Here is a 67,397-nt window from a genome sequence, read left to right as displayed (position 1 = left end):
CAGTAAGCTACTTGTACTCAGGCTCTATTCGCTTATCTTATAATCTGTCTTTTTCAGCTTGGTTTTTTAGCCGGAACAACGTTTTTTTTCTCACAACAAATCAGTCAGAACAGTGTTTCGGCTTGTTTTTTCAGCGAAGCGAACGGAGCCTCGGTTTATATCAAATCCTGCCCATATCCTTGGCTAATTATTTATTATATATTTATTTTATTTTAAAGGACATATTGGGTAAGAAGCTTCGGCCCATACCAAATGGGTACGAGAATGGGTACCCTAACATATTGGGTAAGTGTTAATTCAGGGACTCATACAAATGGGTACGAGAATGTCCGAAGAGTGCTTCAACTTGGGTGTTAGGGTACTTGCAAACAACGAAGCAGACAGGCTTCAGAATACAAATAATAAGATCGTGACAAACCATTATATGGACTTACGATTCTATGTGAGTATGTTTTTACTATTGTATCGTGATGAATAATGTATGTTATTTATGTCTTGCTTTTTTTTACTTTAGACATTGTTGGTCTCCAATACTTTGAAGACTGAAGAAAGGGAAAAACAGGTCGGCGGAACATGTGTACGTTGGCCTTGTATGCAATATGATTCCTCGCGCTCACTAGTAGAGAAACGACCTTTGATCCAGCTCGAAATTTGGCTTTAGTCCCGGTATTTTTTACGCCCGGGACTAGAGAGACCTTTAGTCCCGGCTTGTATTTCCAACCGGGACTAAATGTCCCTGCCCAACGGCTACTGCGGCAGGCTTTTGCTGCAGGGGAACTTTAGTCCCCGTTGGAGCTACCAACCGGGACTAAAGGTTAACTTTTACTCCCGGTTGGTCCCTCCAACAGGGAGTAAAAGTCTAGTCCTGGCTGGAGGCTCCGTCTAGGACTAGAAAGGGACCTTTAGTCCCGGTTTCTCTCCAACCGGGACTAAAGGTCCCCTCCTATATAGCCCTTCTTCCTCCCCAAGCCCGAGCCACTTCGAGCTCAGTGTTCTTGCTTCATCGCCGACCTCTCTTCCTCCTCATAGTCGGTCATCACAAGATTTCTTTGATTCCTCCATCGATTCTTCGGTTCTAAAGGTTACCAACTTTATACTCTCATGTTTCATCAGTAGTATATCTCATTTTGTGGACTAGATATATGTGGTTTTTTATGGTGGATTTTTTTATTTGTAAGCCATTTAAGCTCAAAATCACTTTAAAGTTTGCATATTTGGATGAAGTAAGGTTAAAGTAGTTATTCAAAACTAGTATTCAACTTTCATTTCTAGCATGCATAGCACACTTCATGGTTTAGAGATATAGAGAATTTTAGAGTTTTTTTATTTTATTTGTTTATAAAATGAGAAATTTATATTATATTAAAAATGAGTATAGAGAGTAGATGGCAACTGCTTTCGGGTCATCGGCCTCTCATCGGGTTCCAAAGCGACTGAGGCTGGACCTCTCTCTCATTGCATGCGGCAAGTGTGAAGAGAAGATTGTGATGGAGTACCGGGTGAGGAAGGAGTGTCCCAACAAGGGTTGTATCTTCTACAAGTGTTCGGATCGCAATGTGAGTTATTTTGTCGCATTTGATGAGTATGATTAATTTATACTTATTTTTATGATGATTGTGATTAAAATTCTAATTTTTTGTTTTAATTTCAGTGGGATGACACTGGATGTTCAGGCTGAAATTGGGAGAAAGAGTATGTTGAACACGTGCAAAACTCTCTTGCACAGGCGGCTACGACGGCTGATGAGACAGTGATCCCGCAGAAGAAGCCCATAGATGTTGAACAAACGCATGATCTGTCTGTTTTAGTTAGAATTGGTCGTGAAATCCTTATGCTGATGAAGTGCATTTTAGCTTTAGTTTTTTAGTGGTAGTTGGGATTATCTACATTGTAACGAGACTTTCATAAATTAATACCTTGTGTGGTGGCATGCATGTCGTATAATTAACTAATTATGTAGGTTTTAATATGGTATGTATGTCATGTAATGCAGATGAGCCGGTATTGGATGTACAATGCTGATCGCCGCTCCCAAGAGTTCATTGACGGCGTGCATTCTTTCTTACGTGTGGCTGAGGCAAACAAACGCGATGGTTTCATGTGTCGCCCATGTGCCATATGTAAGAATTTGAAGGAATATGCTAGCTCAAGGAGTCTTCATTCACACTTGTTGAAGTCGGGTTTCATGCCAAACTATATTTGTTGGACGAAGCACGAAAAAACTGGGGTTATAATGGAAGAAGGTGAAGAAGAACAATGGGACGATGATGACATTATTGTTGAATATGGTGCCTTCAATGATACTGCAATGGGGGAAGATGAAGAAGAGGTAGTGGCAGAAGATGAGCCCGCTGATGATCTTGGTCAGGTCATTCGTGACGCACAAAGAGAATGCGAAAGTGAAAAGGAGAAGATCAAGTTCGAGCGCATATTCCAAAAGCAGCTGCGCTTCCACAGAGTTGCCAAATCAAGTTGACGTAATGCTACGTTTCCCCATGGATGACATCACTGCACCGTTTATATCATGTGAGCTACATATTTCAAAAGAGAATGCCACAATCATGGTGGCTCTCGGTGTTTTTTTTCCTCCAGATCCTACCAAGACACCAAGAATCTATGGGGCAATAATACCACCGGGATATATTAGCGTCTCAGTGGATAGAGTTAACAAAGGTTTTAGTGATCTGGCTCTTGACATTCCAGAAGGTGATGGGGAGAAGACTCTAGGAGAAGCAGAGAAGACATTCATACTATGGCGTAAGCGCTACATCATTATTCCCGGGGTCTCTAGTCCACCGCCGCTTCCTCAACTGCCAGACAATAGGTGCGGACAAAAGTGAACGAAACAATTTTTTTACTAATTTTCTATTGACATGCATGATTAATAATAACAATATTTCTTATATCTAATTATTCTTTTTTTGTACTCACAGCAGGGCCTCCGCCAACCTAAGTCCAATTATTCAATCTCCAGATCATCATAGTGCTCCGGGTAATGATTATGCAACGCCGCCACCGCCACCACCTCCAAGGAGGTCTCCAACGCCTCCAAGGAGGTCTCCAATGCCTCCAAGGAGGTCTCCACCGCCGCCACCTTCAAGGAGGTCTCCAACGGCTGCCCCGCCTCCCTTGATGATCAAAAAGCAGCCAGCTCCTAAGAGGTCCGCCCTGCAAACGAAGTCGTTGGCCCACCAGCCAACAAAGATGAAAGCCTCCTCTAATCTAGTTATTTCCAAAAAAACTGTCTTACGAGAAAAGTAAAAAGGAATTAAAGGATGCAGTACAAAAATATGTGAAAAGTTTCTTCGAAAAAGTAAGAAAGCAACAAGAAGCGAGAGAGAACCCGGAGAAACCGTACTACCTAGCTCCAGATCTTCTAAGAAAGAAGGTGGACCAGAAAAAGCGGGAATCTCAAAAGACCCGACCAAAATCGGACAATGACCGCTCTCTCACCAAGTCATTTGAGGCGACGCAGAAAAAGACTAGAACAGGGAAAGGTGTTGCACAACTCGGACAACAATCGCAACAATCAGTCTCCCCTCTTGTCATTCGTAATGAATATGGTTCAAACTTAGACTTACTGGACGTCGATTTTGAGGAAATGGTTCGCTTTTACGAGGATACAGGTTTGGACCTTGCCCAAGTGCTCGCTGAAGGACCATCTGCTCTGAAAGTGGATCCTTGAAAGAAATTTAAACATGGAAAGAGTCTATACAACCCTGAGGCCTTAGGTGAATTGGGTACGCAAATGTACCTGCTAAACAAGTGGTACATGGCGGCGTGTGAACGGGGAGAGAACTTTATTTCTGTCAGAGTTAAAAACCAACATTACTTCCGTGGCGATGACGTTATATATGTCGAGTTTTTAGAATTACACCAACTATGCCACCTGGACTCTCTCGACAAAAGTCTCATTAGCTGCTATTGTCTGTAAGTGTGATTATTTTCTACTATTAAAATGTATATATAAAGCTACATGTATATATATAAATTATATATCCTCACACTATATTTTTATATATGCATATATGAGATGACAGAACTCAGAAAGAGAAAGGATAATGATGTTGGTTTCATTGATCCAAATGTCGTATTCAAACACTCTGATCCCCCGCCTCAATGGAAAGCTGAACTCGAGAAAAATCTCATGAGGTTTTTAGTGAACCAACAAAACAAAGACATACTCTTCCCCTACAACTTCAAGTGAGTGTTAAATAATTAATGTCGATCATATGGACATTTGTTCAATTATTTGCTTACTAGCTAAGCTATCTCCCATATATATATATATATATATATATATATATATATATATATATATGTTGACTCTAGTTAATGTCGATCATATTTGTGTATAATAACATATGCAGTAATCACTGGATATTGATGGTCATCGATATGGCCAATAGTCGGTTGAGCATCTTAGACTCGTTAAGAAAAGAGCAAACAGAGTACCAAGACATGATAGATATTATCCAAGGGTAATTTAGTCTCTCTAGCAACTATATATACCCCGATCTCTTAACTGTAACAATTATTAAAGGCCAAATTAATTTTTTATTTTATTGGACGTAGTGTTTGGAAAAGTTTTATTGAGGAACACCACATGAAACATTGCAAGCGCCACTGGATGTAATCGCACACAAAGTAAGTACTAGCTACATTTATATATATATATATAATTCAATTAACACCATGCATGCTTTCAATTCACCGGATCTTTTTTCTCGTAAAAGTGGGTTTTGAGGCAAGAACGGGGAAACAACTATTGCGGATACTATATTTGCGAATTCATCATGGCGTACTAAAAAAGAACTCCTGAAGAGAACCTCAAAGTACGTTATATAAATATATTCATATATTCACAATTTCTTTTATTGCTCATATATATAAGTAATCACGTGACCAACACACACACATATATATATATATATATTAATACTTTTCCTTTAACTTTTATTGAAGACTCTATGGTTGAAGGAAAAAGTCATACAACGTGACCAACTGAAAGCAATTCAAGAGATCATAGCGGGATTTCTTAATGACCAGGTCCTAAACCCCGTCGGCGAGTTCTACAATGACGTGAACGAAATATGGAAGCTAAACCAGATGGAGTGACTTTGTTATCCCAAGGATATGATAGAATATAAAATGCAAGATTTATTTGTAATATATATATATATATATATATATATATATATTATATGTACATAAAATAACGTACAATATATGTATATGCATGTAATATATATGTTAGTTTCATACTTTAGTTTGTACAAAATGTTCGAACATTATAAACGTGTAGAATACGTATATTATTAGCAGCGTAGAATGCGTATTCAAAAACCTATTCGAAAACCAAAACGATTCATCAATTGAAAATAGAAAAAAAAGAAAACCATACCGGGACTAAAGGGCCGGCCTACGTGGTCAGGCCGGGAGGCCTCTTTAGACCGGGACTAAAGAAGGGGCCCTTTAGTCCCGGATTCGTGCTCTCGATTCTAAAACCGGAACTAAAGGAGGTTGAGAATCGGGAGTACAGCCCGTTTCTGTACTAGTGGCTGTAGATTTGTAAGGCTTCTATCCTTTGATTTATTTGACATGCTTTAATGCTACTATTGTAATATATCGTAATCCCAACTGTTTTGCATGTCTTTATCCCATGGAAGCAACATATATGCTTTATGTGCTCGACCAAGAGGTTTTAAGTATGACTATACTTGATACCACACCACCTCCGGAACGGATGAAAGACGATATACCATTCAAAGAGGTATGTAAAAACAATTATGCAAATGGAAAATGACTATAGGATTGGTATGATCGCTCAAGGCTCCGGATGGAAAGGGAAAGGTATTTTTTTTATTGGAAAACTATAATTTTAGATGGTATTCCAATTGATATAGATACGGAAGTCCCTTTGAACCACCCCGTAGAATGATATAATAACTATATTATTTAAATTATAATATAATGAATAGCTAACAATCCATTTCTATTACAGAAGTTTGTCCGGCTTCCGTGCTCTACAACTAATGGTGGCCTGAAATAATGGGCAACTCACACGGATCAACACGGTGAGCGGAAACAATATTTCTGATCATATATACTTTTTGATTTATTATAATTCATTTATATAATCCTACTTATTATACTTTCTGTTTTTATATTTGACTATGCACAGGATGGTCAAAGAATACGAAATGTCTTCATGATCAAACTATTGGCATACAAAGAAAATTCAAGACAAATTTTAATTCCTAAAGAAGTGCAAGATTATCTTAAGCGTATCGTAGGCATGAAGTGATACAATAGGTTCTTACATTATGAACAATATGAAGTTGATGTTTCAGTTTCGCATTCAATTTTGGAGTTATATTTTAATTATCTATAAGACTTATGTAATATTGATGTTCTAAACATTATGATTACAGTATCTATTTTAGGTAACAGTATAACACACAGTCATACATATGTTATTGTGGTATATATGTTCCCGTTGCAATGCACAGGCATTTACCTAGTATATTAGGAAAAAAAATATCTTTTTTAAGATGTAACACAATTCTATAAGGTGGCATATAGATTTCGGTCTTCAACTATTATGAAAGTTCAGTTCTGATACTATTAGCTGTCGTTAAAATCGCTCTATTCAAATGCCACGAGAGATGAAACCAAGATAGAATTGTTGTGGATTATGTTTTGTTCGGATTTGATATAGTTAGTAAGTGTGCAGTGTCCATCTTAGATTTATTTTGGCATGGCTCCCTATTAGAAGTCTATTTCAACATGCAAACCATCTACATCATCCCCCACTAACTACCTGCATATCCAACGGACTTCCAGCCTCTTAATTGTTTGTAAGCTATCCACATGTACCATCTTTACTCAATTTCATTTCAAATTCTTTGTATTCTTTGTATTCAGCAATGCGCCGGGTATCTTCCAGTTACAAAGAAAATAAAAACAGAGATATACGTTCTGAAACCCCTGACCACACAGCGCACAATCTTTAGGCATGCATCTTGGAGCAGAAAATACAGTCAAATTATATTCCAACATCGATGGACCTGCAACAGTACGACCCATGGATCTTACCTGGGAAGCACCGGGGTAAGCAGCGGCTTACCGGAGAAGAAGGCTTCAAGGTTCCCGATGGTGGCGTCACGAAGGTCCGACCTGGACTCCTTCGTGAAAGCCGCGCAATGATGCGTCAGCACCACATTGTCCATGGAGAAGAGCTCCGCAGGCACCTTGGGTTCCTTCTCGAAGACATCGAGGCCAGCTCCGGCGATCCTCCCCTCTGCCAGCGCGCTGACAAGCTCCGCCTCGTCGATGTTCAGCCCCCGGCCGATGTTTATGACAATCCCGTCCTTCCCGAGCGCGTCGAGGACGTCCCTGTTCACGACGTGGTGCGTCTCCTTGCTCAGCACGCACGCCACGACGAGCACGTCGGATTCGGACGCGAGGTCGTGGACGGTGGTGAAGTATCTGTAGGAGACGGATTCCTTGGGTTTTCTGGAGTTGTAGTGGATGACGCAGCCGAAAGCTTCGAGCCTCTTTGCCATCAGGGAACCAATGTTCCCCAATCCGATGATGCCGACACGCTTGCCGCCCAACTGAAGACATCAATAAAAAGCAGAAATTTTGAGATTTTGCAATGGTGTAGATGCAGAAAGTCTTGAAATTTTGCGGCTTTTTCGCTCTAATCAGATACGAAAAACAAGAGATGAAATGATATCAATGAAGAAGTCAAGTGAGAAGGAGGAACGGGAGTACGGGACCGATCGACCTTGGTGCCGAGGGGATAGTCCCCCTGGAGCGGCCAGAGCCCGCGGCGGACGAACCGCTCGGCGGCGGAGACGCGGCGCAGCACGTCGACGAGCATGCCGACGGCGTGGTCAGCGACGTCGGTGGAGTAGACGGTGCCGGAGTTGGCGACGGCGACGCCGCGGCGCGCGCACTCGTCGAGGTCGATGTGGTCCAGCCCCGCGCCCGTGCTGAAGACGAAGCGGAGCGACGGGACGGCGTCGAGGAACGCGGCGTCCACGGAAACGGAGTCGCCTCCCGCAGTGACCAACGCGCGGGGCGGGTCCGGGTCGGCGGCCGCGGCGGCCAGGAAGCCGTGGAGGGGCTCGCCCGACGTGAAGAAGTCGAGGACATGGTACCGCTCGCGCAGCTCGGCGTGGAAGCGCAGTTCCCGGACGCGGAACATGAGGAGGGTCGGGAGCACCGGGGGCTCGGAGGATGTCATGGCAGCCTGGGAATGGGCCGTGATCCGCTCCAAGCCCCACTCCAATCCTGTGTGATTAGGTTGTAAGCCCGATCCTGTTCGAACTTATAATAATATAAGATATCGCCCGATCCAGTTCGATCCTTTAATTCACACTGTCCCAACCCACTCCTGATCCTTTTTACAAATGGAATTTAACCATTTGACTGTAATCCAGTTCAGATAACTGACAGACAATCAATAAGTTACACCCAGTTGATCATAGTACTGGCGAGTTGCTTGGTTTAACCATTTGAAGTGATTGTGCAACCTAAACACCTGCAAATGAATCGAATATACGTATGTGAGGGGAGAATATATATTTTCAACAATCTTACAGTACAAGGATTTCAACACCCCTTTCCAGTTCCCTCAGCTACAATAACAGACCAGTACACGTTTAATATCTATCTTGTGCAAAATTGTCATGCAAATAAACTATAGTCAGCACCATCAAATTAATTGCTGATAACTTAGAAGATGCAGCCACTTCTGAAACGAGTTCACTTATTTACAGCCGGTATAGTTTCTACACTAACTAGTAGTAACAGAACAAAGGCCATTAAAGAGATTTGGTAATAAGAATGGGCTAAAACCAGTGTCTATTATAGTGCAAAGAAACTTGAGCTGGAATCCACTTAGTAATATATTAATGCAGTGGCTGATCAGACCATATTCTAATACCAAAAGAATATGCAGTGAAGCATGGCTGATTCAAACAAGTCAATTTCATATTCAGTGGCTAATCAACACATGAGCAAATCACTAGTATTCAGAATATGCAATGAGACACTGTACAGCTGCTGATCAATTTTAGAATATGCAGTGGAACACACTGTACATCATTCAGACATCCAAACATTTGCATCCCAACTATGGCTACTGCCTAGTGACCGTGGTTGAACAGCCCTAATACAATAGAAAACCAAGCACAAGGACTGCTACCTTTGGGGATCACATTCCGCAGAACTCAGCTAATTTCCAACAGAACCACCTGAATCACTGTACAGCTGCTGACGCACACCATATTCTACCATCAGCATGTTCGGTTGGCTGGTTCGTATCGTTGCTGGTTCGTGAAGAAGTACTGCTGGCTGGTTTGTGTGAGAGAAAAATATTGTTCTGGCTGGAAATTTACGATCGTTTACGACAAGCCACAGCCAAATGAACATGCTATCTTTTTCTAGGAACATTCCTAGTGAAGCAGCAGCTAGTGTACGTTTTGATATCAGAACATCCCTAGTGAACCAACAGCTAGGGAACTAACCTGTCAATCATCTTTTTCTTCATCTGATTCAAACATACGTTGTCCTGTCATTGGTTGACCTGCATTGAACATGAGGAGGGTCGGGAGCACCGGGGGCTCAGAGGATGTCATGGCAATGGCAGACAGAGATGCGGAGGCCTCAGTGCAGTGGTGGAGCTGGATTTTTTGCGTAGGGTATGCCGAAACAAAATTTTTATGTGCAAATTGATAAAATCCATTTAGCAATTCAGTAGAGTATCATAGAAATTGTCTCACAATTCGGTAAACAACTACTAAATAGCATAATAAGTCCTAAATTATGTACCATACAAATAGTTCAAATAACACATTAATAGTTTGGAATATGCATGATAATTGTTGAGAGACATTCTGTGTATACGTGTACACCTAGGCCATGGGCACGACAACTGCCAGGACCGTGGGCGCGGTCACCGCCCGTTCCCACGACGCGCACGCCGTGCGCTAGATGAGATCGGTTGCCCATTGTGCGCCTGTTGTAACTCATATATATTCATTGAGATCAATATGAATGGGTGTTGGCTCCCAATTCTCCTCTCTACATGGTATCAGTCAGTGCGGGTTGATCCTTCTCCGCTCGACACCCAACCTCTCGCTCCGCTGCCCAACTCCGCCGCTCGCCACGGTCACCACCCTCCTCCCCGCCATGGATGACATGGCGGAAAATCCTCTTTTCAACGTCAGCCCTGCTGCTTCTTCTGTAGTCTCCTCTCCCGAGTCGTCCGTTGATGGCGAGGTTCCTCCCGCCACTGCCGTAAACTCCCCACCTGCTGCCGTTCTCTAGACAGTCAACATCAAATCCCACGTGCCTGTCGTTCTTGCGCTCGCTGAGCCCAATTATGATGAATGGCGCTGCTTCATGGATGCCTTCCTCGGGAAATTCGGCCTCACCCCCCACGTCTCCTCGCCGCCAACCGTTCTCCAGCATTGTGACCCCGACGTGCCCATCGTGGATCAATGCATCTTGAGCCGGATCTACATCTCCATCGCCAAAGATGTGCGCGACATCGTGCGCACGCCCAAGGCCACGGCGTACGAGATCTGGACCGCCATCCACGACCAGTTCCGCGACAACGAACTCCATCGTGCCGTGTACCTGGAGGCCGAGTTCTGCAATTTGGTCCAGGGCGACATGGAGATCACCCAGTACACCGGGCGTCTCAAGCAACTCGCTGATGCACTCCGTGATGTCAGCCAGCCGGTTCGTGAGATGAGCCAAGTGCAGAACATGCTACGCGGTCTCAGCTCCAGGTATCGCCATGCCATCCCCGCGATCACGACGAAGCAGCCTCCCGATACCTTCCTCTCAGCACGCTCATACCTTCTCCTGGAGGAGCACTATGATAAGGAACACGCCAAGACGGCGGCCCAGCAAGCCCTGCTCGCCGCTGGTGCCCCTCGCCTGCCCACCTCTGCCCTGGTAGACGGTGGTTCCATCTCTGGCTCCAGCTCCACGCCCTCCACCCCCATGTCCATGGCGGTTTCTAGCAACTCGTCCTCCCGCAACGACAACCGTCGTGGTCGTGGCCGCGGACGTGGGTGCGGCGGCGCTCCTCACGGCAGTTCCAGATCGCCGGGTCACAACCCGTGGACGGCATGGTCTAGGCCTGGCCCATGCCTTTCCGGGCGCCAGGCGCCGACGTTCTTGGTCCTCGTCCCGGCACCGTGCCTCATCAAGCCTACTTCGCCGGTGCCGCGCCATCGTACACCGTCGCCCAGCCTCCTTCGCCGCAACCGCCGCTGGACCCGTGGAACCACCAAATTCTTCTCACCGCGCTAAACGCGCCGCACACCTCGCCGACTGGACCCCAAGCGGCCGAATAGTTCCTCGACACTGGCGCCTCTTTACACATGGCCTCCAACGCCGGTAAATTCTCCAATCCTCAGCTTGTTCTTCATTCCATGCCCATCACAGTCGGCAATGGCACCACCATGTCAGTAACTCATCATGCTTCTACCTCTATTCCCACCACCAAATCGCCTCTTCTTCTTAACAACGTTCTGGTGTCCCCTTCGTTAGTTAAGAATCTTATTTCTGTTCGCGCACTCACCTGTGACAATAATGTCTCCATTGAGTTTGACCCTTTTGGTTTTTCTGTCAAGGATCTTCCAACTCGATCGGTGATCCTCTGATGTAATAGCCACGGCAAGCTGTACCCCCTGGTCCCTGCCACGCCTGAGGTTCTGACCGCCACCGTCCCCAGCATCGACCTCTGGCATCTGCGTTTAGGTCACCTAGGGCGACATGTACTTCGTCAGTCGCTTCCCCACCTCGAGTTCACCTCTACCAAACAGTCGCCTGCTCTTTGTGAAGCTTGTCAGCTTGGCAAACATGTTAGATTGCCATTTACTTCTTCTAGTTCAATTTCTTATGTACCCTTTTAGCTAGTGCACGCTGACATCTGGACATCCCCTGTACATAGCTTTTCTGGATTCAAATACTATCTCGTTCTCATTGATGATTATACCCATTATGTTTGGACCTTCCCATTACGCGCCAAATCTGAAGCTCTTTCGTGCATCTTAGCATTCCATGCTTACGTTTGTACTCAGTTCCAGCTTCCTTTGATTGCTCTTCAAACTGATAATGGCAAGGAGTTTGACAATCACGCATTGCGTCGCTTTCTCAGTGCCCATGGCACCGTGTTCCGCCTGTCATGCCCCTATACCTCACCACAAAACGGGAAGGCTGAGCGCATTCTACGGACTGTCAACGACTGCGTTCGCAGCCTGCTCATCCATGCCGGCATGCCCATCATCTACTGGGTTGAGGCGTTGGCCATGGCAACCCATCTTGTTAATAGCTGGCCATGTCAATCCAGCGGCGCGGTCAGACCGCGACCACGCCACATAAGCTCAGCACTCGTTCCACACCATGCACCTTCCTCGGCTACCTAGCGGACCACCACGGTTATCGTTGTCTAGACCTTCACACTCGCCGTGTGATCACGTCTTGCCATGTTGTTTTCGACGAGACCCAATTCCCTTTTCTTACTGAGCAATCGCTACCAGCGCCGACAACAGCAGGATCCGCTATAGTGTCAGACGACACTGTTCTTCTACCGACAACGCCCGCTCGCGCGGTGCCCCCGCCACCGCTGAGTCCTGCTGCTCCCAGTGTCCACACTTCCACCCCTCCCATTTCATCTTCATCACCATCATCAAGTAATCCAACTCCTCCCTCGCATACAGTCCATGAGCCGCCACCGCGCTCTCCAGCTGTCGCGACTGCCGCGCCTGCTGGTGCACATCCTATGATCACACGCGTCCGCGCCGGCATCCACAAACCAAATCCTCGGTACGCGCTGGCGTCCAGCACCTCTGCCATATCCCCTATTCCCAGCTCGACACGCACTGCCCTCAAAGATCCCCATTGGCGCGATGCCATGGCACTGGAGTTTGACGTGCTCCAACGCAATCGCACCTGTCGTCTTGTTGACAGACCGCTGGGCACCAACGTCGTTTCTAGGAAATGGGTCTTCAAACACAAGCTCAATCCCGACGGATCCTTGGAACGCTACAAGGCTCGGTGGGTGGTCCATGGATTCACCCAATGGACCGGCATCGACTTCGGCAAAACGTTTACTCAGGTGGTCAAGCCAGCGACCATCCGCACTATGCTCACCATTGTTGCGTCGCGACGCTGGGCGACTAAGCAACTGGATGTGTCGCCTTCTTACACGGACATCTCCAGGAGCGTGTCTTCTGTCAACAACTGATCGGCTTCGTCGACCCATCCCAGCCGAACGTCGTATGCCTCCTCGACAAGTCCTTGTATGGTCTCCGTCGAGCACCGCGCGCCTAGTTCAACCGCTTCGCCGACTTCGTCGTCAAGCTCGGCTTCTGCACCACGCGTTTCGACTCGTCGCTCTTCGTTCTACAGCGGGGGCACGACATCGCCTACCTCCTGCTGTACGTGGACGACATCGTCCTCACCGATTCCAGCCCCGTCCTCCTCCAGAACATCATCGAACGCCTACGGGCTAAGTTCGCAGGGAAGGACATGGGTGAGCTCCGCTCCTTCCTCGACATCGACGTCAAGCGAACACCGTCCGAGTTCTTTCTCTCCCAGGAACGCTACGCCGAGAACATCTGAAAGCTCTAGTTTGGTTTTGGTGAATTGATGAAACCCTAAGTGCTAACCTAGTTTATCAAGTGATCATGAGATAGGTAGCACACTTCAAGTGGAGAAGCTAATGAAGATCATAGCATGACAATGGTGATGGCATGACGATGATCAAGGGCTTAAACTCGAAAAGAAGAAAGAGAAAAACAAAAGCTCAAGGCAAAGGTATAACTTGTAGGAGCTATTTTGTTTTAATGATCAAGACATTTAGAGAGTGTGATCACATTTAAGATAGATAGCCGTACTATTAAGATGAGTGAAACTCGTATCGGAATGCGATTATCAAGGTGCCACTAGATGCTCTAACTCATTGCATATGCATTTAGGATCTAGTAGAGAACTAACACCCTTGAAAGTGTTTGTGAAAATATGCTAACTCATGTGCATAAGGTGATACACTTGGTGGTTAGCACATTTGAGCAAGGGTGAAGAATACAGAGGAGATGCCAGCGTCGATCAAGTGACCGGACGCTGGATCTGAATGCACCGGACGTTGACTGCCTACGTCCGGTCGCGCTGACTTGGCGGTACAGAAGCTAGGGTTTACCACCAGACGCTGGGCTGTGTCCGGTCGAGGAAAAATGGATTTGGACCCTTACTGTACTCGACCGGACGCTGAGGCTCCAGCGTCCGGTCAGTTTAGTCGGAGCGCCCGGTCAGCACTTAGCCGTTGTAATCTGACGGTTCAGTTTTGACTCAGAGTGACACGTGGCATAAATCAGTGGACCGGACGCTGAGTCCAGGCTCCGGTCAGTTGGACCAAAGCGTCCGGTCGGCCCGTGTTATGCCCAGTGAAGGGGTATAACGGCTCTATTTCGTGGGGGCTTCTATTTAAGCCCCATGGCCAGCTATGGCTCACATCTTTGGCCATTTTCATTGACATAGCAACCTTGTGAGCCTAGCCAAAGTCCTCCCACTCATCTCCATCATTGATTCATCATCATAGTGAGATTGAGAGTGATCCAAGTGGATTGCTTGAGTGATTGCATCTAGAGGCACTTGGTGTTCGTGTTTTGCTGCGGATTTCGCTTGTTACTCTTAGTGGTTGCCACCACCTAGACGGCTTGGAGCAGCGAGGATCGTTGAGCGGAGGTGGTGATTGTCTCCGGCTCCGATCGTGGTGATTGTGAGGGGTTCTTGACCTTTCCCCGACGAAGCGCCAAAAGGTACTTTAGTGGATTGCTCGTGGCTTGTGTGATCCTTATCTTATGTTGGTTGTGCGGCACCCTATTGAGGGTTTGGCGTGTGAAGCCAATTAGCGCGTGAACCTCCAAGTGAGTGAATCGCCACAACGAGAACTAGCTTGCCGGCAAGCAAGCGAACCTCGATAAAAATCATTGTGTTCATCTTTGATTCCGAGGTGATTGGTCTTTATGGTTATTCATCCTTGTGATTGATTGGTTCATTCATCTTCACGGCGGTATAATCTTCTTGATCACTCTCTTTACATTATCGCAAACTTATTGACAAGCTCTTTAGTGTAGCTAGTTGTGAGAGCTTGCTTGCTTGTTTAGTGTGGCTCTTTAGTTAGCCTTTGAGAGCACACTAACATAGAGTAGTATCATAGCTATTGTGTGAATAGATACTATCTAAACTAGAATTGTGGTAGGTGGCTTGCTTTTTTAGTAGGCTAGTGCAACATTTGCTTCGCCTCATAATTGTCTAACAGTTTTGTTAAGTGTTGTTGTAGAAATTTTTATTAGGCTATTTGCCCCCTCTAGCCATTAGGACCTTTCAAGTTGTATCGGAGCCGAGGTCACCGTGATTTGAGGCTTAACAACCTTCGGTGTAAAAATGACTCAAATCAACAACACAAAGAAGCCACCCCAATTTGATGGCACAAATTATCCTTATTGGAAGTCAAAGATGACCACACATATCAATTCAATCCATAGAAAGGTGTGGAAGATGGTACAAACCAAAATTAAGATTGGTGATCCGGAGAATCCCACCGCGGCCGAAGAAGTACTTCTCCAAAACAATGACATTGCTCTAAGTGCTATTCATGATGCAATTGATGAGAAAACATTTGAGTAAATCAAGAATATTGAGATGGCTTATAAGGCTTGGAAGAAGTTGGAAGAATCATTTAAGGGCACTCAAGCCATGAAGGGTGCAAAGACTTACATTCTCAAGGAGAAGTTTGCAAGCTTCAAGATGAAGAAAGATGAGAGTGTGCCAGAGATGTTTCATAGGCTTCAAGTGCTTGTCAATGATCTCAAAGCACTTGGAGAAGAGGTGAAGGACAAGGACTTCTCCCACAAGTTCTTGAGATGCTTGCCTTTAAGATTTGGTACATTGGTCACCATTCTAGTGAGAAAGCAGTTTGGACACCATGACACCAAACCAAGTATTGGGAGATATAATGACCGATGATATTTATAGAGATGATGATGAGAAGGAAGAAAAGAAGGAGAAAAAAATGAGAAGAAGGATGAGAAGAAAAAGAACGTGGCATTCAAAGCCACATCATCTAAGGGCAAAGCAAAGCAAGAAACATCAAATGAAGAAGATGAATCATGGGATGATGATGATGATGAGAAGATGGCTTTAATTGTCAAGAGATTTGGCAAGTTCATGGTAAAGAAGAGCTACCGTGCTAGAAGAAAGAAGTCTTCATCCAAGAACAAAGAAGAGTCAAGAAGGTGCTTAAAGTGTGGAAGCAAAGATCATCTTGTTGCTCAATGCCCATACAATAATGACAATAATGATGACAAAAAGAAGAATACGAAGAAGGACAAGAAGGAAAAGAAAGAAAAGAAGGACAAGATGGCATTCAAGAAGAAGGGTGGTTCATATGTAGTCACTTAGGATAGTGATGCTTCCTTAAGTGATGATGATGATGATAGTGATGATCACAAGACCACCAAGAAGAAGGTTCTTGCAAGCATTGCCATCAATGAGAAGACTTCTCTCTTCGGATCTTCATCATGCTTCATGGCTAAGGCCACTAAGGTACAATCTTGTAATGATGAAAGTGATGAAGAACATGTTGATGATAATGAACATAAAAATAAAAATGATAGTGATAGTGATAATGATGAACCCACTAAAGATGAATTATTTGACATGCTAGAAGATGCTAGAGAACACTTTGACATCAAGAGAATGGAATGTAAAAACTTGCGTAAGAAACTAAAATACCTTAAGCAATCCTTTGATGAGCTCAATGCATCTCATGAGAGGCTAGAGGAAGCCAATGAAAAGCTTGGCAAAGCTCACAAAAAGCTTAAAAATGCTCATTCCTCTTTGCTTAATGAATAAGATAAAAAGAAGTATGTTGAAACTTGTGATGTAGGTGTAACTTGTGATTTAATTGATACATCACTATCTATGCCTATCATTGTTGCTACTACTAACCCTTCTTGTAGCACTTCCACTTCTACCTCATCTAGTAGTGATGGTCTCACTTGTGATGCCTCAATAGTGGTTGAGAATGAGAACTTCAAGAAGGAGGTTAATAAGCTCACTCACACCTTAGCTAAAGAGCTTCTCTCTATAAAGAGGGATTAGGCTATACCCCCAAGAAAGACAAAGCGACATTTGCTCCTCACAAGACTAGTTTTGTGAAAAACAATGGTCGGTTTTACACTAGTTGCAAACAAGTGGGTCACAAAGAATAAGAATACAAAAACAAGAGCAAAAATGTTAATGTATCCTTCATTAAGCTTGATTCATGCTACATGCTTACTATGGGTACAAATGGTGTAAAGGCTAAGTTCATTGGTAAACCATGGATGGGCTCAAAGAAGAAAGCCATTTGGGTACCAAAGAGCTTAGTGACTAACCTTCAAGGACCCAAGCAAGTTTGCGTACCTAAAAAGAATTGATCTTGTTTTATAGGTCAATTACAAATCCGGAGGAAGGCATTGGGTTCTTGATAGTGGGTGCACTCAACACATGACCGGTGATGCAAGAATGTTCAACTCAATCAACACCAATGGCAATGATAGTTATGATAGTATCACATTTGGTGATAATGGCAAAGGCAATGTCAAAGGGCTTGGTAAGATTGCAATATCCAAGACATGAGCATATCCAATGTGTTGCTAGTAGAAAGCTTGAACTTTAATTTGCTATCCGTGGCACAATTGTGTAATCTCGGATTCAAATGCATATTTAGGGTAGATGATGTAGAGATTATAAGTGTAGATGGCTCTAACTTGATCTTCAAAGGCTTTAGATATGAGAATCTATACTTGGGTGATTTCAATGCTAGTAAAGCTAAATTATCTACATGCTTGTTCACTAAGTCTAGCATGGGTTAGTTATGGCATAGAAGGCTTGATCATGTTGAAATGAAATAATTGAATAGATTGATTAAGCATGACTTAGTTAAAGACTTAAAAGATGTGTTTGAAAATAATAAGATTTGTAGCTCTTGTCAAGCCGACAAACAAGTTGGAAACACACATCCTAAGAAGAGCATGATGAGCACTAGTAAAGCATTTGAGTTATTGCACATGGATTTGTTTGGGCCAACACAATACACTAGTATCGGTGGTAACAAATATGGATTTATGATAGTGGATGATTACACTAGATACACTTGGGTATTCTTTCTAGTGGACAAAAGTGATATGTTTACAACATTCAAATCATTTGTCAAGGGCATTCACAATGAGTTTGAAACAAACATCAAGAGAGTTAGAAGTGACAATGGTAGTGAGTTCAAGAACACTAGAATTGATGAGTTGTGTGATGAATTTGGAATTAGACATCAATTCTCGATCAAGTACACACCTCAATCAAATGACCTTGTTGAGAGGAAGAATATAACACTTATTGATATAACAAGGCTATGCTTAGTGAGTACAATGTGAGTCAATCCTTTTGGGTCGAAGCTATCAACACGGCTTGCTATTGTAGCAACCGCTTCTATTGTCACCGATTGAAAGAAAAGACACCATATAAGCTCTTAAATGGTAGAAAGCCCAATATTACATATTTTCGAGTCTTTAGTTGCAAATGCTATATTTTGAAAAAAGACACAAGATTGGGTAAATTTAACAAAAAATGTGATAAAGGATTCCTACTTGGTTATTCCACTATAAGCAAAGCATATAGAGTTTGGAATTTGGATAGTGGTACTCTTGAGGAAGTTCATGATGTTGAATTTGATGAAACCAAGGGTTCACAAGTAGAAGATAAGAACTTGAAAGATGTTAGAGGCATTTAACTTTCAAATGCCATGAAGAACATGGATATTGGTGAATTGAGGCATAGACAAGTGAATGATGATGAAGATGATCAAGTGCAAGTGCTCTCTAACTCAAATGTGCAAGATGATACAAATCAAGTTAGTGCAAGTGTATCTCATGACAATGAACAAGATCAAGTGGTTAGTACATCATCTCAACCCAATAATCTAGTAAGTGCAAGCAATCAAGTTCCATTGCTCCAACCAACAAGAATTGCAAGAGACATCCTTTGGATACAATCATTGATGATATTTCAAATGGTATGCAAACAAGATCAAGATTGGCATCATTTTGTGAACACTTCTCATTTGTGTCATCCACTGAACCAAAGAAGATAGATGAAGCATTAAAGGATGTTGATTGGGTGAATGCTATGCATGAAGAATTAAATAACTTCACAAGAAATCAAGTATGAGAGTTGGTAGAAAGACAAAGGGACACAATGTGATTAGAACCAAATGGGTCTTTAGAAACAAGCAAGATTAAGATAGGATAGTGGTAAGGAACAAAGCAAGATTGGTAGCATAAGGCTATACACAAATTAAAGGTCTTGACTTTGGAGAAACATATACCCCGGTTGCTAGATTGGAATCAATAAGAATCTTGCTAGCCTATGCTTGTGCCCACAACATCAAGCTCTATCAAATGTATGTCAAGAGTGCATTTCTCAATGGCTACATCAATGAAGAAGTATATATTGAGCAACCTCCTAGTTTTGAAGATAATAAGAAGCCCAACCATGTGTACAAGTTGAAGAAGGCATTGTATGGCTTGAAGCAAGCACCTAGAGTATAGTATGAGAGATTGAGGGACTTCCTCCTCTCTAAAGGGTTCACAATGGGCAAGGTTGACACCACTCTATTCATCAAGAAGATTAGAAAAGATATATTTGTTTTGCAAATGTATGTAGATGACATCATATTTGGATCAACAAATCAAGAATTTTATGATGAGTTTGGAAAGATGATAGCTAATGAGTTTGAAATGTCCATGATTAGAGAGTTGAGTTACTTCCTTGGTCTTCAAATCAAGCAATTAAAAAATGGTACATTTGTAAGTCAAGACAAGTACATCAAGGACATGATCAAGAAGTTTGGCATGATTGATAGCAAAGTCATTAGCACACCAATGGAAACCAATGGCAACTTGGATAGTGATGCAAGTGGAAACATGGTAGATTAAAAATTATATTAGTCTATGATTAAAAGCCTACTCTATGTGACCGCATCAAGGTCGGATGTCATGTTTAGTGTGTGCATGTGTGCAAGATTTGAAGCCTCACTAAGGAAAAGTCATTTGAAGGCTACAAAGAAAATATTGAGATACTTGAAGCATACACCAAATGTTGGTTTGTGGTATCCCAAAGGAGCAAAGTTTGAGCTAGTTGGTTACTCCAACTCGGATTATGCGGGATGTAAGGTTGAAAGGAAGAGCACATCGGGCACATGTCAAATGTTGGGAAGATCACTTGTTTCATGGTCATCAAAGAAGCAAAATAGTATTGCATTATCAACCGCCGAAGCCGAATACATATCCGCCGATAGTTGTTGTGCACAAGTACTTTGGATGAAGGCCACTTTGAATGACTTTGAAATCAAGTTCAAGAAAGTGCCATTGCTATGTGACAATGAGAGTGCAATCAAGTTAACCAACAATCCAGTTCAACATGCAAAAACAAAGCACATTGATGTCCGCCACCATTTTATAAGAGATCACCAACAAAAAAGAGACATTTGCATTAAGAGTGTAGGCACCGAAGATCAACTTGCCGATATATTCACCAAGCCATTGGATGAGAAAATATTTTGTAAGCTAAGGAATAAGTTGAACATATTGGATTTCTCAAATATATATTGATACACCCTCTACTCATATGACATGCCTCTCCTTCGAGCAATCCAAGGTAAAAGTTGATTGGCATGGCATACATCCTTGCTAAGGACATGTTTAGTGCATCTAGTCATATTTTCAATCTTATTAGGACCTTTCAAGTGGTTCTATTTTATTAGGCTCATTCATGAAAATCAAATAATTTTGATGTCCATATGGTATCACTATTGCTTCTATGCTTGACATGATCTAGTGATAGTATATGACATGTTTATGGGCTTGTAAACCTAGTGTTTAATTTAGAAAATGAGCTATAAGTGTTTAACTCAACATGGTACAAGATAACCTTTATTTGGAGGTGTGAAGAAGCTTGTCCTTGGATCAAACCGAGTTAAATATCTTTGACAAATAATCTAGACTAGACCAAAATTTGGGAAAATGATCCTCACCCCATTAATTGACATTGATAATCTCTACCCTACAAGTAATACTATCTATATTTAAAACCTTTGTGGTCATTGATGATAAAGGGGGAGAGAAACAAAGATAGTAAAAAAGAAAAAGAAATATCATAAAGGGAATGAAACATAAAGATATCTTGATATATGACATAGGGGGAGAGATGACAAAGAAAAAGGATCGATTAAAATTTTGAGCACACAAGAAGGGGGAGCAAGCTCATGAACTTGCATGGTGCATTTGAATTTGCATTTCATATGTTTGTTTGCATGGCATAAGTATTAAATTTAAACATTCATGCTTGTGTGATGAATGTTAGTTGCCAGATTGAATGATGAAATGAAATCTCTAGATAACTTTCATTTTTAAATAAGTCTTTACAAGTGGTATCTTTCAAAAGTATGTTTCCAAGTGATATTGAGCTAACCATGGTGCTAAGGATAGTATATTGGTGCATTCCGATTGGTATCACGCTTTAAAGGTCTATCTTTTATACCTTAGCATCATTTGGTAGACATTGTCTCCTATATTTCCTATCTAAGCATATGTGCAAGCTACAATCCAAACTCTTAGCACATATGTAGGGGGAGCAATTTGTCGGTGAATTTGTACTGCGTGCCCCTAATCCCGGATTGTGATGCAAAGAGACACAAGGTTTATACTGGTTCAGGCAATCGAGGCCCTACGTCCAGTCCGAGAGATCGATCTTGTATTCCTCGCACCGGAGTGCTCGTAGTAGGGGGTTACAAGCTAGGTGAGAGAGGGAGCTAGCCCCAGGTCTCGGCGTGGGTGGTGCGGGCTGCTTGAGGCGTTGTTCCCAAGCAGCGTAGGAGTGCGAAGTTCTATCGGTGTGTTCGTCTTTCTCGTCCCCTAGAAATGGCCCCGGTCCCTCCCTTTTATACTCTAAGGGAGGACCGGGAACGTACATAGGTTGCTACATAGCGCTTCTGCAAATGGGGTGTCGTGTCCGAGCCCTGTAGCCGGCCACTGTTGTTGTGGTATGGTCGATGGAGTGGCTCCGTCCTTGTCGTGCAGAAGTGACACGCCGGTCATACTTGATCTTGTGCGTCGTGGGGTTCCCGTACAGCTTGATGCAGGACATGGCGGGCGACGTGCTGGTCACCGTGTAATGACGTCGTAGTGGGCAGCGGCTCTGCAGATGCCGAGGCCGAGCCATCGTGGGGGGCTCGGCGGTCATGGACCCTCAGGCTGCCGAGCCCGTGAAGCAAACTGCCGAGGCCTCGGGGGAGTTGTTGGCCCTGGGTACTGATTCCGAGGCCACAGTAGCCCAGGCGCGGCTCCCCACGCTGCGTTGTCCTCGGAGCAGGAGTTGGCAGCACAGTGAGGCATGGGTGTCAACCATGTGCATGGTGGTTAGCACAGTGACGGGTAACCCCTGCCCAGTCCGGGGGACGTGCAGGTCATCGCGTGATGACGTCGTAGGGGGCTGTGGCTCTGTAGGTGCCGAGGCCAAGCCATCGCGGGGGACTTTGGTGGACATGGGTCCCCAGGCTGTCGAGCCCCTGAGGCAAACTACCGAGGCCTTGGAGGAAATTATTGGTCCTGGGTACTGATTCCGAGGCCACAGTAGCCCAGACGTGGCTCCCCACGCTGCGTTGTCCTCGGAGCAGGAGTTGGCAGCACAGTGAGGCATGGGTGTCAACCATGTGCATGGTGGTTAGCACAGTGACGGGTAACCCCTGCCCAGTCCGGGGGACGTGCAGGTCATCGCGTGATGACGTCGTAGGGGGCTGTGGCTCTGTAGGTGCCGAGGCCAAGCCATCGCGGGGGGCTTTGGTGGACATGGGTCCCCAGGCTGTCGAGCCCTTGAGGCAAACTACCGAGGCCTTGGAGGGAATTATTGGTCCTGGGTATTGATTCCGAGGCCACAGTAGCCCAGACGTGGCTCCCCACGCTGCGTTGTCCTCGGAGCAGGAGTTGGCAGCACAGTGAGGCATGGGTGTCAACCATGTGCATGGTGGTTAGCACAGTGACGGATAACCCCTGCCCAGTCCTGCCTCCTGTCCCATCGGCCATTCTGCTGTACTGTGCCGAGCATGCGGTTGTCGTCAGGGGCAGCAGTTGGCTGAGTTGATGCGACACGACGTTTTGTCAGAGGGACGGGAGGAGGAAGAGGCAGCGGAGTGCTGCCGAGCCCTCCTTGCGCGAGACGGAGGGTCGGTGGCCCGGCCGAGGCCTTTGGCGGGGAATCGCTCGAGGTCGGTAGTGAGGGAGCCTCGGGCGAGTCGGAGAATCGGCCGAGGCCCCCGGGGCCTCGGGTGAGTCGGAGAATCGGCCGAGGCCAGCAGTGTTTAGCTGGTTTCGATCTCTACGAAGTCTAAGCAGTCGTTTTTTGGGTCTTGCTTAGGGTACCCCTTCTCACGGTACCCGACAGTAGCCCCCGAGCCTTGGGGGGAGTGGAGGCACTCCCCCTGAGGTTCTGACGAGAATTGGCTCTTGATAGTTCCTGTCGGGATGGTGTTTTGCATTCGAGGTTTCGGTGGGTGCGCGCGAGCGCACCCGCCGGGTGTAGCCCCCGAGGCCCTGGAGGAGTGATTTCACTTCTTCAGGGGCTTTTTTCTCTTTCGAGTGGAGCGTTTTCATCGTGTTTGCCGGGCCCGTGGGTGCGAGTTCGGATCGCGGGGCCTCGACGATGTTGCGGAAAGAGCCCCTTAGCCTCCGCCTGGAGCGAGAGGGCCATCAGGGGTTCTCCCGGCTTTTTGTACGACCCTCGTGCTTCCTTTTCGCTCGGAAGGAGGGGTGGAAGATGCCATGCTACCCTCGGTGGGCGCGAGCGATGGCATTTCCGGTGAGCTGTTATTGGGTAAGTCCGAGTGGAGGCCCGTACCCCGTTCGCTGGGGGTCGGCTAGCGGTCCGGAGACGCGCTCCAAGAATACCGGCGGGTTTCTCTAGTGGGTGCCGAGGCCGTTCGCTGGGCCTCGGTGGCTCGGTGCCTCCCTACGGTGGGATCCCATTCGGAGACCTCCCTGCCGGTCTCGGACACGACCCGGGGCGCGCCTGTACGGGCTCGCCCGTGGTCGTCCCTGACTCCTTTATCCTGGGGCGGCTGTCGAAACCCCTGGGGGCCCAGTCTTCGAACCCCTGGACCGTAACGGGCTTGGGTCGCTTTGTCTTTATCTAGGGTGTAGGAAGAGCCCCCGAGCCTCTGCACGGAGCGAGAGGGCGGTCAGGGGTCCTCCCGACTTTTTTGTTCGTCCCCCGCACGTCCTTTTCGTTCGGACGGGGGGGCTGTTTGCCGAGCCCACTCGTGTGCGAGCTTGAGCCGCTGGGTCTCGGCAAAGTTGCAGGAGGAACCCCCGAGTCTCTCGCACGGAGCGAGAGAGCGGTCAGAGGTCCCCCTGGCTTTTGGTTCGCCCCTCGCGCGTGAGGGTCTGTCTGCCGAGCCCCCCTCGGGTGCGAGGCTAGGTCGCGGGGTCTCGGCGTCTTTTGCAGAAGGAGCTCCCTAGCCTCTGCACGGGGCGAGAGGACCGTCAGGAGTTCTTCTAGCTTTTTGAACGACCCTCGCGCTTCCTTTTCGCTCGGAAGGAGGGTTTGTTTTGCCGAGCCCCCTCGTGTGCGAGCCTAAGCCGCTGGGCCTCGGCAATGTTTTGCAGGAAGGGTCCCTTAGCCTCTGCGCGGAGCAAGAGGGCCGTCAGGGATTCTCCTGACTTTTTGAACGACCCTCGCGCTTCCTTTTCGCTCGGAAGGAGGGTTTGTTTTGTCGAGCCCCATCGTGTGCGAGTCTAAGTCGCTGGGCCTCGGCAATGTTTTGCAGGAAGGGTCCCTTAGCCTCTGCGCGGGGCAGGAGGGCCGTCAGGGATTCTCCTGACTTTTATTCGACCCTCGCGCTTCCTTTTCGCTCGGAAGGAGGGGTGGAAGATGCCATGCTACCCTCGGTGGGCGCGAGCGACGGCATTTCCGGTGAGCTGTTATCGGGTAAGTCCGAGTGGAGGCCCGTACCCCGTTCGCTGGGGGTCGGCTAGCGGTCCGGAGACGCGCTCCAAAAATATCGGCGGGTTTCCCTAGTGGGTGCCGAGGCCGTTCGCTGGGCCTCGGTGGCTCGGCGCCTCCCTGCGGTGGGATCCCATTCGGAGACCTCCCTACCGGTCTCGGACACGACACGGGGCGTCCCAAGCGTTTCGCTTGCTTGGGCCTCGGCCTCGCATAGGCTCGCCCGTAGTCGCCCCTGGCTCTGTTGCCCTGGGGCAGCTGTCGAAACCCCTGGGGGCCCAGCCTTCGAACCCCTGGACCGTAACGGGCTCGGTGCCCAGTTCCTTTGCCTGAAAGGAATCGGGGGGGGGGGGGGGGTTATCTCTCTCCCTACGGCTAACAACGGCAGGCGCGCCTTTTGAGGCGGCTTTTTCGGGGAGGCGGAACGGCGCCTGCTGCTGCTGCGGTTGGACGCGACGTGGGGTCAGTCGACGGGACGTATCTGCACGCACGATTTATTGAGGAGGGAGTGGGCGCGTGGGCTGTAAAACCGGATCTGGATAACCGCTCCGGATCTTTTGGGGGAAACTTCCCCGATTTCGTCGCCCGGCGGTTTCGTCTTGTCCCTGCATAAATACGCAAAGAACCTCGCCCTTCCCCTTCTTACCTCTTTCGCATTCGCTTTTGCTGCCTCCGTGCCGCTGCTGAGAGCATAGAGCGCCGGGGAGGAGAAGGGCGAGGGCGAGAGACTGAAAGAGAGAGGGAGAGAGATAACCACCGTAGCAGCGTCCTTCGCCGCGCAAATGGCTGGTGGTCCCGTCCTCCTTGCGGCGGATCCCTAGGAGCGGTCTGACGTCACCGAGGAGAAGCTGTAGTCGCTCGTGGAGGCCGGTCTTCTTCGCCCGATCACCGACCCCGACGAGCCGGAGTGGATTGCTCCGGGGGACGAGTCGGAGCCGAGGCCGCGCGACGGCTACGTGGTGAGCTTCGTGGTCTTCCACGAGCGAGGCTTTGGGTCGCCGGCGGATAACTTTATGCGGGCGCTCCCGCACTATTATGGCGTGGAGCTGCACAATTTCAGCCCCAACTCCATCGCGCAGGCAGCCATCTTCGTCGCCGTCTGTGAGGGGTACTTGGGGATCGCTCCCCACTGGGAGTTGTGGCTCCACTTGTTCCGAGCGACGTTCACCACCAAGCCGGGGGGAACGAGGGGGGCTCGGAAGGTGCAGAGGGCCGGCGGCTGCACCCTTCACGTGCGGCAAGACCGGCAGTCCCTCTACATCCCGGCCCAGCTGTCATCGTCCAACCGTCGTTGGTATGACGGCTGGTTCTACCTCCGCAACGACGGCGGAGGACTTCCCCCTTATACCGGGCGGGTCGTGGAGAGTCAACCGGAGAAGTGGGGGTACGGCGTCATCCAGGCCGATCAGCCCAGGCTGGAACCGCTTTTGAGGGCCTTGCGGAAGCTGCGTGACCATGGCCTTTCGGCGGCTGTGGTCGTGGCGGCTTTTCACCGCCGGAGGGTGTTGCCGCTGATGGCCCGGCGGCGGCGGCTGTTCGAGATGACGCCGAGCGATCCGATCGCCGGTATCAAGATGTCCGCCTTCGCCCTTACCGACGAAGAGACCCTGCGTCGGGTGAGGGAAACAGTGGACGTGAAGCCGAAGATTGAGGATTTGATGCCGTTCCCGATGCGCCCGTCGCGGGGGTATGTCTCGCTGGTAAGTTGGAAGTTGCCGAGGCTCTCGCGGCCTTCTTGCTTTTTGCCTTTTCGTCTGTTGTCTTACTTCGTCGTTCCCTCAGGGGATAAGAGATGTGCGAGGCTCTCCGCCGCCCGTACCCGAGGACGCCCGGCGGCGATCCGCGAACAGGGCGCGTGCCGAGGAGGAGAAGAGGAAGAAAGATGCCAAGGAGGCGAAGCGCACGAAGAAGATCCTTGCGCGCAAAAAGCTGGACACCCGCCGCCGGCATCAGAAGCTCGACGGTCTCCCGTTGGAGCCGTCTCCTTCGTCGTCGGCGTCGGATTCTTCGAGCGACGACGGCGGGCGCGAGGTGGGGACGGCCTGTTTGGAACACCTCCCCGACATCAGGGAGATGGTACCCGGGGCGCCGGCAAGGAGCCTGACGCCCCTAGGAGGAGGAGGAGGTGTCCCGGGGCCAGTGGCGGTCCGTCCGGTGGCGGTCCGTCCCGGGGACGAGGCCGACACACCTGAGGCGCGGGTGTCGGAGGAGCGCGCCGTCGGCCTGACGGGTTCGACGGTGGAGGTGGAGCGGGTGACGGTGGGGGCGACCCCATTGTCTCCGCGAAGGGTCGAGGAGGTGCCGGGGTCCGACGGAGGCCAGCTGGCATTGGTGGATACCGAGGCCGCGCTGCCGCTACCACCGCCATCGTTGCAGAGGAGGCAGGCGGTGTCGAAGCGGCTGCATCCCCGTTCGCGGTAAGCGTCTTCTCTGGTGGAGTCCGTAGTACTTCTTGTTTGCCCCTTGATCGCATGCTGACCTCGGGAGTGTCTTTGTTTCCAGCCAGACGCATCTGGTGGAAGATCCTCCCTTGGCGCCCCGTAAGGCGCTCAAGGTGAACGTTAGCTCCTCCGCCCATCGGGCAGCGGAGGCGCAGGCTGACGCGCAGCGTGGCGCGGCGTCGGGCGAGGCCGTTTCGGAGGAGGTGGCCGCCCAGGAAAAGGGTGCCGAGGCGGCCGCGGAGCGAGTGGAGGAGGAGGAGCCCACGCCTCGCGATGTTGTGGGTCTTGGGGCGACGGAGGCTGGGGCGTCTAGCACTGCCGAGGCCATTGAGAGTGAGGCCGGGGCCCCCAAGACCTCCGAGGTCAGGGCGGTGGACTCCGGGGCCATCGAGGTAGAGATGGCAGAGGCCAGAGCCCCCGGGTCCGTCGAGACCGAGGCGATGGAGGTGGAGGCGGAGCAAACTTTGGCGCCGCCCCTGGTTCAGACAATCTCGTCTGATGATTCTTCCCGAGGGAAGGAGGCGGCGGACGTCGAGGCGGCCAGTGCCGCGGAGCAGCAAGTCCCAGATCCTGCCGAGGGGAGTTTAGCCCTTGCCCCGCTACGGCCCGAGCCCCGTGGGTGGAACTTCCCGCGCGTTTTCTGGCGGGACCAGGCTGATCCCGAGGGGGAGCCTGTGTTCGCCCTTGAAGACATCGCCGAGGGGGGGCGTTGGGATACCCTCGAGGAGTACCGCCAACTGGCAGTGCGGTCGTTGCAGACAGCGATGACTGTCATGGAAGGGGACTTGCCTGGTGTCACTCGGGTAAGTACTTTCGTGTCTCGTGCCGAGTTGTCCTCGCAGTGTTTGACGTGCGTTTTTTACCTTTTTAGGAGCTCGAGACCCGGTCCCTTGGGAAATCGGTGTTCCTACGGAGGGAGAGGGGTGTCTGGGACCAGCTCCGGCGGCAGAGGGGCCTGCTTGCCGATGCCCAGGGGCTTCTGTCGGCGCGGAGTGCGGAAGTGGAGGACCTCCGCCTTCGTTGTGCTGACCTTCAGGCCGAGCTGGTCACGGCTAAGGGCCAGGCTGCCCCTCTGGTGGCGAAGATTAAGGAACTGGAGGAGGAGAGAGACTCCTTCAGGTCTCGGGCCCAAGAAGCAACGGCCTCTGCAAAGGCCACGGCCGGGCAGCTGGGTGCAGAGCAGAGCGAGCATCAGGCGACGAAAGTCGCCCTGGCAGAGGCTACCAAGGCGGCCGAGGCCTCTTGGGTCGAGGTCTTATCCTGGAAGAACAAGGCCGAAGGTAAGTTCCGCTGGACCGTGTTCCTTGTCCATTTGTTCCGGTTCGCGTTTGACTCCTGCCCCTTCGTTGCGACGTAGATCTGGAGAAAGAGGCTTCCCAGGCGGCTGAGGCCTCTGTCGCAGCGCAAGCAGCGCTGGATGTTGAGGTCCGGGAGCACGAGGCGCTGTGCGGCGCCGTTCGTACCGCCTGCGAGACCCTGGACGTCGAGGAGGTCCAATCAGCCAGCTCCCTTGGGAGCCGCCTGATTGCATTGAGCGGCCGCGTCCACGAGAGGCTCCGGGGGGCGTTGCACACGGGTGTCAAGCGTGCCCTGGCCGTCGTCTCCTCGCATTACGCCATCAACCTCGAGGCTGTCAGCGACGGCTACGTGTTGCCAGAAGATGACGAAGAGGCGGATGCGGAGGTCGCGAAGCTGTTGGAGGCGGCCGAGGCACCTGGCACAGCGCTGGCCCGTCTATTTGAAGAAGAGGTGGTCCCTCCCGCGTCGGCCGCCGATCCTTGAGCTTTGATCTGGGCCAAAAAAGGGGCCATGTAACCGGATTGGGTTAGTTGTCATATCGTGACGTCTTCGTGGCCGTCGAGGCCTGTAAAGTATTTGCGCACGTGCGTTTTTTAATCGTTTTCTGTTCAACTTCCGAGCCTGTGCCCTCTGTCTCGATCTTGGGAACCCGCAAAGAAATCCCTCGGGACCTAAGCCGTCCTTCGGCGAAGGGTGGTGAGGGAGCTGCCGTAGCCCAGAGGCGTAGGCCGTTCTCACGTCTCGACCGGCCCTTTGGCCTCCAGACAAACTTTTGGTCTTTGGGTTTTTTGTGAGGGTCCCGTCGGAGCGCGAGAGAGTTTGGCGTAGAAATTTTTTGAAAGACCATTAACAAACGGTGTTCGAGACTTAGGGGGTTCCCCTCTTTAGCCCCCGAGGGGGGCTCGGCTTTGCAGAGGCAGAGCCGAGTCCCCCTTATAGGGGTATTGTGACGTCGAGCCCCTATTGATAGACAAGCTCTCTGCATAGAACTTCCTCGGAGCCTACGCTGTCCTTTGGGTAAAAAGGTGGTGAGGGAGCTACCGTAGCCCGGAGGCGTGGGTCGTTCTCACGGCTCGGCCAGTCTTTTCGCTTTTGAGACGATCGTGCGGTCCTTAGGTTCTATACAATCGACTTGTCTATCAGGGGGGTTCCACGAAAGATTATAACAACTAAGAACGCTTCTTTATTGTATTTCGAGAAACCATGTAAACAGCGTTTGGAAATTTAAGGGTAGAAACGACGTAGCTGTTCTATGTTCCAAGCGTTTGTGAAGATTTCGCCCTTCTCGTTGGCCAACTTGTAGGTCCCGGGCTTCAGCACTTGAGCGATGATGTACGGCCCTTCCCAGGGTGGGGTCAGCTTGTGGCGGCCCTTGTTGCTCTGCCTCCGTCTCAGCACCAGGTCGCCCACCTTCAGGTCTCGTCTCTGGACGTGCCGGGCTTGGTAGCGTCGTAGGGCTTGCTGGTACCTGGCTGAGTGTAGCAGCGCGACGTCTCGGGCTTCCTCCAGTTGGTCGAGGGCGTCTTCGCGGGCAGTGCGGTTGCTTTGCTCGTTGTACGCCTGTAGCCTCGGGGAACCGTATTCTAGGTCAGTGGGGAGGATGGCCTCGGCTCCATAGACCAGGAAGAACGGTGTGAACCCCGTGGCTCGGCTCGGGGTATTCCTTAGGCTCCAGATGACTGACGGGAGTTCGGCGAGCCATTTCTTGCCAAACTTCTTCAACCGATTGAATATTCTTGGCTTAAGGCCTTGTAGGATCATGCCGTTGGCACGCTCTACTTGGCCATTCGTCCTTGGGTGCCCTACGGCTGACCAGGCCACCCGGATGTGGTGGTCGTCGCAGAAAGTTAGGAATTTGCGACCGGTGAATTGTGTCCCATTGTCAGTGATGATGGTATTAGGAACCCCGAACTGTGGATGATATCCGTAAAAAACAGCACCGCTTGCTCGGATTTGATCTGAGCGATCGGACGAACCTCGATCCATTTGGAGAATTTGTCGATAGCCACCAGCAGATGGGTATAGCCCCCGGGTGCCTTCTGCAGAGGCCCAACCATGTCCAGCCCCCACACAGCGAATGGCCATGTGATGGGGATGGTTTGGAGGGCTTGGGCCGGGAGGTGCGTCTGTCGAGCGTAGTACTGGCATCCCTCGCAGGAGCGTACTAGCCTCGTGGCGTCTGCCACCGCCGTTGGCCAATAGAAACCTTGGCGGAAGGCGTTACCCACGAGCGCCCGAGGCGCCGCGTGGTGCCCGCAGACTCCCGCGTGCAAGTCCCAAAGTAAGGATTGGCCAGCCTCGGTGGTGATGCATCGTTGGAGAATACCGGATGGGCTGCGCCTATACAACTCGCTATTGCAGAGGACGTAAGTCTTGGCGCGTCGCGCAAGCCGCCGGGCTTCGGTTCTGTCAGCAGGAAGTTCTCCTCGAATGAGGCGATCAAGGAAAGGGACTCGCCAGTCCGTTCCTGGATCGGCCTCGGGAGGCTCTGCGTCAATTGCCATGGCCTCGGGCCCGGCGGGCGAGGTCTCGGTGGCAGAGGGGGCCTCGGGCCCTGCGGTGGGCTCGGCTGATGGGCCCTCTTCCGTCGAGGCGTAGTCGACGGATGGCTTGTGGAGGTCTCTGGCGAAGACGTTCGGGGGAACCGGGGTCCGTGCCGACGCCATCTTTGCTAGTTCGTCCGCGGCCTCGTTGAACTTTCGTGCAACGTGGCTGAGTTCGAGACCGTCGAACTTGTTCTCCAGACGACGTACTATCGCGTAGTACGCCTTCATTTTGGGGTCATGGCAGCTTGACTCTTTCATCACCTGATCGACGACGAGCTGCGAATCACCCCGTACGTCGAGACATCGCACTCCAAGTTCGATGGCGATTTGCAGGCCGTTGACGAGGGCCTCGTATTCGGCGACATTGTTGGAGGCGGCGAAGTGAAGCCGGATCATGTAGCGCATGTGTACTCCGAGGGGCGAGATCAGGAGCAGGCCCGCGCCGGCCCCAGTTTTCATCAGAGACCCGTCGAAGTACATGGTCCAGCATTCTGATTGGATCTGAATGGGTGGCAGCTGTGTGTCGGTCCATTCGGCTACAAAGTCAGACATGACCTGTGATTTGATTGCCTTCCGAGGCGCGAAAGACAAGGTTTCCCCCATGAGTTCGACAGCCCACTTGGCTATTCTACCCGAGGCCTCCCAGTTTTGGATTATCTCTCCCAGAGGAAAAGACGACACCACAGTCACCAGGTGGGATTCGAAGTAGTGACGCAGCTTGCGTCTAGCCAAGACTACGGTGTAAACCAGCTTCTGGATGTGGGGGTAACATGTCTTAGTCTCGGAGAGCACTTCGCTGATGAAGTAAACAGGTCGTTGGACGGGTAGAGCGTGTCCCTTCTCCTGCCTCTCGACTACTATGGCCGCGCTGACCACTTGGGTCGTCGCAGTGACGTAGAGTAAGAGGCGCTCGCCCTCGGTGGGTGGAACTAGGACGGGGGGGTGGTGAGCAGTGCTTTGAGCCTGGCGAGGGCTTCCTCGGCTTCGGTGGTCCAAGAAAAGCGCTCGGACTTTCTCAAGAGGCGGTACAGGGGCAGGCCTTTTTCGCCGAGGCGCGAGATGAAGCGGCTTAGGGCCACAAGGCATCCCATGACCCTCTGCACCCCTTTGAGGTCCCGGATCGGGCCCATGTTGGTCACGGCCGAGACCTTCTCCGGGTTGGCCTCGATCCCTCGTTCCGAGACTATGAATCCCAAGAGCATGCCTCGGGGAACCCCGAAGACACACTTCTCGGGGTTGAGCTTGATGCCCTTCTCTCTGAGACATGTGAAGGCAATCTCCAAATCGCCGACGAGATCCCCGGCCTTCCTGGACTTGACTACGATGTCATCTACGTAGGCCTCGACGGTTCGCCCGATGTGTTCACCAAAGACTTGGATCATGCATCGTTGGTAAGTAGCCCCTGCGTTTCTGAGGCCGAACGGCATGGTTATGTAGCAGTACATGCCGAATGGAGTGATGAAAGAAGTCGCGAGCTGGTCGGACTCTTTCATCTTGATTTGGTGGTAACCGGAATAAGCATCAAGGAAGGAGAGGATTTCACATCCTGCAGTGGAGTCGACGATTTGGTCAATTCGTGGTAGTGGGAATGGGACTTTCGGGCACGCTTTATTTAGACCAGTGTAGTCCACGCACATCCTCCACTTGCCACTTTTCTTTCTGACTAACACAGGGTTAGCCAACCACTCTGGATGGAATACTTCCTTGATGAATCCGGCTGCCATGAGCTTCTGCAATTCTTCGCCGATGGCCCTGCGCTTCTCCTCGTCAAATCGGCGCAGGCGCTGCCTTGCCGGCCTGGAGCCTGCCCGGATATCTAAGGCGTGCTCGGCGACCTCCCTTGGTATGCCCGGCATGTCCGAGGGACTCCATGCGAACATATCGACGTTCGCACGGAGAAAGTCGACGAGCACGGCCTCCTATTTGCTGTCGAGGGTGGCGCCGATCTTCAGTTCTCGGCCGTCGGGGACGGTGGGATCGACGGGGACGGGCTTGACAGCCTCTGCGGGCTCGAAGGTCCCGGCGCGCCGCTTGGCGTCGGGAACCTCGCCACCAAGCTGGACGAGATCGGCGATGAGGGTCTCAGCCTCCACGATGGCCTCGGCGTACTCGATGCACTCGACGTCGCAGTCATATGCATGCTCGTACGTGGACTCGACGGTGATGATGCCGTTGGGGCCTGGCATCTTGAGCTTGAGGTAGGTGTAGTTGGGGATCGCCATGAACCTGGCATAGCACGGGCGCCCCAAGATGGCGTGGTAAGCCCCCTTGAATTCAACCACCTCGAAGGTGAGGACCTCCTTGCGGTAGTTGGAGGGAGTGCCGAAGCAGACGGGTAAGTCGATGCGCCCGAGGGGTCGCGTGCGCTTTCCTGGCACGATGCCGTGGAAGGGCGCGGAACCGCCTTGGAGCCGTGATTGGTCGAGCTCCAGGAGCTCCAGAGTGTTGACGTAGAGGATGTTGAGGCCGCTGCCTCCGTCCATGAGCACTTTGGTAAGTCGGGTGTTGCCGACGATCGGGTCAACGACAAGCGGGTACCGCCCGGGGTTTGGAACATAATCGGGGTGGTCATCCCGGTCAAAGGTGATTGCCTCCCGAGACCAGTCGAGGTACCGGGGGGTGGCCACCTTGACCGAGAAAACCTCCCGGCGTTCCCTCTTTCGCTGGCGTGCCGTGAGGCATGCCGAGGGTCCGCCAAAGATCATGAAAGCGTTGCGTACCACGGGGAACCCGTCGTCCTTGTCCTCGTTCCGACCGCTGGGGCCCTTCTGCTTGGCGTCGTCGTCGGGGAGCCCGAGCCTGGCGTAGTAGCGCCGGAGCATGGTGCACTCCTCGAGGGCGTGCTTCACCGGACCTTGATGGTAAGGGCAGGGCTTTTTCAGCATGTCGTCAAATAGCCCGGGGCCGCGGGGGCCGCGGGGATTCCTGCGATCCGTTGTGGCGACCTGGACGGCCTCGAGGACTTCCTGCTTCCCTGGGCGACCCTTCTTCTTTTTCTTAGGGAGGTGGGGGGCTGAGGCCTCGGGGGCCTCTTCCCTCCGCTTCCCCTTGGGATCGGTGTTGGGGAAGATGGCTCCGACGGCCTCTTCCCCTGAGGCGAAGCTGGTGGCGATGTCGAGGAGCGCGGCAGCAGAGCGCGGGACGTTGCGTCCTAACTCTCGGACCAAGTCCCGACAAGTGGTGCCGGAGAGGAAAGCCTGGACGATCTCCGAGTCGCCGACGCTGGGTAGCTCGGTGCACTGTTTGGAGAAGCGCCGGATGAAGTCTCGGAGAGACTCGTCTGGCTTCTGGCGGCAGCTTTTCAGATCCCAGGAATTCCCAGGGCGTACGTACGTGCCCTGGAAGTTCCCGACGAAGATCCTAACCAAGTCGCGCCAGTCGTGGATTTGCGAGGGAGGGAGATGCTCGAGCCAGGCTCGTGCCGAGTCCGACAAGAGCAGAGGGAGATTGCGGATGATGAGCAGATCATCGTCCGCGCCGCCTAGCTGGCAGGCCAGGCGGTAATCGGCGAGCTAGAGTTCCGGGTTGGTCTCGCCGCTGTATTTCGCGAGGTTGGCCGGCTGTTGGAACCGGGCGGGGAAAGGAGCAACACGGATGGCCCTGCTGAAGACCCGAGGTCCTGGCGGCTCAGGGGAAGGACTGCGGTCCTCACCGCTGTCGTAGCGACCGCCTCGGTGTGGGTGGTAGCCCCGGGCGGCTCCGTCGTCGTGGCGCCGTCGCCTGCCAACTACCTCGTGGTCGCCCTGTGCCTCGCGTTGGTCCCTAAGTCGGTCGCGCACCGAGGGGGCCCTGTTGACCGTTGGCGCGCGAGCGTCCTCGGGACGGACCAAGGCAACCTGGCCCCGGCGAGGCTGCGCTGTGGGTTGCTCCGAGGTGCCTCCGCACCGGCGGGAGGAGGAACTTTCGGCCTGCTGCACCGCTGCGGTCTCGAGAAGATCGCGGAGCTCTCCGCGGACCCGTCACCCCTCGGTGGTGGAGGGCTCGGGCATCGCTCGGACCAGCATCGCAGCTGCTGCGACATTCTGGCTAGCGCGATTAAAGATTGGGGGTGGCTCTCCCCCCTCGTTGTCGTTGATGCGGTGATGGACGTCGCGGGCCCTCCCTCGGGCCCCTCCGCCCTCACCGCGCCCTTGCTGCTCCTGCTCGAGAGTGTCCCGAAGCTGTTGCAGAAGGAGTCGGTCTTGTTCGACCTTGTTTCGAAGCTCGCGGAGCTGCTCCAGGTCTGGGCGTCGATGCCCCCCACGAACGGGATTCTCGTTCCGTGCCGCCGGGGCCTCGAGACGCGGAGGTGTGGCGTCGCCCGCCCCTGCCCGGGGCGGGGAATGGTTGCCTGTCCTTTCGTCCTCTTCACCTGCCCTTGGCTTCCCGAGCCCGACGTGGAAGCACTCACGAGATGAATCGTAAGTCCCTTCGTCGTCAGAGTGGGAGTAGCCGAGGCAGTAGTCGCTTGCGGCCAACAATTGGCGCAAAGCCCCAGGGTTGTGGAGTTCGGAGAAATCCACCCTGGGCCATGCCTCGTCCTCGTCCGAGGGGTCGGAGCGGGTGCTCAGGTCGAGAGCGAAGCGCTGGCGGCGTTCCGAAGGGTGCTCGTGAGTGGCAGCGTATGCGTAGGCGTAGGAGGCGGCGGCATTTCTCAACCCAAAGGGGTATGGGGACGGTGCCGTCTCCATATTCTGCCCCGCCCGGGTCTGCTCTTCAGGGAGTGGTGGAGCGGAGCTAGACGACTGGGCGTCGCCGCGAGCCCCCGGCGATTTTCCTTCGTCCATGCTCAGGCCAGACAGGTCCCCAGCCAGGGACCCCGTACCAACAGCTGGTCGTAGGGCATCGGCGGGGAGGGGCGTGCCGCCCTGGGCTCGCGTAGCTTCGGGGTGGCCTTGCCCGTGTCGCGCCTGGCGAGCGTGGCGAGAGCGGCCGCCCTGGCGCCGCCTGCGCCTGGGCTGCCGGGGCGCGACTTCATCGTCGGACGGTGGGGCTCGAGGAGTGAGGAGCACCATGTCGTACTCATGCCCTAGAGACATGAACTCTAGGCTCCCGAACCAAACTATGGTGCCGAGACGCAATGGTCGTACGGGGTCTGCCATCCAGAACTTGCTAGGATGACGAAGCTGACACGCAGCGCCCCCTACCTGGCGCGCCAACTGTCGGTGCTTTGGAACCAGGGGTCCCTCAACCAACGAGTGAATTTGTGCTGCGTGCCCCTAATCCCGGATGGTGATGCAAAGAGACACAAGGTTTATACTGGTTCAGGCAATCGAGGCCCTACGTCCAGTCCGAGAGATCGATCTTGTATTCCTCGCACCAGAGTGCTCGTAGTAGGGGGTTACAAGCTAGGTGAGAGAGGGAGCTAGCCCCAGGTCTCGGCGTGGGTGGTGCGGGCTGCTTGAGGCGTTGTTCCCAAGCAGCGTAGGAGTGCGAAGTTCTATCGGTGTGTTCGTCTTTCTCGTCCCCTAGAAATGGCCCCGGTCCCTCCCTTTTATACTCTAAGGGAGGACCGGGAACGTACATAGGTTGCTACATAGCGCTTCTGCAAATGGGGTGTCATGTCCGAGCCCTGTAGCCGGCCACTGTTGTTGTGGTATGGTCGATGGAGTGGCTCCGTCCTTGTCGTGCAGAAGTGACACGCCGGTCATACTTGATCTTGTGCGTCGTGGGGTTCCCGTACAGCTTGATGCAGGACATGGCGGGCGACGTGCTAGTCACCGTGTAATGACGTCGTAGTGGGCAGCGGCTCTGCAGATGCCGAGGCCGAGCCATCGTGGGGGGCTCGGCGGTCATGGACCCTCAGGCTGCCGAGCCCGTGAAGCAAACTGCCGAGGCCTCGGGGGAGTTGTTGGCCCTGGGTACTGATTCCGAGGCCACAGTAGCCCAGGCGCGGCTCCCCACGCTGCGTTGTCCTCGGAGCAGGAGTTGGCAGCACAGTGAGGCATGGGTGTCAACCATGTGCATGGTGGTTAGCACAGTGACGGGTAACCCCTGCCCAGTCCGGGGGACGTGCAGGTCATCGCGTGATGACGTCGTAGGGGGCTGTGGCTCTGTAGGTGCCGAGGCCAAGCCATCGCGGGGGGCTTTGGTGGACATGGGTCCCCAGGCTGTCGAGCCCCTGAGGCAAACTACCGAGGCCTTGGAGGGAATTATTGGTCCTGGGTACTGATTCCGAGGCCACAGTAGCCCAGACGTGGCTCCCCACGCTGCGTTGTCCTCGGAGCAGGAGTTGGCAGCACAGTGAGGCATGGGTGTCAACCATGTGCATGGTGGTTAGCACAGTGACGGGTAACCCCTGCCCAGTCCGGGGGACGTGCAGGTCATCGCGTGATAACGTCGTAGGGGGCTGTGGCTCTGTAGGTGCCGAGGCCAAGCCATCGCGGGGGGCTTTGGTGGACATGGGTCCCCAGGCTGTCGAGCCCCTGAGGCAAACTACCGAGGCCTTAGAGGGAATTATTGGTCCTGGGTACTGATTCCGAGGCCACAGTAGCCCAGACGTGGCTCCCCACGCTGCGTTGTCCTCGGAGCAGGAGTTGGCAGCACAGTGATGCATGGGTGTCAACCATGTGCATGGTGGTTAGCACAGTGACGGGTAACCCCTGCCCAGTCCTGCCTCCTGTCCCATCGGCCATTCTGCTGTACTGTGCCGAGCATGCGGTTGTCGTCAGGGGCAGCAGTTGGCTGAGTTGATGCGACACGACGTTTTGTCAGAGGGACGGGAGGAGGAAGAGGCAGCGGAGTGCTGCCGAGCCCTCCTTGCGCGAGACGGAGGGTCGGTGGCCCGGCCGAGGCCTTTGGCGGGGAATCGCTCGAGGTCGGTAGTGAGGGAGCCTCGGGCGAGTCGGAGAATCGGCCGAGGCCAGCAGTGTTTAGCTGGTTTCGATCTCTACGAAGTCTAAGCAGTCGTTTTTTGGGTCTTGCTTAGGGTACCCCTTCTCACGGTACCCGACACAATTGCTACCATTTAGAGTTCATGAAACTTGTCCATATCCTTCTACAAATGGTAAATATGCTTGGGCAAGCAACATTGATTTAATTGAATTTTATTTTATATCTTTATATAAGGGTTATCATCAATTACCAAAAAGGAGGAGATTGAAAGCTCTAGTTTGGTTTTGGTGAATTGATGAAACCCTAAGTGCTAACCTAGTTTATCAAGTGATCATGAGATAGGTAACACACTTCAAGTGGAGAAGCTAATGAAGATCATAGCATGACAATGGTGATGGCATCACGATGATCAAGGGCTTAAACTCGAAAAGAAGAAAGAGAAAAACAAAAGCTCAAGGCAAAGGTATAACTTGTAGGAGCTATTTTGTTTTGGTGATTAAGACACTTAGAAAGTGTGATCACATTTAAGATAGATAGCCGTACTATTAAGAGGAGTGAAACTCGTATCGAAATACGGTTATCAAAGTGCCACTAGATGCTCTAACTCATTGCATATGCATTTAGGATCTAGTGGAGAACTAACACCCTTGAATGTGTTTGTGAAAATATGCTAACTCATGTGCATAAGGTGATACACATGGTGGTTAGCACATTTGAGCAAGAGTAAAGAAGACAGAGGAGATGCTAGCGTCAATCAAGTGACCGGACACTGGATTTGAATGCACCGGACGCTGACTGCCTGCGTCCGGTCGCGCTGACTTGACGGTACAGAAGCTAGGGTTTACCATCGGACACTGGGCTGTGTCCGGTCGAGGTGGATCGGACGCGTCCGGTCGAGGAAAAATGGATTTGGACCCTTACTGTACTCGACCGGACATTGAGGCTCCAGCGTCCGGTCAGTTTAGCCGGAGCGTCCGGTCAGCACTTAGCCGTTGTAATCTGACGGTTCAGTTTTGACTCAGAGTGACACGTGGCATAAATCAGTGGACCAGACGCTGAGTCCAGGGTCCGGTCAGTTGGACCGAAGCGTCCGGTCGGCCCATGTTATGCCCAGTGAAAGGGTATAATGGCTCTATTTGATGGGGGCTTCTATTTAAGTCCTATGACCGGCTATGGCTCACATCTTTGGCCATTTTCATTGACATAGCAACCTTGTGAGCCTAGCCAAAGTTCTCCCACTCATCTGCATCATTGATTCATCATCATAGTGAGATTGGAAGTGATCCAAGTGCATTGCTTGAGTGATTGCATCTAGAGGCACTTGGTGTTCGTGTTTCGCTGTGGATTTCGCTTGTTACTTTTGGTGGTTGCCGCCACCTAGACGGCTTGGAGCAGCGATGATCGTTGAGCGGAGGTGGTGATTGTCTTCGGCTCCGATCGTGGTGATTGTGAGGGGTTCTTGACCTTTTTTCCGGCGGAGCGCCAAAAGGTACTTTAGTGGATTACTCGTGGCTTGTGTGATCCTCATCTTATGTTGGTTTTGCGGTACCCTATTGAGGGTTTGGCGTGTGAAGCCAATTAGCGCGTGAACCTCCAAATGAGTGAATCGCCACAACGAGGACTAGCTTGCCGGCAAGCAAGCGAACCTCGGTAAAAATCATTGTGTTCATCTTTGATTCCGAGGTGATTGGTCTTCATAGTTATTCATCCTTGTGATTGATTGGTTCATTCATCTTCACGGCGGTATAATTTTCTTGATCACTCTCTTTACATTATCGCAAACTTGTTGACAAGCTCTTTAGTGTAGCTAGTTGTGAGAGCTTGCTTGCTTGTTTAGTGTGGCTCTTTAGTTAGCCTTTGAGAGCACACTAACATAGAGTAGTATCATAGCTATTGTGTGAATAGATACTATCTAAACTAGAATTGTGGTAGGTGGCTTACTTTTTGAGTAGGCTAGCGCAACACTTGCTTCGCCTCATAATTGTCTAACCATTTTGTTAAGTGTTGTTGTAGAAATTTTTATTAGGCTATTCACTCCCCTCTAGCCATTAGGACCTTTCAACATACTGGAACGCGCTGGTATGATGCAGTGCAAGCCGGTGTCCACGCCGATCGACTCCAAGGGGAAAGTGTCCACTGAAGGTGCCGCGATCGAGGACAGCTCGTCCTATCGCAGCTTGGCGGGTGCGCTGATGTACCTGACGGTGACCAGGCTGGACCTCGCGTTCGCGGTGCAGCAAGCATGCCTCCACATGCACGATCCGCGGGCGCCGCACCTGGCCATGCTCAAGAGGATTCTTCGGTACCTGTGTGGCACGAAGTCGCTCGGCATACATCTTCGCGCGTCCGCAGATCTCTCCGTCACGGCCTACTCTGACGCCGATTGGGCGGGCTGCCCTAACACAAGGCGCTCTACTTCTGGCTTTTGCGTGTTCCTTGGCGACTCGTTGGTATTGTGGTCCTCCAAGCGGCAGCCCACAGTGTCACGATTGAGCGCCGAAGCTGAGTACCGTGCCGTGGCGAATGCGACTGCGGAATGCATCTGGATGCGGCAACTTCTCGGCGAACTCCGGTGTCCACTCTCCAAGGCCACGGTGGCATACTGCGACAACGTGTCTGCGGTGTACATGTCTGCTAATCCAGTACACCACAAGCGCACAAAACACATAGAGCTCGACATCCACTTCGTCCGGGGACGCGTTCAGCTCGGCGATCTCCGTGTGCTCCATGTTCCGACCGGGGAACAATATGCGGACATCATGATCAAGGGACTTCCTACGATGACGTTCAAAGCTTTTCGGTCCAGTCTTTGCGTTGTTCCGATCACACGCCAGATTACGGGGGGTGTTGACAGACATTCTGTGTATACGTGTACACCTAGGCCACGGGCACGGCAACTGGCAGGACCGTGGGCGCGGTCACTGCCTGCTCCCACGGACGCGCATGCTGTGCGCTAGATGAGATCGGTTGCCCATTGTGCAACCCTGTTGTGACTCATATATATTCATTGAGATCAATACGAATCGGTGTTGGCTCCCAATTCTCCTCTCTACAATAATGTATAAGTATTAGGTAATCGACTAATTCATCTCTAATTCCCACCGCCTAAAATAATATAATTATACAGCTACATCAATTGAACTAATTTGAGGAGGAATTGAACGACAACAAACTACATATAGATGAGGGGGGGGGGGGGGGGGGGGGGGGGGGGGGGGGGGGCGTTATTGTAGTGAACAGAATGGAAGGTAACAAGCTGATCAGTGTCAGTACCTGTGCTGTACCCGTCCCTCGTCAGTCTTCACTTCAGCAGGGAGCGAACGCTGGTCGCCGGACGGCCGGACCGGCGACGGAGGAAACTCTGGCACAGCGCACAGCACAGGCCACAGGGGACAGCGCGGCTGGCGCGGTGGCCCATCCGGCCAAGCGCGGGGCGGCCGCGGCGCCGTGGCAGGGGTGGCCGGCAGCCGGTACCAGCAGACCGACCGGTTGGGGCTGCGCTCGGTCTCCAAGTCGCGACTCGCGTGGACCGCGGAGGCGCCGACGGCCGACGCCGAGAGGAATCGCCGAGGCTCCGATGCTCGGTAGGATATTTTTTTAACAGAGGCCAGAGGGTAGCTCTATTGTTGGTTTTTTTTTTTTAACAGAGGGGTAGTTCTATTGTTGGGCTGGGCTTAGTAGTGTATGCCATGCAATACCATGACAGCCCATTGGATCGGCGCCTGTCCTCAGCGTCAGGCGACGCTCTGCTCTACCAACCACGACCTAAAAGTACAAAATTCATTCGTTTTTTTAGTAGCCCTAAAAGCAAAATGTTTAATATATATTTTTGGTCTTCTCCAACAATAAGACCCAAAAAAACAACTCCTTTTGTAAATAGGTCTTCAGGAGAGAGGATACTCAGATTTTGATTATGTCTCTACTGACACCTAAAATTTATCTTCCATATAGGTACTTTTTGCTCAATAAAAATGCAATACTCTGTTTTTATTCGAACAAACATAACCTAATATTCTAGAATTAAAACACAAAAATCGATAAAAATAATTCAAACACTAATCGCACTTTCTTCAAACGACCTTTATTTATTACACACAGAAAATAAAAACAGAAATGATAGAAAAAATAAAAACAGAGGAGATACATTCTCAAACCCCTGACCGCACAGCGCACACTTTAATTTGCATCTCTAGGCATGCATAAAAATGGAGCAGAAAATACAGTCAAATCGTATCCCAACATGGATCGACGACCTGCAATAGTACTAAGACCCATGCATCTTACCTGGGAAGCACCGGTGTAAGCAGCGGCTTACCGGCGAAGAAGGCTTCAAGGTTCCCGATGGCGACGTCACGGAGGTCCGACCTGGACTCCGTCGTGAAGACCGCGACGTGGGGCGTCAGCACGACATTGTCCATGGAGAAGAGCTCCGCAGGCACCTTGGGCTCCTTCTCGAACACGTCGAGGCCGGCTCCGGCGATCCTCCCCTCCCTGAGCGCCGCGACCAGCTCCGCCTCGTGGATGATGGGCCCACGGCCGATGTTTATGACGACCCCGTCCTTCCCGAGCGCGTCGAGGACGTCCCTGTTCACGACGTGGCGCGTCTCCTTGCTCAGCGCGCACGCCACGACGAGCACGTCGGATTCGGACGCGAGGTCGTGGACGGTGGCGAAGTACTTGTAGGAGACGGATTCCTTGGGTTTTCTCGAGTTGTAGGAGATGGCGCAGCCGAAGGCTTGGAGCCTCTTGGCGATCAGCATACCGATGTTGCCCAGGCCGATGATGCCGACGCGCTTGCCGCCCACCTTGGTGCCGAGGGGATGATAGTCCCCCTGGAGCGGCCAGAGCCCACGGCGGAGGAACCGCTGGGCGGCGGAGACGCGGCGCAGCACGTCGAGGAGCACGCCGACGGCGTGGTCGGCGACGTCGGTGGAGTAGACCGTGCCGGAGTTGGCAACGGCGACGCCGCGGCGCGCGCACTCGGCGAGGTCGATGTGGTCCATCCCGGCCCCCGTGTTGAAGACGAAGCGGAGCGACGGGACGGCGTCGAGGAACGCGGCGTCCACGCGGGCGGGGGTGCCGCCTCCGACTATGAGCGCCGCGCGGGGCGGGTCGGCGGCCGCGGCCGCGGCGGCCAGGAAGGCCGGGAGCGCCTCGCCCGACGTGTAGAAGTCCAGGACGCGGTACCGCTCGCGCAGTGCCGCGTGGAAGTCGATTTCCCTGACGCGGAACAGGAGGAGCGCCGGGAGCGGCTCGTCGGCGGAGGATGCCATGACGGAGATGCGGAAGCTAGCCTCCCGGCTGGCCTTAGCCGACAGTTCGCGCTGTCCGGAGTGAGCAACCTCTCTTTGGTTTGCTGCCCTGGTGACTGGTGACTGGCGATGAGTAGGAGAGTCCCTGCTGTCGTGTCGTGGTGTCTCATGATGAGGAGTATTAATTTTCTTCATCCGTCTCATTTAATCCCTGTGTCACGTGGACCACGCTCGCCGGCACCGATCTGATTGCTTGTCTCGGTTTTTTATTTTTACTGCCTGGTTCTTCCCGACTTGAGACTTTGCGATGCACGGTGGATCATAAAAATTTCTATGCCTATTGCATGGAGATTCATTAAAAAAAAAATCCTATTTCATTGGATTCTGGAAAGATTCCTGTTGAATGTTTCAAAGATTTGTGTGTTTCATATTCACTTCAAAATTTCTTTCCTGTTGAGCGGACAACCCCTTTTGGTTGATCAGTGTTATCTTAAGATAATGCAAACATTTATATTTCTTCAAAGAAACATATTATAAACAATGACCAGATTATTAACAGAACACAGATCAACAAGCATGTAACTACATCTACCCACTGTGCCGATAGTACAGTGTGCAAATGTTGTGGAACATATGCATCCAAAGGTAGGTAGAGAATGAATTTTCTGGACCATCTAATACCCATGAGGCCAGATTATATATAAGGATTATAATGCCTTGCATACAAATCCTTTGGAACAAAGCATGCTACATTTTGCACGGGCCAAGATCAGGGGAGGACAACAAAATCGAGACAAGGTTTAACGGATGTTGAACTGTTCACTGTAAAGAGTTGGCAATTTGTGAACCACATATTTGGTGATGATTAGAGTGGTGTTTTACAGAACTTAAAGTTCTGATTACAGTGGTGTTTTACAACCCTACGCTTTGCAGCAATGCAATACAAATAACAATTTCAATACCTCTACTCCTCTAGGTCGTGGTAAAAGTATTGTTACCTCCCAATAGCTGGACTGAACTAGCCTGCAACACGACCTACTCTGTCAAGGCAGCACGAGCGTGATCAGTGGCTTACCGGCAAAGAAAGCTTCGAGGTTGGAAATCAGGTGCTCACACAGGTCGGACCTCGACTCCGCCGAATGGGGCGTGGACAAGAGCTCTGATTCAGAAGCGATGGTGAACATTGGGGAAGTATCTGTAAGAGACTGAATCCTTGGGTCTTCTCGAGTGGTAGTAGATGACACAGTCAAATCCGATGATGCCAACACGCTTGCCACCTAGCTGAAAGCATCAAATACAGCAGATTAATTCAGATACAAATCTGATACTGAAATGGAATACAGCAGATTGGAAGGACCTTGGAGCCGAGAGGGTAGCCGCCGTCGTGCAGCGGCCAGAGCCGGCGCCGAACGAACCGCTCCGCCGCCGAGACGCGCCGAAGCACGACGACGAGCATGCCGACGGCGTGGTCTGCGACGTCGGCGGAGTAGACCGTCCCTGAGTTGGCGACGACGACGCCGCGGCGCGCGCACTCGGCGAGGTCGATGTGGTCAACGCCCGCTGCCATGCTGACGAGGCAGCGGACGGCGGCGAGGAAAGCCGCTGCCTGCTCGCCCGAGGCCAGCGAGGCCAGCTCCAGCACGCGGAAGCGCTGGTGCATCGCGTTGCCGAAGGGCGCGCACGGGCGGCGGATGAAGAACACAGCCGGGACCGGGACGACCCGTCGCACGCCGCCGGCTCCTCCCGCCAACTGCCATAGCTGACTGTCTCGCTGCTGCTAGCACTAGAGCTTCAGTGTGCTCAATTTGTCCAATATATTTTACAAAGTGCTGCTTCTTTCATTTTTTAACTAAATAAATCTTAACAAAAGAATAGGAAGCATCAACCATAATTTAGTCATCATTCCACCTCACTGATCAGATCCAAGTTCGAGAAATTACTGACAATCGGAGCATTTGCTCTAGAATCTGGCAGATTTGGTTTCAGAATGCACAGCACCCTAAATAAATGGTAAGCATCTAGCATGACCTAAATAGGAGTAGCAGAAAACAACTTTATGGTGTTATTGAAACCTAATTAACACAAGCTTTGTCACATGTCGAAGCGTTTGGTGCTCGATACACAGGAACCAAGGCCAATAAACCAGCGAGACATCAAAATCCACCCTTTCACTTTGCTTCAAGAAGAATGGTGTGATCCTGACCGCGTCTCACTTGGAGATCTTAGCAGTGAGCTCCCGGACCAGTTTCGCGGCGACCATGGCTGTCATCCCATCCACCGTGTCGCGCTGTGGGTTGAACTCCACCACATCAGCAGCGACAACATCACCCTGCAAATTCTGGAGGATGTTGAGCACATCACGGAACGAGAGACCTCCTGGTTCAATGTGAGAGACACCGGGAGCAAATGCTGGGTCAAGGCAGTCCACATCAACTGAGACATACACTCCCTTTACACCTTCCCCAAGTTTCTGCAGGGAAATAATAAGTTGAGCATGGGTTTTAAACTTCTAATGATTATCAATCTGCACATTTCAGAAATTCACTAACCACCTATGTTATTACAGTTCCTCTCGAATTAAGATTGGTGATGACTTGTTAACTGAAAATATCAACTGAAGTTGACAATTTAAACTAAAAGTTACTTGAAAAAGGACACAATAGGCAGAATCATATATCTTATAGGCTTTATCATCTATGTTTTCACCATTTTGAGTTGATATAAAAGCAAGAAAGATACATTCACATGATTGAACTAAAGCACGTTACCAGATTCTCAAGCTTCTCTCGGTCCTTTGAGAAGGTTCGCATCTCATACTGTTCCACACCAAATCTCTTCCCTTGCTCACGCCCTTCTTTGGTAATTGATCTCAATCCAACCTGAAATATGTTGGAATCAGGATAAGGGTGACAGAAACTGGTATTTACACTAGTGACAGGACAGCCTCAAAAGCAAAGTCAAGGGCATCAACCTGGAGCTGACTCAATCAAGGAATGAAACTAATTGCAGTTATAGCATGATAAAAATTGCGATATCCAGTAAGGCGTTACTTAAACCATCCTAGCCCTTGTCCTAGCACAGAATCGATGGATATTGGAAGCTAAAGCCTAATGACAGATTTTTTTCAGTGTATTAACCTAGCAACATTACACTCATTTCATTAATTAATAGTATTGATATTTTACTTGAAAACCTGAGATGAAATAACACAATTACCTGTAGCAGTCTCCTGGCATAACCACCTTCCATTATTCTGGCAAATGAAGAGGCATGTGAATAAGTGTTCCCTTCAAAACAATCATAGATATCTGGATGTGCATCAAGATGAAGTATGTCAACAGGTCCTCCAAGCTTTTCGGACACAGCTCTAACCACTGGATAAGAAATCGAGTGATCGCCTCCTAACACCAACGGTCGAAGAGGCTCCTACACAACAGTGTGCCACTCTGAATAAATATGAGAAACAGAACAGAAAACCAGAGCTATTACACTACATGAACCAAAACCATTTTCCAGTTTCTAAAATGAAACTGAAACAGTGTACCATTAGTGATACCTAAATAAGTAAATATATCCTGCATAGTTAACAAAAAAAATATTATGAGGCACTCATCATGGTATACTATGCTTACCTCCTCCATCACTGTTTTGACAGACTCACTAATTACATGCATCAATCTGTCATCTTCGACACCACAGTCACGGATCTCTTGAATGGGGACATCTCCAACATCAGTTAGCACCCGAGGATCATTCAATTCTTTGCCTGTTTAACAGGAACATCATATAAGTTGCATTGTTTCTTACATTTAGTGTGCGCTCAATAGTATTAAATGTACCTTCCTCTGTGCTAGAATTTGTGCTTCCACACCAAATGGCCTCCCTTATGCGTGGAGGAGCAAATGCAGGGCCTTGCAAAAAGGACGAGTTGTGACCAAGAGGGACTCCTAAGAGCGACGCTGAAGCTTTCACGCCACCCAGAGCACGCAGCAACTCTGCCTGCACAAGAACAAGTATACATTACAACAAAAGCACAAGCAGCTATTTCTGGATAAAGTCCAAGTTTTGTCCATAGAGGTTGTACAGAATTTTTCCTTGTTCTATGTACACACTAATGTGTACAGTGTGTTTAATCACAAACTGGAGCAGAGTGAAGCACTTAGAAAATAAGAACAAGATGTTTTCAAAATAGGAACCTTTTTATGCACCCTTCGTTCAGATATGGCAATGTTACATGTAAGGCTTGCCATTCCAAATGGAACACTTTAAAACTATGAGTCTTAGATTCCATCTTCTGAAACAAATAATTCCTTGAGGCTGCGCATGTCAGCTTCGACCATATCTTACTAATGTTACTATTTAAGAACCATATTATAGATCTTAAAAAACTTGATTATCAGATAAACTGAAAAAGAGTGTCGGAAAAGGCCACAGGTTGTTTTTCCTAATGGTGAAATGATTTAACAGTATTTAGAGGTAATATTAGATGTAACAATCAACAAGAACTGGAACTTCATCACAACATAGAACAGAGTGAAGCATGAAAAAGAGAAAGAAAAATATTATTTTCTGAATAAGAATTTTTCTGCATTCTTCTGTCAGACGCGGAAATTTTATATACCGGCCTACTTTCGAGATGAAAGCCATTTTAAACAATCTGAATACTAGATTCTTTCTGAAGCAAGTATATAATAGGGCGCGTGTGCATGTCAGCTTTGACCATATCTTACTCAAGTTGTCAGTATAAGGAATCATATTATAGGTTTTAAAAGACTCAAATTGTGTAACTGAAAGCAAGCTACTGAATATATTGTTTCCCCAATGATTGGAAAAAAAAAAGTGAAAACACAGCATTCAAGTCCATGTATCCGTGAATACTCTCTGAATTACTTTTTCAAGGTTCGCTAGTGTAAGCAAATGTGTCTACACTAAGCAATTTGCTAATGACGGTCAGGCCAAACTGCACTGTAGCGATCACATGGGACGGCGCATGCTAAATGCATACTCATCAACAAGTAAACAACTGGGAAGTTTCAACTCTACTTATGTCGCCTCTTGCACTGTTTCTTGCATGTAAAGAGGAGTAACATAGAGAATTAGAGTAGAGGCGTTTCAGTTCTGAATTTTGGTTGCCTTCTGGTCAGTACCTGTTCTAAACAGAAAACAAATATGTGAAACGCATAGGAAGGAGGAAGTATTGCCTCAGCAGAACTGTTGCCGACTACGTTCTGAAGCACAGGGATCTGTTTACTCTAACCGTATTACTGGTTACTACTAGTATATTGCCCGTGCTAACGCTACGGCGACAAACCGATTGATTATAATGCAAGCCTGCAGCATCACCCCACATGTGAAAGAAAAAGGAAAAAAAAAAGGAGGCTCGTCTGGATTCTGATTGATTATTCGTAGCTGAAGGGATCGAAATGCGGGGCCGAACAGAGTCCTAATCGACTCGAATCGCATGTTCGGGCGGAATGGAATATTCAGAAGAACAAGAGCGGGCACAGTGTATATATATTACAGGGATAAGGGAAAAAGGCAAGAAAAAAAAAGGGGTGGGGGGATCTTCAGAGGGATGGACTGACCTTGAGCTTTGCGCGCTCGCGGATGAGGGTGAGGGAGGCGTCGATGACGCGGCTCTGGCCCCGTTCCACCGCCTCCGCCGACACCTTCACCGCGCTGAGGCGCTGGATGTGGTGGATCCACTTGGTACCCGCCGCCGCGCCGCCCATCTCTTGGGCCTCTCCGAAGGCGGAGCGGAACCCGACCAATCCCTGCAGCTGGTTGGGTCTCTCCCCTCGGGCTCACTCTCCCTCTCGAGTCCCGATCGATCGGACACCGCGGCTGCCAGCGAGCAGGAAAAGAGGCGGAGGACGCAAGAGGCAGGCGGCGAGAGGAGACGTACCGTGGCGGCGTTGCCTGCTCTTCACTCTCACGTGACAGGCTGACAGCGTTTGCGTGCGTTTGGAATGGAGCGAGATCAATCGTACGGTTGAGAGTAGACAGCTCATGAATTTGGCGATTACGCGTGACCTTAAACCCGGTATGATACGTTTTTTTTTTATCCAAAATAATATTTTTCTCTCGTAAATTATTTCAGATTCATCAGATTTCTCCGATCGAACGGGCCTATTGTTGTTCTTCTTCTTCGAAACTTGCGTAAATCTACACTATCCGTTGGACTAGAATCTTATTGCTTTCCTCTCCCTTCTCAGAGCTGGAGACCTTTTCAACCACAAACATTTTGAAATTTTGTGTTTTATTTTATAGAATATAAATCCCACCACAATACGTTTCAGATCAAGTACCCTTTTCCTAGCAGCTCGCGACCGTCAGACGACACTGTTTACGTGGAAATAGGTAGTATAGATTGATTTATCACCTCGTATTTCCACACTTAGACAAGCAAATCGGCCGTTGAATCTTTTAACACTCACGTGTTAGTAATAGATGCGGCAGCGTTATTTTTTCTATCGCATGAAAAGCTGAGCCGACTGGAATAAACGTTCTAACCACCGGTCCTACACGCACGTTTGGTTTAGTGACGGTAGTAAATTCAGTGTGGGTTATTTCCCCATTTCCCAACTACCCACCATACAGTTGCATCACAAATATTACTCTGTAGTACTTTTACTTCTCCATCTTCAAGGTTGGCGTATTGTTCCTCTCTCCCAGTTTATGTGAATATTGCACGCTAAAAACTCTAGTTTGGTTTTGATAAAGTGAAACCTTAAGTGCTAACCTAGTTTATTAAAATGATCATGAGATAACTAGCACTATTCTAATTGATGGAGCAATGGTGAAGATCATGATAATGGTGTGGTGACCATGGTGATCAAGTGAAGGAGGTGATTTTTACTGTTTTACTATGACCGGACGCTAGGTTGTGAGTCTGGTCAGTAGAAGCTGAGGCAGCGTAACCTAGGGTATTGCACCAAACGCTGAGCTAGGTCCGGTCGAGGTACATCGGACATGTCTGATCGAGAAAATACGGCTCTGGATGCTCTCTGAAAGTGACCAGACTCCATGTTATTAGAGCGTTCGGTCATTCCATCGGTGCGTCTGGTTGCTGGGTGTTGGTTCGTAGGCGCATGAGGACCTGACGTGGGCGTGGTGCGTCCGTTCAGCTTGCTTGCGCGTCCAGTCATGACTTAGGCATTGCGCTTGAAAGGTTCTAATATAGCTAGAGGGGGTGAATAGCCTATTTAAAAATCTAAAAATCAACTAGAGCACTTTGATTAGTATGACAAATAGCGAAATGTAAACTTGCTCTAGCTCTACAAGGGTTGCAAGCCACCGATCCAATAATTCTAGTTGCAATGATTACTAAGCACATAACTTGTAATGTTACTACTCACTAAGAGCTCTCAATCTTGCTACTCTAAAGAGCTCCACTAGATGAACTTAAAATAACAAAGCAAGCTCTCAATTCTAATTACACTAAAGAGCTTGCCACAACTAGTTTGCAAGAATATAAATGAGTGAGTAGGGTGATTATACCGCCGTGTAGAGGAGTGAACCAATCACAAGGTGAATATTAAATCAATCACCGAGAGAATACCAAATAGCAAGAGACAACCAATTTTCTCCCGAGTTTCATGTGCTTACCAACACGCTACGTCCCCGTTGTGTCGACCAACACTTGGTGGTTCGACGGTTAAGAGGTGTTGCACAAACCTCGTCCACAGAATTTGGATACCGCAAGAACCTACCCACAAGTGAGGTAACTCAATGACACGAGCAATCCACTAAAGTTACCTTTCGGCGCTCCGTCGGGGAAGGTACAAATCCCCTCACAATCACCGGAGATGGCCATGAACAATCACCGACTCGTACCAATCCTCCTCCGCCGCACCAAGCCGTCTAGGTGGTGGCAACCACCAAGACCAATAAGTGAATCCCGCAGCGAAACACGAATGCCAAGTGCCTCTAGATGTAATCACTTAAGCAATGCACTTGGATTCTCTCCCAATCTCACAACGATGATGAAACAATGATGAAGATAAGTGGGAGGGCTTTGGCTAAGCTCACAAGGTTGCTATATCAATGCAAATGGCCAAGAGAGTGAGCTTGAGCTGGCCATAGGGCTTAAATAGAAACCCCTATGAAATAGAGCCATTGTACTCCTTCATAGGGCACAACACGGGGTGACCGGACGCTCCAGTTAGTTCGACTGGACGTAGGACCCCAGCGTCCGGTCGCCCAATGCTTGCCATGTGTCATCGGCTTCAAACGCCGATCGCCCGATCTCAACGGTCAAGTGATGACCGGACGCATCAGTTAGAAAGTGACCGGACGCAGGACTCCAGCGTCCGGTCGTTTCTAGTAAGGTTCCAAACATGAAATTTCACGACTGGACGCGTCCGGTCATGCTCGACTGGACACACTTAGCGTCCGGTCACTCAACGTTTCCTCTGTGCGCCTCACGTCAGCACTGATCGGACGCACCCTGCTAGCGTTCGGTCAGTTTACACACCAGCGTCCGATCACAAGACCAAGACCGTGTGCTTACTACTGTCACTAATCGGACTCTGAACCCAGCGTCCGGTCACTCCGTGAACCCCTGTCTTTTTATGTATAGGGCGTCGATGGCATCGTCGGACTGTCCACACTCTACGGGCGGACACTTCGCTAGTGAAGTTTCTAACCCTTGTTCAAATGTGCCAACCACCAAGTGTATCACCTTGTGCACATGTGTTAGCATATTTTCACAAATACTTTCAAGGGTGTTAGCACTCCACTAGATCCTAGATGCATATGCAATGAGTTAGAGCATCTAGTGGCACTTTGATAACCGCATTTCAATACGAGTTTCACCCCTCTTAATAGTATGGCTATCTAACCTAAATGTGATCACACTCGCTAAGTGTCTTGATCACCAAAACAAAATGGCTCCTACTATTTATACCTTTGCCTTGAGCCTTTTATTTTTCTCTTTCTTCTTTTTAAGTTCAAGTATTTGATCATCACCATACCATCACCATCGTCATGATCTTCGCCATTGTTTCATCACTTAGAGTAATGCTACCTATCTCATAATCACTTTGATAAACTAGGTTAGCACTTAGAGTTTCATCAATTAACCAAAACCAAACTAGAGCTTTCAGCGCTGAGTCACTTGACCGTTGAGATTGGGCTGATGTCGTTGAACGCGGGTGACACATGGATGGTGATCAGTGACTAGACGCTAGGGCTGGTGCGTCCAGTCGATTTGACTGGCGCGTCTGATCGCCCTGAGTTAGGCTACAGTGAAAGCCCAATGACTATATTTCGTGGGGGCTTCTATTTAAGCCCCATGGCTAGCTCAAGCTCAGGTGTTTTTGGCCATTTTGCATTAACATAGCAATATTGTGAGCTTAGCCAAAGCCCTCCTACTCATCTCCATCATTAATTCATCATCTTTTGTGAGTTTGGGAGTGGATCCAAGTGCATTGCTTGAGTGATTGCATTTAGAGGCACTTGGTATTCATGTTTTGCTATGGGTTTTGCTTGTTACTCTTGGTGGTTGCTGCCACCTAGATGGCTTGGAGCAGCTAGGATCATTGAACGGAGGAAGGTGCTTGTCTTTGGCTCCGATCGTGGTGATTGTGAGGGGTTCTTGTGCCTTCCCCGGCGGAGTGCCAAAGGCAACTCTATTGGATTACGCGTGGCTTATGGATTCTCATCTTGTGTTGGTTGTGAGGCATGCTATTGAGGGTTTGGTGGGTGATGCCAATTAGCGCGTGAACCTCCAAGTGAGTGTATCACCACAACGGGGAATAGCTTGACGGTAAGCAAGTGAACCTCGATGAAAAATCATTGTGTCATCTCTTGTCATCGGGATTCTATTATGATTGATTGGCTTCATCTTGTGATTGGCACACTTCTCTACATGGCGGTATAAACATATCAATCACTTGTGTATTTATATTTTTAGGGTAGCTAAGCTCTTTAGTGTAATTAGTTTTGAGAGCTAGCTTGAGTAGTGTCTAGTGGTCAGTGAGTCTTTTTAGTTAGTCATTGAGAGCTCACTAACTTAGTGTAGTGACATAGCCCTTGTGTGCTTAGAGACTAGAATTGTGGTAGGTGGCTTGCATTTTTAGTAGGCTAGTGTAATATTCGCTTCGTCTCATAATTGTCTAACCATTTTGTTTAGTGTTGTTGTAGAAATTTTTATAGGCTATTCACCCCCCTCTAGCCATTAGGACCTTTCACACGCCTCACGCTGCGCTGCTGCCACCTCCCGCACAGCCTACACATTGTTTTTATCGCAATTTATGTGAACCATTGCTCGCCTCGTGCCGCACCACCGCCAGGTCCAAAGGCAAGGGTATGCTTTCGCACTACACTAATGGATCTTTATCAGATATTTTCCTCTTTAGTGATCTCATTACTAAGGAAGCTATCATCCTACTACACAATGATGATCGTAGGATCTTCGAAATGGAGGTGGCCCCAACAACAGGAACGCACTAGCCAGCCTCATAGAGGATGTTCTGGAGATCCTCCACTGCCTCCCCGCCCACTCCTTGTTCTCCTACAAATGTGTTTGTCGCTCTTGAAAGCGCCTCATGTCCAACAACCATCAGGTGTTGCCCTAGACTATGGTTGGCTTCTTCTACGATAGTGAGAACAACAATCGAAACTTCACCAGCATCTCTGGTGTACGCCCCCTCCTTAGAATTCTTGCCCTTCAACCTTGATAATGTAGCTGTCTCAGATTGCTGCAATGGCCTCATCCTATGCTAGTGCCTTGGGGCTAATGGATACCGCTATGTCATCTACAATCCAAAGACCCAAAAGTTTAATATACTACCATCTAGCACCCATGATATTGGCTATTCTATTAGTGAGGCTCGCTTGGGGTTTGATCCAATAGCCTCCTCGCACTTCTATGTGATTGAGTATGTGGATGTCGACGGTTTGCGCGTAGGTGTGGAGGTCCGAAACTACAACATGGATCAATAAGGAATCTGAATGGACGAGGATACTGATGTGATATTTTATAGACAACCAAGTATGTTTCTTAATGGTTGTCTACACATTATGAGGCACTCTAGGGGGTACTCTATGATACTTGTTGTGGATATGGAGAGAAACACATGGAGGAAAATTGATAGACCTAGTGGTCTTCAACACTTCATGTATCAAGCTCAGGGTCACTTGTGTGTATATACTGTTGCTGGTCCCAATGAGTCCAAGCTTTCAATCTAGATCCTTAAAGACTATGGTAGTAATAATTGGACATTGATGCATACGGTCAGCAGGTGGATCCTATTTGGAAGGATTAATATTAGATTTGGTTTCGTGGATTGGGTTGCCGAGTACACAGTGATTACCGTTCACCTAGAATGGAATATGATTTTCTTTGCTGGGGAGAATGGAACAATCATCGCATATGACATGGACCGCATAAGAGTTCATGTCATCCCTACCCGTGTCTTTCGGTATGTTAGACGTAGCGTTAAAAAAGAGTTCATCTGCAGACCATTCTATCTTCCTTATGTTCTCTTGTTCTTGGATTCATTAGCAGAGCAGTAAATAAAGCTGCATTTGATGTATCTCTCTATCATGGATTTTAAATAGACCAATGTTGTTTGCTTGTCTATGGATATGTTAATTTTCTCAATTATGGATGCTGTCATTATTTTAGCTAAACTAGTGTGCCATCTTTGTTTTGTTTACAAATTGAATTATTTATTCGGTACATACATGCGTTACGATAGTGTTACAATAACATTTCAATACCAATGGCTCCTCTACTTGGCTTTTAATAGAGGGATGTGGTCACGTGTACTGTCTTTTGCTTGACTTTTAATTTAATTCCTCACAAAAAATGTGACACGAGACTTGATTGGATGAACTCTGTTATGTGATGAATATGAAATTAGACATTAATTCTCAATGGTGTGATAGCTCCCGTCGCCATTTCTTATGGTGATTCAGCGTTAGTAGCGCGAAGAGTACTATAGTAGAACACTTAAATTGAAATACAATGTAGTTTCCTAACTAATTCGTAGTAGAACACTTATATTGAATTATGGAGTACTATAGTAGAACACTTATATTGAAGAGTACTATAGTAGAACACTTATACAGAAAATCAAAACCTAACTAATTCACTCTCGCATTTAAAGAGTGAATTAGTTTCCTATTCCAATTGCCTTTTTGAACAAAATAATTTCCCGGCGAAGCCTACAACCCTTGCTGCAAAATAGAGTCCTTCGTTCCCATCCTTTTGGAACACCACAGTCGCCGCCTACGCACGGAAGATCGCCGCGCACCTGTGCCGGCGGAGGCCACCACTTGTTGCGCCACCACATCGTTTCATGGACCTCGTTCATGGCCGCCTCGCAGCACAGCCAACACCCCTTGTTAGTTAGCCGCCTACTTGTTGGTCCACCGCCGCCGCCCGTGATTCTTTCTTGCCCTCGACCCATCTTATGTACCGCCTCATAGTGTTGTCATCGTCGGCACTGCCATTGTGCCTATAGATGAATATGGTGACCAGATAGGCCACCACATTGTGCTCGCCATTGGCAGCGCGGGTGAGATAGTTGAGGCATGGTTGGGGGCTATGGTTTTCCATGAATACGGTTTGTATCCTGGTGAGCAAGCAAGCCTCTAAGCCTAGCAAGGAGCTCGAAGTAGTCGACACGGTCATTCGACGACCTCGCCCCACGTCTGCACCGATCCACTACCACGCGCCAACCAATGGCGGGGTCACCGCTAATGCGGCGCATGGATGAGCACATTGCCCGTAGGCTATAGAGGTCATCCATAGGCCACTCCGAGGTCGTAGCGAGGTGGCCGACGATCTCAATTTGCACCTCGGTAGGGAGCGCTGTCAGCGATGTGGGGTGCCACCTCGTTGCCATTATTGCCCACCTAGATGGAGGTACGGCATGTGAACGGTGCGACGTACGTTGATTGAGGAGGAGTTTTTTTGGGGGGAATTTGATTGAGGAGTTGTTCTGATGAAACTTTGTTTCCTGGTTATTTAAAGAATATCGTCCGACCACTAAGTGCACTATGCCACTTGATCTTAGACATTGGATGTGATCTCGATGGCGCGTAGCCCACAACATCGTTGTCGGGTATGGCCTATTCTTACATGTGAATCACACTCCTAATTGATGACCATTGTGGTGGTTGCTTTTCCAATATTTTTAAATGCTTTGGGTACGTTGTCAGGCTAAGCTACATGAAATACGTGCCTTTGGAACTCGATGCAGCCATGCAAATGGTCACCATTGAATGGATGCATTGGGTATGCTGCGAGGCAAGGCTTTGGGAAATATGCGCCTAGGGAAGTCGATGTTGCCATGCGAATTGTCGCCATTGCTTCATATAAGAAGGGGGTGCGGTGTGTTTCTTTCTTCACTCTGAACTTGCAAAATTTTGCAGTTGATCTTTCTCTTTCTTTCTTACACTTCCTCCGCAAGCATGGTAGGCCACAGTGACTCCGAGAGCGAAAACTCATATTCAGACGAGGCTGAATTCAAAGAGAAGGAGAACAAGATCCTACTCGGCCTCTCCAATGGAGGCGTCAGGTTTCATGGTCATGGCAAGGGCACCTTTGTGTGTCCTTTTTGCCATGGCAAGAAAGTGCCATCATGGAGTCTTCGCGAGTTGCTGCAGCACACCAATGGGAAGTCTCGCAGAGGCGAGGGGATCTCTAGGCCAGAGCATAGTGCTTTGGCCAAGTATATCCTGAGCAATGACGCCATGACCCATGATTGCGAGCTTGGTGGAGTTGGAGACTGCGAAGGCAATCAGGCGATGAATGCTCGTAGGGACAAGCGCCACGCTTCCAATATGGCCGACAAGAAAGCATGCAAGGAAAAGGTACTAAAGAAATAACTCTATGTGATGATGTTTTTTGTGATCAACGTTCTTTCAATTTTTAAGTTACTACGTAGTTCCTACCACCAATTGAAACTAACTATATTTTAATTAACACAGTGGACCGAGCGCCGCATGGGAAAGGGCCCCTACTACAAGCCTAGCAGAAGGCCCAATGGAGGGTCATCCATATCTCGTTGAAGCTAGTCTTGTAGTAGGATTTTTATTTTATGTACTAAATTTTTATTGTAGAATATGTATGTTTTATTTAGATGAAATGTTCTTAACTTATGTATTTTTAGGATCTTCCTTATCTTTGTTGCGATGTTTATTTTGTGTGATGGGGAAGTGGTCTTCTACGACTGGTAGTGTGATGGCACCCCCCGAGCACCTTAGATTTCACAACCGTATGTCACGTCCGTCGTTAGGTGATATTCGTAACACACAACCACCACCACCAACATCCTTCACTACCGCTTCCAGACGGTCAAGAACTCAGGATGGCACCACTATCGTTAATTTCCAAGACCGCCAAAGTCTCCCGTGTGTATTTACAAAGTTTCACTCAAATTTGCATTCTCATGGCTTCTACTTTAGCTTACAAAGACCATCGCTTCCCCCACCGTCTGCCTCCTCCTCAGTGCTACAATTTCCCATCACCACCGCTCATCATCGTCAATCTAGTGCTCCGCGCTGTGGTGCCGATACGCCTCACTGCCCCGCACAGATCCACCAGTGACCAAGGTGGTACTCACCGTCGTGCCCACTCGAGCTCACTGCTGTAAGATTTAAATGCAAGGGTAATGCTTTCGCACTTCCCTTATGCATGTTTCTTGGATTTTTATTTCCTTCTTCACTCATGTAAGTATAAGTAGGAAGCAAGCTTCCATCTGATTAGTGTGTGTCTACCACTCCAGCAGATCATTGTCAAGATAGAGGAGGTCCCCAACAAGATGAAGGGAGTGGGCATCCTCACAGACCATGTCTTGGTCATCATCCTCTGCTGCCTCACCGCTCACTCCTTGTGCAGCTGCAAGTGTGTCTGCCGCTCCTAGAACCACCTCATCTCGGACATCGAGTACTAAAAGGAGTTGCCTTAGATTGTTGCTGGATTCTTCTATCGCACATAGAAAGGCAAACGCCACTTTGCCAGAGTCACCAGTGAACACCCCTCCTTGTCCTTCTGGCCCTTCCCTATTCATGATGTCATCATCTCAAATTGCTATAGCGGCCTCATCCTCTGCTGGTGTTTTGGGTGTCACTATGTTGTCTGCAATCTGGCGACTAACAAATGGTTGCTACTGCCGGATAACCTTTGTTCTTGTGGCGAGGCTTGCTTGGGGTTTGATCCGGCAGTCTCTTTGCACTTCCATGTGTTTGAATATGGAAAGATGAGGGAGGATGAGTCCGTAAATGTGAGCATCTACTCATCTAAGAGTGCAGCTTGGATCTTTAAAGAATCTAAATGGGGTGACGGTATTATAGTATCCACATATGTGAGAAGTGTGCTTCTTAATGGTTTTATGCATTGGCTCGAGTTCTCCCAAATCGTTGCTATTGATATGGATGGAAAGACATGGAAAAAATATAGAAGCCATGTGGTGATGCAATCTCCATCCATGAAGCCTAGGTCAGTTGTGTTTATGTACTACTGGTATTTACACTATGACTCAGCTTTCAATCTAGATCCTTGAAGACTATGGTAGTAATAGATGGACACTGAAGCATGTGGTGACCACGCTGGAGATATTTGGACAGAACAATATTGAATTTGGTTACGAGGTTTGTGATACCGAGTATAGAGTGATTGCAATTCACCTTGAATGGGATTTGATTTTCCTTGTTGGGAAGGACAGAACATTGCTTGCATATGACATGAACCATAGAAAAGTTCATGTCCTCCCTACATGGGTCATCCGTTGTCCTAGACCTACCTAGAGTCTATGTATCAACGGACCTCACTATCTTCCTTATGTTCCCTTGTTCATGGAGTCATTAACAGAGCAGTAAAGGTGCATTTGCTATATTTTGTTTGTTCAGGTAGGTAGTTGTTTTGATTCTAGATATAGGCCAATCTAGGCTTGGTAACTAAAGGAATGGTGTGTTCAATATCATTAATTATGCTTCTTTGTGCAGGTTGAGTCTGAGTGCTTTTGAACAATTTTCCAGCATTAGCTAAGGGAGGAAGAAGGGGGATTCCATGGTGCATTGGCTACCAATCCGAAGCTCATGTCCTCCCTGCCTGGGTTGTTCGCTATCCTAGAAGTATCTAGAGTATTTATTTGAATGGACCTCACTATCTACCTTATGTTCCCTTATTCATGGAGTCATTAGCAGAGCAGTGAAGGTGTATATGCTGTATTTTGTTGTTAGGACATGTCTTTGTTCAGGTAGAGAGTTGTTTTGAGTCTATATATAGTCCAATTTTGTTCAAAGCAGTAAAGCTTTGCATTGTGCAGGTTTTGGAGTGTCAGTGCTTTTGAACGAGTTTACTGCAATGGCTATGGGAGGAAGAAGAGGAGTTCCATGCTACATTGGCTGCCAAGCTGATTAGGGAGTGCCAATCTAAAGGAGTAGAGCACATCTACCTCGTTTTAGTTATGTAAGTTTGTAGGGAGCAGAACCTTTATTATGCTATCTATGTACTGCTTGTGTTAATTCATCAGTTGAAACAGTTGTTATGTTAGTGTCGAGCATTGTTATTATAACAAGTACTCTTCATTGTGGACATGATGAATGATGTGTAATGATTAAATCTGTATGGTGTGTGTTTAGTAAGTTATTAAGGCCTAGCTAAATTAGTAAATACATTATGACCGGATGCCATCACCGCCGCTATTTGTCTGATGCGGCAGGGGTCAATAGTGTATCACTGCCAAATTGTTTAGTAACTCGACATAGACTAAAGGATCATCATGGGTTGATCATACTACAATATGACGGTGACCATGCCTTATGACTAGATGGTTCATATGCTGAAGCAACGATGATGTTCGCACCGACACAGGCAGGTTGCGCTCCAATGCGATGGAATAAGGATGTGATCATAGACGGATTATAAGCCATGCGGTGGTGTTAGTGCATACCCACACAAGCGACGAAGTAAGGACCTTAGCACGGATGGATCATAAGTCCATGCGGCGATGTTAGTGTACATCGTAGACGGTCTCAGATAGCGACAGTGAGGGCTATGATCATCACTGTCGACAACTTACTGCCAAGGCCAAAATTGGACTACAATGGGGGTTACGACATGGGTGTGAAAGGTCTGAGTGTAGTAGTGGGTAAGCATGGAATTGGAAAATACATAAAGTCAGCATGGAATTGGAAAATACTAGATAAGGTCAGCATGGAATTGGACAAGAATATCAAAGTTTACCATACTTTTTGTGGCACAACTACACAACAACACAAATACAAATATCTTCTAATACAAAATACAAAGTGAATAATTTAGATTCAGATTCTATCATAAGTGCATTCCTCTTGACTATCATTGCTTGTGCCATTGTGCGCACCAAGGTTTTGTACATTATGGAGTATTTAAGTCTTGCAAGATCACCCCGAATACAAAATACAAAGTAATAGTTTAGAATTAGATTCTATCAAAGTGCATGTCTCTTGGATGCCACTGCTTTGTGCTGTTGCATGCACCAAGGTTGTATGAGATCACTCCGACTGTGTTTGTGGAGCATGATCATTGGTGGTGTTCAAGGAAGGAGAGGCCCTCGATGTTTTGGCCCAAACTCTACAAAGTGGAGACATCGGAGAGCATTTGGGGAGAGGTGTGGTGGAGACCCACTTGCATGTTAGAAATTAAAGGTTCGTGAGTATCTATTGAGTTACTTGACTAGGAGCTTGGCCCTTGCAAGACATCCTTGTGGAGGGTCTCTAGCAAGGACTAGATGAAAGTGTGGGCTTTTCTAATACCCTATTAAAAGCATTGTTGTGCGGGAGTTTGCATTCTTTGACCCTTTGTATTCCACATTTATGTTCTTTCATCCTTTGGTTTTGAGTCTAGCTTGCTACGTAGTAGATAGGATTGAAACACATAGTGTAAAACTCTTTGGTATTAGAGATAGCAATACTAAGAAAAAAACTAGTGCATATCTAGATGAAACCACTATTCTTCCCCAATTGTTTAGTCCTTTTACACAACATTTAAATGGTAAACGTGTCATTTAGGCTTTAAACGGTGAATTAAACGGTTAGACTGTTAAACAAAAGTTAGACATGATTAAATGAGCTAAACGATCATTCATCTAAGCATTTAGCCAATAGGAGGATTACAACTACCACATTTTGCACCCAACTAATTTAACATTATAAGTATATGAGATGGAGTGGGATTTAGTTTTGTTTAAAAATTTATTATTTCATAGAATAATTTGTAACACCCTAAAAATTGCTTCTTTTTGAAATAGAATTAAATTGATTTGATGGTGAATCTCTGTGCTCATGAAACATAGGAAAACAATATTTTTCTCTAAATTAAAATTTATCGTAGGGTGTAGAAACATTGTTGTTGCATTCATGTGGCACATATAATTTATTATGATGAGTGTTTCTGACCAAAACTCAAAATGATTCAAAAAGCTTTTGAAAGTGAGTTTGAAAAAGGCTTTGAAACCAAAGGAAAAGAAAAAGAAAAAAAAGAAACCCTCCCTCTCTCAGTTTTGGCCCAAAGGCCGAAACCCTGTGAACGCTCTCTCCCTCAGTTCTTGGTCCACCTACCCTTTTTCCTACAAGGCTGCAACCCACCTTCTCCCTTCCCCTCTTCAACCCAGCGAGAACGAAGCCCATGCAACCACCCCCTCCGGCCCGCTCTCTCGCCCTTCCGCTCTCCTGACCATGAGGCCTAGCAAGGCTGTAGTCCAGTAGGAAGCCAAGCCCGTGCTAGCACCCTCCCTCCCTCTCTCTCCTAGTTGCTGTCATGTGGTCCCATGTTTCCTCTTCTGTTGACCAGTGGGCCCCACATGTCAGCGACACCACTGTCTCCTTACTCCTTCCTCCTCCTTCCTTTCCTTTTTTGGACGTGGCACCCTTCCTTTTTCGACTGAGATTGATCAGAGCTCGATCTCCTCCATTCCATACATGGTGCCGCCCCAGGCTATAAAATCTAGACAGTTGCACTGCGCCGCCCTCATCTAGCCGCCTCCGAACCACCGCCTTAAGCCCTAGCCGCTTCGTCGAGCTCCCAGACCCTAGAAGCGCCACCGCTTTTATCTACTTGTTCGCTACGTCACCGCCATCAAGACCCATTTGCTGGGCATTGCAAGATGGTAAGGAAGCGGATGGTACCCGTCTCTCTCTCTCGCTCGCTCTGTTTCGTTCGTGCGAAGTCGCTGGTGGTACATCGGCGAACCCAAACCGCTCAGAGGAGCCCTGCACTATCACTCCTCTCTGGCCATCATCGCCAACGCCTTAGATGGATCAGTCGTGCTCCACTCTTCCATCCCGTGCAAGCTCCGTAGCTAGCCAACACTAAAAACGTCGGTCCAATGAAGAACTGAGCTCTCCGACCTTGGTGTCCACCGTCGAGAACCTTGTACCGACGGCCATCCCCGTACCCCTTCGGTCCACCATGGACCCATGGGCTCAGTCTACTATCCTCATGTCAGCCCGTTCACATAGGCCAATAAATTCTCCACGTCAGCGTGGACCCAGTCGACTTGGTCAACTATGGCATTTTTCAAAAGAGGCCTCCTGCTTCCTTCGAATCAACTTGGCATCCTTTTTCTATTCAAAAATAATTCTGTTTAATTTGTTTTCTTTCAAAACGCCCTGTGTCTTTTTGAAACACCTAACCCTCCGTCCCTGGCCTATTTTAAAAATTCAATTTGATTTATTTTAATTCAAAAATAAGTTTTAGTGATTACAAAACTACCATTAGACTTATAAGTAGAATCTCTGTTTTAGCTCAGTTTTATCCCTTTCAAGTTACGTTAGATTCATAATAACATAATCTACATGTTAGAGATTATGTTTAATATGTTAAATGTTCTAAATTTTATAAATTAAGTCCTAACTTGATTAATGATTATGCAACTAGATTTATAAAAAATGTGGTTTTTTATCTTGGTTTTCTAATTTGAATACAATTTGACTTAATTTAATTTAGGTATTTCTACGAAATATCTATACATGCAAGTGACCTAATTCAACCTCCCTTAGGCATCACAGTCCCTTCACGGGGGGCGATGGCGGTTGGAGGGGTGTGACCAAAGTGGTAGCGACACTGCTGAGCAAGCAAGGACATCTAGTTGGGTGAAGACGGTGGTAGGGACGAGGAGCACAAGTTTTCCTAGGGGCAAGAGACAACCAACTTTCTCCCGAGGTTCACGTGCTTGCCAACACGCTACGTCCCTGTTGTGTCGACCAACACTTGGTGGTTCAGCGGCTAAGAGGTGTTGCACAAACCTCATCCACACAATTAGACACCGCAAGAACCTACCCACAAGTGAGGTAACTCAATGACACGAGCAATCCACTAGGGTTACCTTTCGGCGCTTCGTCGAGGAAGGTACAAGTCCCCTCACAATCACCGGAGATGGCCACGAACAATCACCGACTCGTGCCAATCCTCCTCCACTGCACCAAGCCATCTAGGTGGTGGCAACCACCAAGAGCAACAAGCAAATCCGACAATGAAACACGAACACCAAGTGCCTCTAGATGCAATCACTCAAGCAATGCACTTGGATTCTCTCCTAGTCTCACAAAGATGATGAATCGATGATGGAGATGAGTGGGATGGCTTTGGCTAAGCTCACAAGGTTGCTATTTCAATGCAAAATGGCCAAGAGAGTGAGCTTGAGCTGGCCATGGGGCTTAAATAGAAGCCCCCACAAAATAGAGCCATTGACTCCTTAGTTCACTGAAAATTAGGGTGACCGGATGCTTCGGTCGTATTGACCAGATGCAGGACCCCAACGTCTAGTCGCGCGATGCACTCCACGTGGCACCTGCTTCAAATTCTGCTCGCCTGATCTCAATGGTCATCAGTACACTTAAGTTGTGATCGGACACGTGCTCGAAGTGACCGAATGCACAAACACCAGCGTCTGATTGTTTCTAGTAAGGTTCCACTCACGACTGGACGCGTCTAGTCATGCCCGACCAGATGTAGGACCCTAGCGTCCGGTCACTTCCAGTAAGCTTCCAAAGGTGGAAATTCATGACCGGACGCGTCTGGTCGGTCATGATTAGACGCAGCATCGGCGTCTGGTCCTTTCTCCTCTTTTCTGTGCTGCCACATCAGCAGGATCGGACACACCCCATCAGCGTCTGGTCATGAAGTGACCTAGCATCCGATCGAAGACCGACACCAGCGTCTTCACTGCTTCCACTGATCGGATGCTTCGGTCCAGTTGAGGCCAGCGTCCGGTGCACTCTGTGAAACCCGGTCTTTTCTATACATGGCGCCGGTGGCACCATCGGACTGTCCGCACTTTTCATTTTAACAATAGTCATGCCTCCCTTTTTAGGCACAACTTGAACAGGGCTTACCCACTCACTCCGCCTATGAAGTTTCTTGCCCTTGCTCCCAAGTGCTAAACACAATGTGTATCACCTTTGTGCATGTGTGTTAGCATATTTTCACAAACATTTTCAAAGGTGTTAGCACTCCACTAGATCCTAAATGCATATGCAATGAGTTAGAGCATCTAGTGGCACTTTGATAACTGTATTTTGATACGAGTTTTACCCCTCTTAATAGTATGGCTATCAATCCTATATGTGATCACACTCTGTAAGTGTCTCGATCACTAAACCAAAAAGCTCCTATAAATTTCACCTTTGCCTTGAGCTTTTTGTTTTTCTTTCCTCTTTTCCAAGTCCAAGCATATGATCATCACCATGCCATCACCATCATCATCATCATGTCATGATCTTCATTTGTTTCACCACTTGGAATGTGCCACCTATCTCATAATCACTTTGATAAACTAGGTTAATGCTTAGGGTTTCATCAATTTACCAAAACCAAACTAGAGCTTTCAGAGAGGCCGTGCCTGAGAGGTCTACAAGCAAGATGGCCACGGTGGGGAGGAACTTGCACTCCTCATGGTTGATCTCCTTTCTCCCATGGAGGAGCGCAAGCTGAGTTGCTTTGATGCATCTAAGGGTGCGGCGACAGAGGGGTGGATACCCAGCATGCCATGTGGGAACGAAGCTCATCACCAACTCTAGGGATTTTTCATTTTTGTGATCTTGCAACATATGTTTTTTTGTTGCAGCATATGATTTCTGATGTTCCGACTGATTTCTAGGGATGCATTTATGTCATATTAGCTCTAATTAGATGTTCCAACATTCAAGTTGATGTTGTTGCCACGATCTTTTTTTGGATGTTGAACCGCATAATAAGTGGATTTTGATCTATTTTCATCGAGATGGAGATGGGTATCTAGATGCATTTTTTTATTGTTGTAGCAACTGTAACTAAATGTTCTAATATGGGTTATTTTGTTGCAATTATTTTCTCTAGATATTATTGTTTTGTGTTGATCGAGACGGAGATGGAGATTTATATGTGTTTTCCAGTGTTGCTGTAGCCCCTTTTTCTTGATAGTGCAATAATTGATTTAGTTTGTTTCACAATTGTATTTTATTATTGTTGTAGTCACGTACCTCATCTATGTTTTGTTTGTCTAGCGCAAAGCGTGGGTGTAGACTGTAGACCTATACCGTGGTGGTCAGTTACACTCCAGCGAGCATGGTTGTTGCAACGTGGGTAGGCAGCTGAGGCGAGGCGGGCATGCAACGTGTGATGGGTGAAGGAGTTTGAGTGCGCAGAGTTGGAGAACATCATGGAGTCAACGTCTAATATTTTGTTGAACGTCCCTACGTTCAATGAACTGTAACAATTCTATAAAAAATAGAGATGAAAAATGCGATGTATAACAATAGCACATCTATAGAGTATCCACGGCCAATGAGTCGAATATGCCCAAATGACATTGCTTTTTAAAAAAGAACATACCTAATTCATTCTTCAAGATTATTTTGAGGAAGACTGACTGGATTAGGCACAACTTTCTAAAGAGGAAGAGAGACCACCAATAAGGGTGTTGTGCATTCGAGATTTTGATGCTCGAAGTCCACACAAATTGGTCTGGCGAAGTGGGAATAGGATAGAGGCTTGAGCCTTTTTCCCTAGTTTATGTCTTTTGTCTTTTGTCTTTTGTAACACATTGTGGTGAGTTTTGGTCTAAGTGTATGTGTCAGTGTAAACAATATACTCATTCATTCATGAATGTGGGAGGCAGGAATATTTTCATATTCCTTCATCGAGAAAGCTAGGTAGCACACATTCTGGAAAGTGGTATACATTTTCAAAATTTTCAACCTAATATTCATGATAAACAAGGGCATTGGAAGGATTGATAGGCTCCATTTGTAGCAAATAGTCCTTTAGGTTATGTGTAGTATGCGAAATGCCTAGGGACTTTGTTACGGTGCATTGTTGTTGCTGCCTGTTGGCTAAAACATGGTCCCAAACTCCCAGCATACGAGTCTGACATAAAAAAAATTCTACATACCACCTCGTCCCCTTCCCTGAGGTAATAAGTTACTATTTTTCTGCAAATGGTGCCAAATTGAAGGGCATGTAAAAGTAACGTGCAAGGTCCGGAGTGGCATTGTAACACCTAAAAATGCATGACATAAATATGGATTTTTAATATGGATCAAGTAATTTGTTTAGCGAAGGTTGACCGGCTATAAAGAGATGCCAAAATCTTAACTATTAGGTGATGCAAATAGTCATCAAAGACAAAACTAACTATTAGCATGCCTTCATGATTGGAGTAAAAAAGTCAGCTAAAAGGTTGGAATCTTTAGAAGAGATGGCCAAAAACATGAAAGAAGTTAATTAGCAATCCCTTAATATGAGAACTAGAATGATCTTGGTCGGTCATAATTATAATATGACCATATCTCAAATCCTTTTTGTCGTAATACTCTTTCGTGTAGTCTAGACCAATAATCCTTCTGATATTACCAATTTCCTTATTATGCAATTTTTTCCAAGCGTGTATGTCTCACATTCAATAACTTGTCCTTCAACAAAAACACTCCATAATAGTCCCTAC

General features: G+C 48.7%; 4 protein-coding genes across 10 annotated transcripts; all 4 read right to left on the bottom strand.

Moving 5' to 3' along the window:
- Window positions 1–6,868: 6,868 nt before the first annotated feature.
- Window positions 6,869–41,865, bottom strand: LOC136495209 (glyoxylate/hydroxypyruvate reductase HPR3-like). 2 transcript variants are annotated; one of them, XM_066491191.1, is made up of 3 exons: window positions 41,498–41,865; window positions 7,793–8,551; window positions 6,869–7,619 (listed from the first exon to the last, which is right to left on the bottom strand). In XM_066491191.1, the coding sequence occupies exons 2-3, from the start codon at window positions 8,252–8,254 to the stop codon at window positions 7,095–7,097; spliced, it is 987 nt and encodes a 328-aa protein (XP_066347288.1). In that variant the 5' UTR covers window positions 8,255–8,551; window positions 41,498–41,865; the 3' UTR covers window positions 6,869–7,094. The 2 variants fall into 2 exon arrangements, with proteins under 2 accessions (XP_066347288.1, XP_066347289.1); XM_066491192.1 differs by lacking the exon at window positions 41,498–41,865 and adding an exon at window positions 9,218–9,479.
- A 78-nt stretch (window positions 41,866–41,943) lies between these two features.
- On the bottom strand, window positions 41,944–43,960 carry LOC136495207 (glyoxylate/hydroxypyruvate reductase HPR3-like). Its single transcript, XM_066491189.1, has 2 exons — window positions 42,509–43,960; window positions 41,944–41,989 (listed from the first exon to the last, which is right to left on the bottom strand). Exons 1-2 carry the CDS (start codon window positions 43,678–43,680, stop codon window positions 41,959–41,961), a joined length of 1,203 nt encoding a protein of 400 aa, XP_066347286.1. The 5' UTR covers window positions 43,681–43,960; the 3' UTR covers window positions 41,944–41,958.
- A 326-nt stretch (window positions 43,961–44,286) lies between these two features.
- On the bottom strand, window positions 44,287–45,369 carry LOC136495210 (glyoxylate/hydroxypyruvate reductase HPR3-like). 6 transcript variants are annotated; one of them, XR_010768919.1, is made up of 3 exons: window positions 44,834–45,369; window positions 44,591–44,757; window positions 44,287–44,516 (listed from the first exon to the last, which is right to left on the bottom strand). XR_010768919.1 is itself a non-coding variant. In XM_066491195.1 (3 exons), exons 1-2 carry the CDS (start codon window positions 45,134–45,136, stop codon window positions 44,641–44,643), a joined length of 420 nt encoding a protein of 139 aa, XP_066347292.1. In that variant the 5' UTR covers window positions 45,137–45,369; the 3' UTR covers window positions 44,287–44,516; window positions 44,602–44,640. The 6 variants fall into 6 exon arrangements, 4 of the variants coding, with proteins under 4 accessions (XP_066347292.1, XP_066347293.1, XP_066347291.1 ...); XR_010768920.1 differs by having other exon boundaries at window positions 44,287–44,511; XM_066491195.1 differs by having other exon boundaries at window positions 44,602–44,757.
- A 142-nt stretch (window positions 45,370–45,511) lies between these two features.
- On the bottom strand, window positions 45,512–49,428 carry LOC136495208 (arginase 1, mitochondrial). The gene is made up of 6 exons (XM_066491190.1): window positions 49,062–49,428; window positions 47,316–47,475; window positions 47,109–47,242; window positions 46,693–46,902; window positions 46,245–46,355; window positions 45,512–45,946 (listed from the first exon to the last, which is right to left on the bottom strand). Exons 1-6 carry the CDS (start codon window positions 49,206–49,208, stop codon window positions 45,686–45,688), a joined length of 1,023 nt encoding a protein of 340 aa, XP_066347287.1. The 5' UTR covers window positions 49,209–49,428; the 3' UTR covers window positions 45,512–45,685.
- Window positions 49,429–67,397: the final 17,969 nt, after the last annotated feature.

The sequence above is a fragment of the Miscanthus floridulus genome, chromosome 12 (assembly GCF_019320115.1).
Source record: "Miscanthus floridulus cultivar M001 chromosome 12, ASM1932011v1, whole genome shotgun sequence".
Lineage (NCBI taxonomy): Eukaryota > Viridiplantae > Streptophyta > Magnoliopsida > Poales > Poaceae > Miscanthus > Miscanthus floridulus.
This window is presented reverse-complemented; position numbering and strand designations above follow the sequence as displayed.

Bases quoted from the DNA above. Each gene is read 5' to 3' on its own strand.
- LOC136495209 (XM_066491191.1), bottom strand. From the start codon at position 8,254: ATGACATCCTCCGAGCCCCCGGTGCTCCCGACCCTCCTCATGTTCCGC. The intron at 7,620-7,792 runs GTCGATCGGTCC...TGATGTCTTCAG, and splicing joins ACTATCCCCTCGGCACCAAG to TTGGGCGGCAAGCGTGTCGG.
- LOC136495207 (XM_066491189.1), bottom strand. From the start codon at position 43,680: ATGAGACGGATGAAGAAAATTAATACTCCTCATCATGAGACACCACGA. The intron at 41,990-42,508 runs GTAAGATGCATG...TTGTACTTTTAG, and splicing joins CTTACACCGGTGCTTCCCAG to GTCGTGGTTGGTAGAGCAGA.
- LOC136495210 (XM_066491193.1), bottom strand. From the start codon at position 45,136: ATGCACCAGCGCTTCCGCGTGCTGGAGCTGGCCTCGCTGGCCTCGGGC. The intron at 44,754-44,833 runs GTCCTTCCAATC...GCTTTCAGCTAG, and splicing joins GCTACCCTCTCGGCTCCAAG to GTGGCAAGCGTGTTGGCATC.
- LOC136495208 (XM_066491190.1), bottom strand. From the start codon at position 49,208: ATGGGCGGCGCGGCGGCGGGTACCAAGTGGATCCACCACATCCAGCGC. The intron at 47,476-49,061 runs GTCAGTCCATCC...GTTCTTGTGCAG, and splicing joins GCGAGCGCGCAAAGCTCAAG to GCAGAGTTGCTGCGTGCTCT. The intron at 46,903-47,108 runs GTAAGCATAGTA...ACTGTTGTGTAG, and splicing joins TCAAAACAGTGATGGAGGAG to GAGCCTCTTCGACCGTTGGT.